This window comes from Vicugna pacos, unplaced genomic scaffold, assembly GCF_048564905.1.
Source record: "Vicugna pacos unplaced genomic scaffold, VicPac4 scaffold_107, whole genome shotgun sequence".
NCBI lineage: Eukaryota > Metazoa > Chordata > Mammalia > Artiodactyla > Camelidae > Vicugna > Vicugna pacos.
The window spans coordinates 1,049,007-1,109,954 of NW_027328787.1; the positions used below are offsets into that span (position 1 = coordinate 1,049,007).

The 60,948-nt window shown below is 41.6% G+C and overlaps 1 long non-coding RNA gene across 1 annotated transcript; it reads right to left on the reverse strand.

Moving 5' to 3' along the window:
* Positions 1–33,328: 33,328 nt before the first annotated feature.
* LOC140694880 (uncharacterized) lies at positions 33,329–36,702 on the reverse strand. Its single transcript, XR_012070538.1, has 4 exons — positions 36,577–36,702; positions 35,267–35,325; positions 34,351–34,545; positions 33,329–33,604 (listed from the first exon to the last, which is right to left on the reverse strand). It is a non-coding gene; the product is annotated as an uncharacterized lncRNA (long non-coding RNA).
* Between the last annotated feature and the right edge of the window lie 24,246 nt (positions 36,703–60,948).

Genomic DNA, 60,948 nt, shown 5'->3' on the forward strand with positions numbered 1-60,948 from the left:
TATTTTTCAAAATCCTCACAATCACCCTGTGGGGAAGGTAATATTATATCTCTTTTACAGATGTGGAAATAGAGCCACATGGAGATGTTGCAATTTGCCCCAAATGAAGCAACTATTAAGTGAAAGTACTGAAATACTCAAAGAGCCCAAAGACACACTAACTGTATAGCACTGTCTCCTTCATGGTCTGTAAAATCAATTCTAATTCATTTCAGAACTTTTACAAACTTGACACATTTCCATTTTTCTTCCAAGCACTTAATGGGTTCACTATTTCTTAAGAAACAGGAAAGCTTTCCGTTCTCCTTCCTCAAGTTTCTTCTTATTTATCATCTTTTCTGATCATAAATTTAACATTTGCTCATTAAAGAAAATTTGAAAGTACTCAGTAGTGGACAGAACTGCTGTCCTGGATCTGTCCCCAGTCTTAGAAGAGGACCCAGAACTTGCTTTAGGATAAATAACCTCCCTTTTGTTTTTAGTCCTGTGATTTAACCTCGATTGACCCACTCTTTCTGAAGCACCAGAAGTAGATCTCAGTAGGTTTAAGACAAATAATACCCCTCATTGTATTGGCCTTGCACATGATTGGAGAATTGGCAAATAACCCAGGAAGAGCCACTATTATGTGAGGAGATACATGCTGGTGCCCATGTGAAACATAAGCTTCTTCTATCAAGAGAGGAAGCTGCCAAAAGAGACCTGTCTTGGTTTGGATGGATGATCTGGGATGCTGCGTGCCTAGAAGCATCATGCTGAGACATCTTTGGACACAGAATGAAGACAGGACAAAAGCAGCCCTTGACATCATCTGGGCTAGAGTATCTCTCCTTGACTGAAGCCAGACCTCAGACCTGAGGTTTTCATTTACAGGAACCAATAAATCCCATGGATCCCCATTTCTTGGTTGTTGTTTAAACACATTGGAGATTGATTTTGTCACCTACAATCAAAAGACTCCAACTCTGAAAATGAATAAAAAATAAAATAAGAATAATGCTTCAACCTATAGACATAATTCCTTCAGAATGGTGCATTGTTTGTATATTACAAATCATTTTATATATTAATTTAATTCTCCAATCTATCATAAGCGCAACACTTTGACATGTCATAAAATATTTTCATGGACACACTTTTTCATGACTGCATACTATTCTACTTTGTGAAGAGTTGGAAGAATATTTTGGCTGAGATTTTATATATATATATACACATATAAAAGTATGTCTGTGACTTGCATCCATACTGACTTTTCCCTGCCATTTTGAAATAATTCCTGATTAAAAGTTTTTCAAAGCTGAATTAGTGGATTAAAACATATGAATATTTTTGACTCTTGATATCAACTGCCAGACTGCTTTCTAAGAAGGCTTGAGGAGTACACCAGAAATTAACACAGCATTGTAAATCAACCATACTTCACAAAAATTATCCAGTAACCTAGGCATGGGATTGGTGATCACTGGCAATTCATCCTCATAAACAGAGTTGTGTCACTTGAGAAGTGGAAAACTATTTCATTTTGATGTGCACTGAGTGAATTACCATTGAAGTGTGACATCTATTTTTTCTTTTGCGAATGTGTGTTCATCTTCTCTGCCTTCTACGCTTCTGAGATATTTTGATGTTACCTTTGAAGTGATCTGAACTCTCTATGTATTGAAGGAATTAGCCCCTTGTCGGATTTGTAAGCAAATAACATTCTCTGGTGTTTTGTTTAAAATTAGGATGCTCTGATGCATGGAAATCTTTGTATAATTTCCTCTGATACTTACTGTCCATCTAGAGGTTGTATACTCATCCATATTTATTTGTAGTTTTTTTTCTAATTGTGTTACTTTTTAAATGTTTCTGGAATTTATCACAATATATGGTTCACTGTATGATTTCAATCTTTTCTTTTCCCCCAAGTAGCTAACAAGTGTTTCATTCACTGAATAACCTTTATTTATCTCCCTGATTTGTAATGCCTTCCATCTCTTATATTAAATTATTATTGATATCAGAGCCCATATCTGGACTTCCTGCCTTATTTTATAATCTGGCTATTCTTGAACTAGTAAAACTCTCATTATCTTATTAATTTTTATATTACTAATATGATTTTATTCACAATAAACCCAAATCAATTTTATAACTTCTGATATTTTGGAGATATGATCTTTTAATCTAGAATCATGTGATTAAAGCACCTTTTATATCTTTCAGTAGTTTTTACTTTTATTTTTTGATAGTTCCTACTATCCTTTTGTTAGGCTATTCTTAGACATTTTACCTAGGTTGTTACACTTGGAAAATTTTAGAAATTTAATGCCTCCATCTGGTCTCTTAATCAGACCCTGGAGAATCCTAAACCACTGATCTGATTTGAACAAATGAGGTGAAAAGAATTGGGGGAAGCACTGTGAGCAGAAGAGACTGTGGAACCTCCAGAGCGGCGCCCTGCATTGGCTCAGATGTTCTCTGGAAAAAGTTTCCTCTATGAGACTACATAGTTCCCAGCTTGACTTTCAGTTTTCTCAGCATTTCACATTAGATTTTAAAAGTCTGTGGCAGGTTCTTACCCAGAAAAAGAGCACTTGCGCAAAGGGTTATATGTATACACTTTCCCCAGGTGGTAAAGGGAACACGCTCTTCTTCCTAATTAAAAAAACAAGTTTAGTCAATCAAGGGATTACACCAATGAAATGATATTTCTCCTAACTGGTCAGTAAATCCTAAACATAATATAAAAAAAAAATTTCAGACATAGCCTCCTTGTTTGTAAATGCATGGGTTTTTTCCTGTTTTTTTTCCTTTTCTTTTCTGTTAACGATGTCAAACACACAACAAAATATGTACAGTGTTCGTTTTAATACTATTTTTTGAAAATGCACATGTGAACAGTAAACTGTTTCCCTGCCATGCTCTGAGCACCTGATGAGGCCAAGATTTAAAGCTCTATTCCTTAGCTTGCCTTTGATTTCAGAAGTGAAGGTAGTGACAGCTTAGGGTCTGTGCAGGACAGAAAGAATCACAGTTGTCTGCAGCTAACTGGTGTCCACTGTGTGTTTCTTGGTTGAGATTTATGTGTTAATTAGCTACAACTATGAAGTTTAAGAGTTTCCATTTTAGAGTTTATATTTAGAATTTTTTAAGAGATGAAATCAGCAAGAATCAAGATTTAACTGGATTATAAAACCAGATATAGTATAATAATAGCTGTAACTAAGTACATGGCCCTTCCTCTGTGCCAGGAAGCCTTCCAAGTAGATTCTATACATTACTTCGACCCGTCCTTACCACTGTCATGAAGAAGCAACTCTCTTATTCTTATTTTATAGGAAACTATGGCACAGAGAAGTTAAGTTGTCCAAGATCACACAGGAAGCAAGCTGCTGTGTTCAAATATGAATTTAGGCAACTTCATTCGCAAGATCTCACTACCACAACGCTGGCCTCTCTAAACAATGGAGCATGCTTTCTCAAGTAAAGTAAAATACTTCAAATAAAAAACTAAAAAAAAATAAGGCAATTTTTTAAATAAGGAAGAATGATAAAGTTAAATGAGTCTTCATCTTCAATTTTTCAACAAGCATGTCCCAATGAAAATTTAAACTTATTAGCTTGCAAAATTAAATTTAAACTTGGCAGTTTAAATGACCAAAAAACTTCTCTTCAGTATTTTTTGTATGCTGCCAATATGATAAGTTTTTGTTTTTCAGGACTCAAAAGCATTATGAACATCTAATTTTGTCTAAGATTCAGCTTTCATCTCTGAATGTACAGTCTTTCACCAACATATGCTTTTACCCCCATCTTCAGTTGTAAACAATGGGAACTATTCATAATGGGGATTATTAGAAGCTTATTACATTGTAAAAGACAAATGTCACTTTCTATTGGTAGCTGAACCTCATTTTTTTCCATTTATAAAAAGAGGAGTTTGACCTGCTCCCTCCATATCTTTTCAGTGCCAACATTCTGTAGATCTGTGATTCAATTTATTAAATCTATATTTGGAGACATTTTCAGATACTCCTAGTAAAAGCATTTTTTTCCCAAGAGTTATTCATTCTCACAACCTACTGTCCTGCTGCTGCTGACTGCAAGCACCATCAGCTCTAAATTATCTCAGCTGATGGAAAGAAGCAATAATACAAATGACTCAAAAATCATCTTTTCATAGCTCTGGAATGTTGATACAAAGATATACAGTTTTATTTTTTTAATTTTGCAGCAGGAGTGGCAGCAATAAATTTACATTTCCAGTTATGTAAAATGACTAGCTCAAACACTGCTCAAACACTGATGGCACCTCAACAAATGTTTCCCTGCTTCTTCTACCCTTTCTCTGACTTTAGGATGAGAGCCATGCTGCTTTGTGCACATCCCAGTAGGAAGGGGGAGCAGTGACCGGGACTTAGTTCAAGACAAAGGGGCACCTAGTCTATGATGAAAAGGAGGCCACAATAATGAAGGCGCATTTAAAAAAATGGGAGTCAACTATAAAAACCAATTTGTCTTTCCTTCTACATCTATGTCATTGCAGCTAATTTATATTTTGCATTTTTTATTGGTGTCATGAAAGGATACAAATCAATGCCTCTTTTCATATACACTTATACCAGTCTTTTTCTTTTCCCCCTTTTTACTGTTATTATGAAGGAAGGACCTCACTTCTCTTCTGTGTCCACCATTCCAGGCAGTGCTCCTTCAACTTGGCTGCACATTAGAATAACCAGAGGAGCTTTAAAAACTTCCCTATGCCAGAATGCGCCCCCAGGCCACTAAGTACAATCAGAGTTTGCAGTGATGGAACCCAGGCACCAACATTTTTTAAGGTCCCCTGGTGATTCCAACACGCAGCCAAGGCTGACAAGTCCAGAAGTAAACAGAATAAAGTGCATCTAAACAGCGCCCGCTTTTCCTGGCTAATCTCATCTATCTCCACGTGGGGACACCTCGCCTCCTATTCTGGCCAGACTTGTTCTTCCTGCTCAACCGTCTCCCATTTGTACTCAAGTTCTGCCTGGCACCGCTTCCAGAACTCCAAAAGTAAGGTGACTAACAGAGAGACAGAACAGCAGAATGTGGATCTTCAGTGATGCCTGATGCTTCAGAAATCTGTACTTAATATTTATTACACTTAACACTTTGGTAAATGGTTAATAAAATCACATTTTATTTATAGGCGATACTAAAGAAAAAAATGAGTTAATACCTTTTGTTTAAGAAAAAAGAAAATGTAGATAATTTATTGAACGTTTGGAAACAGACTAGCTCTCTAGCTCAAGGGAAAGGTATTAACGTGATGGTCAGAGGCAGGTGACTGTGTCTGATGCTAAAGTACCTGCTACCAGCACATTATGCCCACTAAAAACACAAATATCGGGGGGAAGGGTGGGTATAGCTCAGTGATAGAGCACGTGCTAAGCATGTACAAGGTCCTGGGTTCAAGCCCCATTACCTCCATTAAAAAAAAAGTAAAAAAAAAGCACAAGTAACTGTCACAATTTAAAAGCACTGCACGGTTCACCATCCAAGCCTTCTCCTCACATCCCTCTGTCTCTTCTGTCCAAAGGACCTGAGGGTGGGGAAGGGGATGAGAATGCTTTAGTAGCCCCTGCATTTCTATTTTCCACCACCCCAGTCACACAAACTTAAAATAATATTCTTAAATATGGAAAACTGCCATTTTTCTCAATCATCGGTAATGTAATTTTTAGAAATCGTCATTGTGTTTTAAGACTCGTAACTTTAAATAGTAGACAAAAACAACATGAAATGTTAATTGAAAATGTGGCTTCAGGGTGAATCCCCTAAGCCCTTCTTCCCACCAGACTGTTACCCCTAGGCCCCAACTCTAGAGAAATTGCAGAATAACCACTGTGTCCTCCACCATTGTACCTGAGTCTCTACAATGCTCTGAGAATAAAGAGGAAAAAGACACAGTCCCTGCTTCCGGGAGCTCCTAGGTGCACAGGACTCATTGTGAAATGATGGCTGAGGAGGCGTGTTAAGAGGGCTTGGATAACAGTCAGCAGAGGGTGCTCGGGGCAGGGAGCCGGAACTGTAGCCAAGGCTCTCCCAGAGGAGAGAACCACTGTGGTGAGCTCTGAGATGCCCTAGAATTGATCAGGTGAACTTATAATGTTAAGGCCATTTCTCCCTGGGGAGCTGCACATGCAAAGGAGGGAGGCCAAAGAGAGCCAGGTCCCTTCCAGGAACTGCAAATAGTCTAGAAGCGAGCACAGGGTGTGGGAGGCAGGTGAGGCAACCAGGTGGAGAGATCACAGGGGCACATCACAAAGGACTCTGTGTGCCTCCAAGGTAGAGGAGACATGCAAAGTGATCTAGAAAGAGACAAGATAGAGGCAGGGAGGACTATTGGCAGGTTCATGTGAAGGCCTGCTGAGGCCCTGCCAGGAGGAGAGAGAAGAAAACATTTCAGCAGGTGGACGGATTGGCCACAGGTGTGATGGAAGGGCAGGAAGAGGTCAAAGATGCCGGCCAGCTTTCTGGCTTTGGCAGTGTCTAAATTATAGTGCCATTCCCTGAAATAAGAAGGGCAAGAACCTCCTAGAGGAAAACATAGGCAAAACATTATCTGACATACATTTCAAAAATTTTCTCCTAGAAGAAATAAAAGCAAGAATAAACAAATGGGACCTAATGAAACTTACAAGCTTCTTCAGAGCAAAGGAAACCAGAAATAAAACAAGAAGAAAACCTAAGGAATGGGAGAAAATTTTTGCAAGTGAAACCGACAAAGGCTTGATCTCCAAAATATATAAGCAGCTCATACAACTCAATAAGAGAAAAATAAACAACCCAATCCAAAAATGGGCAGAAGACCTAAACAAGCAATTCTCCAAGGAAGACATTCAAATGATCAAAAAGCACATGAAAAAATGCTCAATATCACTAATCATCAGAGAAATGCAAATCAAAACTACAATGAGGTATCACCTCACACCAGTCAGAATGGCCGTCATTCAAAAATCCACAAATGACAAATGCTGGAGAGGCTGTGGAGAAAGGGGGACCCTCCTACACTGCTAGTGGGAATGCAGTTTGGTGCAGCCACTGTGGAAAACAGTGTGGAGATTCCTCAAAAGACTAGGAATAGACTTACCATATGACCCAGGAATTCCGCTCCTGGGCTTGAATCCAGAAGGAAATCTACTTCAGGATGACACCTGCACTCCAATGTTCATAGCAGCACTATTTACAATAGCCAAAACATGGAAACAGCCTAAATGTCCATCAACAGGTGACTGGATAAAGAAGATGTGGTATATTTATACAATGGAATACTACTCAGCCATAAAAACCGACAACATAATGTCATTTGCAGCAACATGGATGCTCCTGGAGAATGTCATTCTAAGTGAAGTAAGCCAGAAAGAGAAAGAAAAATACCATATGAGATCGCTATTATGTGGAATCTAAAAAACAAAAACAAACAAACAAACAAAAACAAAGCATAAATACAGGACAGAAATAGACTCATGGACAGAGAATACAGACTTGTGTTTACCAGGGGGTTAGACGGTGGAAAGGGATAGACTGGGATTTCAAAATTGTAGACTAGATAAACGACATTACACTGTATAGCACAGGGAAATATACACAAAATGTTATGATAAATCACAGAGAAAAATTGTGCCAATGAGTGTGTATATGTCCATGAATGACTGAAAAATTGTGCTGAACACTGGAATTTGACACAACATTGTAAAATGATTATAAATGAATAAAAAATGTTAAAAAAAAAAGAAGGGCAGGAAGAGGGGCAAGTCATGAGAGGAGACAACTGATTCAGTTCTGGCTGAGTTCCTGTGGGCTCCAGGAGAGATGTGCAGTAGGAAAATAAAACTCTAGAAATCGGGAGAAAGTTCTAGGCTGAGCCAAGTAGTTTTACTGTTTCAAGAGGCTAATGGGTGTGAGTGGACAAGCTCACAAGAAGTGTATAGGGATAGCTCTCACCCTCCTGCATATGGGATGCATTTGGGAGCCTTTAAAAAATAGTGCACCACAGCCTGGAGTGGGGCCTTTGTACTGTTTATTATTTTTTAAATACTTCTTTTCTTTTTGTGGGGAGTATTGAGCATTATTTATTTTAATGGAGGTACTGGGAATTGAACCCAGGACCTCTTGCATGCTAAGCACGTGCTCTACCACTGAGCCGTACCCTCCCCACATTTTTTTGTTTTTAGACACTAGCTCTACCGAGCAGTCAGGGTTGAGAATCAACCTGCAGAGAGCAGAGAGCCTTGGGGTTAGAGAACAAGGAGAAGCAGCCCAGAGCCCTGTAGACCCCACCAGGGGCAGCCGGAGACGCAGGGAGCCTCAGAAGTGCTGTGAGGAATGTGAACTCAACACTCCCCAATGGCAAAGATGACAAACATGTTTCAAGCACCCACTTCCCAGCAGTGTTTGTTCTGACTTTACTAGTTTTCCAGTAATACTGAGTGAGAATAGAAATTATCTGGACACAGGGATCAAATTCAAATGCTGATTATGACCATTATTAGCTGCGTGATTACTGATTAAAAGTTACTCGTCTGCCACGTGTAAAACGGGGGACCAAGCACCGTGCTTGTGGGCTGATGTGAGCGTAATGAAATGACATCTATAAAGGCGCTCCTGACTCTCAGAAGTAATTGCGACTATTGTCCCCAACTGGGACACCAAGAAACAGAGGCACAGAAAGCTTCAAACATTTGCCCAAGATGAGGGTTGAGGTCAGGAATCAAGCCAATGACTTCTTGGATCCAGAGCCCAGGATCTTCTTACGAACAACATGGCACTGCCCAGGCTCCCTGCTCCAAAACCAGCCTCCCTTTGGCTCAGTTCCATGGCATCTGCGCTGCACAGATGTCCTCACTGCCTGCCTGCCCTCCCGGTGTCTGACCCCGGCACTCCTCCCTCTGCCCCACATAGCGCTTCCTTGGGCACACCATCGCTCACGAGGCCATTGTTGTGGCTACTCGGATGTTTACACGGAAACGCAGGTGGCAGCCCAGCTTTTTGCTATACATGCTGCTGTCAGTGGAGGCAAAGAGCTCACAGTTGGTGGGGGAGGCCACTTGTGGTCTCCTCCTTGGCTGGAGAGCTGGATGAAATCCAGTTTCCCTTTGCAACTTAGGCATCCAGCATGAGAGATATGTAAGGCCATCTGGCCTCTCAACATAGAAATGATGCCCCTGCAGTCGTTCTTAACATTGTAATCTCCTGGCTCCACCAGGGAGCAGAGGCCATGGCCTGTTGTCCACCAAGTTTTGTTTCCTTGCACGACAGCTACAATGGGGTGAGTTAACACCGGACCAGAAATTCTACAAAGCCCTCGTGTACTATTTCCTGACACTTGCAGGTCACCAAAATACCCCAGATCCTCCAAGTAAACCACTAGTAAGAGGAACTGAGCTGGCTCGTCTCTCAGACCCCTGAGGGCAGGACTGATTTGGCCTCTCCTGCTCTCGGGATGATCCGTTCTCCTTCTGTGTGCCCTTCCCCGAGTGAAAGGGACTGTTCCTTGTTTATGGGCTAGGGAGTATTTGTGGCTGTCTGATCAGAATCTTCAAAAGTAGAGCTCTTGGTGAGAGTGGAAGCATGGCACCCACGTCTCATGAGCTCAGCTACTCAACAGCCTCATCTAGCTAAGACTGTAGCCAAAACCAGGGGTCCATGCTGTTGAGTGTTGGGTCTGGAGAGCAATGCCTTCGCCACTGAGAAGCTGCCCCACCACTTTTGACCTTGTCCCCATTGAGAGGGAGGTGACACATCCATGGGATGAAAGCCACGAGGGCACTAGGTGACTGTGGACCAAGCTGTGACTGGCCGGTCCTGCCCCCCCATGTGACCCATGTTAGCCTCAAGTGCAGAAAATCCCCAAAAAGACCCCTGCTTGAGTGAATGGGTCACATATAAGCCAACTGTTCTCGAGCCGCCTAAGAAGCAACACAGTATATACAGTGAGCCACCCACTCACTGAAGTCCCCAAGGCTCACAGCTCCCTAATGTGACACCAGGTAATCCCAGCAAACAGAAGACCCTTACTTTATAATTGACTTGAGAATTCTACTACCAACACTGCCTTCCACCTTCCACTTATAAAGTTCTTTCCACTCTGTCCCCTGCTCTGCAATTGTGCAATCAGTCCAGAGCTCCTTCATGAGACAGGAGGGAAGGGGGCAGGGCACAGCCATTAAAAGAATGGCACAGCCATTAGCACCGAGACGGTGGAAAAGTCAACTCCCAGTAGAACTTGAGCTTCAATACACACTCACTGAAATACAGCAGGATGCTAAATGGCACTCCTACAGGTGCCAGGACAGGTTCAAGGCTGACCATGAAAGGTCAAAGGGTGAGTGGTGGCCCAATTTCTGGTAATCGCAACACCTTCCCCAAAGCGGTTGGAATATTCCTCCCACTTATTAGCATATGAAGATACTGAGTGCATAAAAACTAACAACCACACCTCGTGGCTGCTCTCTCTGCTGAGGGAGACAGCCCACACTATGTCTGTGGAGTGTGTATCTACTTTTCCTTTAAACTGGAGCACCCAACCCTCACGCCTCATGGCCTTTCTGTTGCCTTCTGAAACAGCCCACTCTGTCTGTGGAGTATATATCTCTCTGAATAAATCTACATTTACTGAATTGTGGCTCTCTCTTGGATTCGTTCCTGTGCAAACCAAGGACCCACACATCACGAGGTGCATCTCAGGGACCCAAATAAGACCTGGGATACGGCCATCCTCTCCCCCACATTTTCCTGTATCATACATTCCTTCCCAAAGGATCTCACCTTGTGCACTCCAAAGTAGACAGCACTCATGTGTCCTGACCTGGATCTGCTTCTGCGTTTATCATTTCTTATGTCCACTAGAACGTCATCTTCATGAGGACAGGGATTTGGTTCTGTTCACAATGAAGCACCAGCACATGACAGGTGCTGGAGAAGTATTAGCTGAATGAATGAGCTGTGGGAAGTCCTGGGAATTCAACCTGGAACTCCTAGCCACTTGGGCCCCAGCTGACTCCAGTTGCTTCCTGCTACTCATGGCTGACCTCTTGCCACCACTCTCTGCTCTGCCATCACCTGAGCCTGGATGAGCTGAGATGAGTACACACCACGGAGAGCATGGTGAATGGTTCACGTTGTTGCAAAACACTCGCCCTCTGACTGCCAGGGGTTACTTAGGATGGACAAACTGAAGGGAGCACCACGTGCACCGCCCTACCCTACAACTCACTTGAAGCACCAGAACTGCACACATGGGAAGCGCTGGCCCTTTCCAACCTAAGGAGAGGGACTATGGATGAGAAGAGGGTCTCTGTCAACTAACAGTCTCTTTAAAAGCCCAGTCTTAGAAAAGCTCTTTAAAGACACTTTTGGTATCTTCCTTGTGTTTCGGTAATCCCTCTAGATTTTGTCATTTTAATCTATGCATCAGAAATACAGATGCTCTTGAAATCTCTATTGATTTTCAATGAAGAAAATCCTCAATTTCCTTCTCTGCCAGGAAAATTACTGCACTTTATATAAAAAAAAGCAGCTTCCCTTTTCAAACACCTAATTTCACAAGAATCAGTGAAGCAGGACATGAAAATCTCGCTGTGCTTTATCACCTACTGGTGGGCAGGAATGAAATGAATGAGTACTGATCTCATGAGACGGCAAGGCTGGGGCTGTCTTATTCCTGCTACAGATGGAAGGGTCCATATCTGTGAAGGGGAGGAAGGACCAAGGATGAGAAACCAACATTTACTAACCCATTTCTCTTTTTCAGAGTCTCAGACAAAACACTGTGATTTTATAAACAAAACAAGAACATCTGCACCCTTTTAAAAGCACGTTACAACTTTACTACTACACACGGCACTCTGTCATTGACCTAAAGGCGAATGACAGACAAGAAATTTGCAGGGATCTTATTCTGTGCTCATCCCTTTTGGTCTTTGGAAACTCAGGAAGTTTGCCTCCTCTCCCTGAGTGTCGTTTTTCTCATCTTTCAAATGGGAGTGTAACAGTCATTCATTTGCTCAGTGTCCATTCGACAACAGGAGACGGCTTATGAAAACAATAATAAAAAAAAGCAAAACAGCAATTCTGATCTATGCTTCTTCCTCCTCCTCCCTGAACATGAACTTACAGGCTAAAATGGCATCTTTCACTAAATCCCGAACGTAAGGAGCAGTTCTGATAAGGAAGTCACAGGATTGCAGGTGTAACCGAGAAATGACCCAGTGAAAAAGAATGAGTTGCCAGCAAATCCTCAAAACCCGTAAGGGTGCAAACCCTGGGAGTTACAGCCATGGGTGGGAGTTCCTTAGTTCCCCATTTCACAAAGCCGAGAACTTTGCAGGGCCCATGAAAGACACAGATAGCCCAGTAAAACCACACCATGTTTTGGAGTACACCGGGGCCACATCGCTGCTGACCTGCACTGCTGTGTGTCCCAGAGCAAGAGCCCTGGACGGGGGTGACTGTGTTTGAGGCTGGACAAGAACTTCCTGTTCTGTCTCTTTTACTCTCTCTCTTCCTGCAATAAAACAACTGGTAGGACTCTGGTGGGGAGCACTGCACCCACATTCTCTGGGAAAGCACACACCAGACAGCTCTAGCTGATCTGAGAGAGGACTATATATACTCCAAAGTCAGGCAGAAGGCTGCCTGTGGCCTTGGGAATCCAAACTAGCTTGTCCTGTTAATCAGGATATTACACATCTAAAGAAAGTGTGCACCAGATGAAGACGATGCCTTAGACAACATCGGTGGTTATGTCCAGCAGTGTCTAAGGACAAGTCATGCTCTGGTAGACGGGAGCATTTTGGTTGCTTTAAGAGTTTGCTACTGAAGGGCCGGGACATTTCATTGGGACTTGAAACTCCAGACCTCTTTACTCACAAAGGCAGACAAGTTAGGTGAGCCAGGTCAGCCTTTATTCCAACTTCCTAACCAAAAGTCTATGAGGTCGAAAATATATTTCTCAGACACTTCTGCAACAAGGGTTCCAGATGTGGCTTTAAAAATGCCCATCAGAGACTGAGATTTGCAAATATTAACTACTATATATAAAAATAGCTAAAAAACTAAATTTCTTCTGTATAGCACAGGGAACAATATTTAATATCTTGTAATAAACTTTAGTAAAAAATATGAAAAGGAATTCATACATATATATGTGAATATGAAGGACTGGAACATTGCGCTGTACATCAGAAATTGACACATTGTAACTGACTATACTTCAATTAAAAAATATATATATATATTGCCCATCAGCAGCATCTGAGTGTCACTGAAAGCAGAAACCCAGATGAATGGAGGCAGAGGTGGTTGGAGGAGCTACGTTATTTTGCTGGGGTGGATGCAGCCGGCATGGCAGAGATCTAGAAGGAATGCGCACAACAGCCACTCACTATCTGAAAGTGAGTTAGTTTAACAGCTTTCTGAAATCCTCACCGCCCCTCCTGATGAGCCAAGTGTCTGGCGTTTCTCTGGAAATCACTAGGCGCAGCCTGGAACTCAAAGGTAAAAATTAAAAAGTGCAGTCAAGTAGCAAAGAGACTGGCAGGACACGTTGGACAAAAGTAGGTCAGAGTCAACAAGGAATGGGGAGGGGATAGAACGTGTGTTGAGGACCCTGAATTCAGGGGTGGATTGTCTATGTTGAGTATTCTGAGTCAGTATGATTAGATGGATTGGTGTGGACTATGGACTAAAATGGTGGCCATCGTTCAGATAAGTGTGTGATTTGGAGTATATTTATTTGAGGAGGGGTTTTTTTTCCCCTTCAACATTGATCATTTCTAGGGAGCAGAAAAATATTCTGCCACACAACATATAAGTGGAAAAGAGATGCTATGGGATGATGGTGGTATGAAAAATTTCAGTACTGCAGTTTCAAGCTTTCCTTAATGAGATGCACAGCAGTAGGTACTTAAAATAAAATAAGGTACTTATAATAAAGACATCATCATATGTACATATCATTTAAGATACACATATGGTACTATAAGTGGGCCTGAAATGTGTTCTGCATTCTAAAATCCGATGAAATAAAATCAGTAGTTCAATATGCCTGTCGGCTCTAAAAACATGATGTAGCTCATGATCACAGAAAGCAAGATCAGCTAGGAAATTTGAGATTTGTCGTTTCCAGTGTCAAAGTTAATATTTTTTGCTTTACTTAAAAAGCATTTTTTTAATTAGGTCTGTCAGCATCCATTGGTATATGGGGTTCAGTAGATGTGTTCAGATGTTCCAGACAGTGAATCAGAGCAAAGACTGAGGTTTAGACAGTAGTTAAATGCCTCACCCGTGTGATCAGCATCCACAAACTGCTTTACTGAAAATCCTTAAAAGTGAGAACTTCATTAAAGCAACGATAAGTGAGGGGAAAGGCTACAGACTAGTGGAAGTTTTGTAACGTGTAACAATGACAAAAGGCTATTCATGAGCATATTTTTAAAAACCCCTACACTTTAATAAGAAAAACAACAATCTGACAACAGGTTGTACACTGCTGTAGGAGAATCCATGCAGGTGGACTCTTATGTGAATGGGGCTGGAGCTGTAGAATTAGTTAGTCTTGCAAGTAACTCAGTTAAACACAAATGCAAATGGGATACACTTCTAGACTATCTGAGTAAACATCTTGGAAAACTTACTCCTCTATGAAGCAATGACAATGGCTTTGTAAAATTTGTCAAAATTAACCTCTGTAGAACTCTGGAAATTAAACCAACACTTCCAGCAATTCGGGGAGTCTTTATTTGAGAAAAAAAACCCAGCTAAATCTCCATAAAGATAGTGAGTTTTGAGGCATTGTAACTTGATCTACCCCATCCCTGTATCCTCACCTAAATGGTGGCCTTTATAAGCAATAGTCTCACAATCAAGGTAGGGGCAGAAGTGATTTAAAGTTACCCAAAAAATCCGCCCCCAGAGAGCTGTCACTATGTGACCTGTCACAAACTCATGCTGTGCAAACAGCCTGTCCCCAGAGTGTGTGTGGGAAACAATCAGCAGTGAGTATCTAACATTACAACTGCCTGAGGCAGTGGGACCAGTAGAGGCTAACTACGTGCTGACTAGGAAACTTAGAAGGCAAAATTGATTAATGAGACGTTCTGGGGGTGAAGGTAGGGTTAAAAAGCTCCAAAAAATTCTGAGAATTGTAGAAGGCAATATACATGTGTGGCACATGGCAAGGAAAGATCTGAGAAAATCCTAAGCCTTCAACTCTGGCTGAACTTGAGGTTCTGCATAAGCAAGAACTAAAGGATACGGAAGAGCTGCTGACTGCATGCCGGTGCTGAGGGCATCCCTCAGCACGTGGACACACAGCCACCTGGCAACAGCTCAAACGATTGTCTCCAGGCATTGAAAGAAATCACTGTCCAATCATTACTACAGTGATGACAACTAGGCTTTCTTCACACACACTGATCTCATGGTCATGCATGATAAAGAAAACAGAATTTACAGAATTTGTTCAGGAAAGTAACTAAATAAATAGCAGCAGCAGCAATGACAATGAAAGCAACGATAAACCCTGGAGATGAGGAAAATCAGGCTTTCAGATCTGCCACATTGTAATATTTTAAATGTCCAGCTTTCAACAGAAAATTACAAGATGTACAAAGAAACAGAAAAGTTTGGTCATAACAGACGGGGAAAAAGTAGTCAACAGAAACTCCCTGAGGTAGCCCAGACACTGGACTTACTAGACAAAGACATAAATAAGCAATTACACATATGTTCAAAAAACTAACAGAAACCATGCCTAAAGGATTAAATTATGTGCTCATCTCATTGTACAGAGAATAACAATAAATAAAATTTATAATAAAAACCAACTAGAAATTCTAGAGATACAAATATAATGACTAAAATAAAAACTTCAATAAGTGGTTTCTCTGTAGATATGAACTTGTTGAAGAAAAAGTCAGTTAAATTAAAACTACTGAGATTTCCCTGTCTGTGGAACAGAAAGAAAAATGAATGAAAAGAAAATGAACACTGTGTCAGAGATAGGTGGGACACCATCAACAATACCAATACACACATAATGGGAGCGCCAGAAGGAGGGAGAGAAAAAAAGGGGCAGAAAGAATATATAAAGAAATAATGGCTGAAAACTTCCCAAATTTGATGAAAATATTAATTTGTACATCCCAGCAGCTCAACAAACTCCATGTGGTATAAACTTAGAGACATCTAAAATAGGCACATCAGATTCAGTGTGTCAAAAGACAAGAATAAAGTATCTTGACAGCCGAAAGAGAAAAGTGGCTCAACATATAGAAAGGCTCCTCAGTAAGACAGTTGATTTCTCATCAAAAACCATGGAGAACAGAAGGCAGTGGATGGTATCATCAAAGAGATAAAAGGAAAAGACTGTCACCAAGTATTTTATAGCCAGCAAAATGATTCTTTAAAAAAATTAAAGGAGAAATTAAGACACTCCTACAAAAACAAAATCTGAAAGAATCCATTGCTAGCAGGCCTGCCCTACAAGAAATACTAAGGATAGTCCAGCAGGTGTAAATGAAAGGACACTCGCCTGAAAAATAAAGAGCACTACTACATGAGTAAAAAAATAAAACAGTATAAATCGGGCATTACATGTAAATGTTTTGTTCTATTTGATGTAAAGGACAACTGCATAAAACAATACTTATGAAACTGTGTAGATGAGCTTATAAATGTATAAAGGTGCAATTTGTATGAAAATGACAGCATGAGGAGGGGGAGGGAAAAGACTGATACCAAAGCAAAGTTTTTGTGTACTGTTGAAATTAAGTTGGTATTCATGCGAACTAGATTGCTTTAAAACAAGATGTTAATTTTACTCTCCAGGGCAATGGAAGAGAAGGAGGAGGAGGAAGAGTAGGAGGAGGAGAAGAAAAAGATAACATAAACAAATTAAAATGGCACACTTGAAAATGCTTACTATGTACAAAAATGTGTAGTAATAGAGGAATGGGAAAAAAAGACATATAGAAAGTAGACAGCAGTTGTAACTTCAATCTGATAAGAAATTACATTAATATAAATGAATTAAACATTCTAATCAAAATACTAAAGGCAGAAATAAATGGAATAGACAATAGATGAACAACAGAGAATAATCAACAAAAGGAATAGTTGGTTCTTTGAAAAGATCAATAAAATTGACAAATTTTATCTAATACTGAAAAAAAAAGAGAGAAGATTCAAATTACTAAAATGAGAAATGAAAGGAAGGATGTCACTACTGCCCTTACAAAAATAACAAGGAATATAAGGGAATACCATGGATAATTATATAGCCAATAAATGAGATAATCTAGATGAAATGGATAAATTCCTAGAAGGACATAAATGACTGAAGCTAATTCAAGGAGAAATAGAAAACTCAAATAATCCTACAGTAAGTAGTGACTGAAATAGCAATCCAAAACATTCACACAAAGAAATGCTAGGCCCGTATGGCTTTACTGGTGAATTCCATCAAGTACTTAAAGAAAAAACTAAAACAAAAACAAACAAAAAATGCTTCACAAATTCGTCTGAAAATAAAGAGGTGGGCACACTTCCCAATTCATTCAATGAGACTAGTATCACACTGATACGGAAACCAGACAAAGGCATCACAAGAAAACTAAAGACTATCTCTTATGAATATAAATGCAAAAATCCTCAACAGAATACAAGCAAATCCAAAACAGTAACATATAAAATAGACCACTATTAAGTGGGATGTATCCAGGTATGCAAAGGCAGTACAACATACAAAAGTCAATTCATGTAATACACCATATTAATAGAATAATGGATAAAAACTAGGAATAGAAGAGAACTTCCTCAACTTGACAGAGAACATCTATGAAAAACCTGAAGCAAAGATCATACATAATGCAGAAGCACTGAATTATTCCCTCCCAAAATCAACATTGTACTAGAAGTTCTAGTCAAATCAATCAGACAAAGAAAATAAAGCCTCTAGATTAGAAAGAAAGAAATAAAACTGTTTTGATTCCAGATGGCATGATATTATATATTGAAATCACAAGGAATCCACAAAGTAAAAATAGAGAGAAAAGAAAAAAAAATCCTCTTAGAATTAATAACCCAGTCTGACCAAAATTGTAAGACACAAATGAATATATAAAAATTAATTACATTTCTATTCAACAGCAGTGAATAATCTAAAAATAAAATGAAGGAAACCTTTTCATTTACAATAGCATCAAAAAGAATAAAATAATTAGTAATATTAAGAAAAATATGTGGAATACTGAGAAAAATATCTGAAACATGTATATTGAAAACTAAAATACTAGTGATAGAATTTAAAAATGACCTAAAATAAATGGAAAGCTCTTCTGTGTTCATGGATCAGAAGCCTTATTATTGTTAGGATGGCCATTGTCCTCAAAATGACCTATACATTCAATGCAGCTCTGGCTTTTTGGCAGAAATGAACAAGCTGATCCTAAAACTAATATGGAAATGCAAGATACCCAAAATAGTCAAAACAATCTTGAAAAAGAACAAAGTTTTGAAGTTTCCAAATTCAAAACTCACTAACAAAACTGTGATCCATACAGTGTGATACTTGCAGAAAGGACAGAAAAATAGATTGAGAGAAAAGAACTAAGAGACCATAAACAAAGTCTTACACACAGCCATATAATTTTTGACAAAGGTGCCATGACAATCCAATGGGGAAAAAATAATCTTTACAAAAATGATGCTGGGACACCTGTACATACACCTGAAAAGAAAGAAAACTGAACTTTTATCTTAACACCATTTATGGAAATTAACTCAAAATAAATCACAGACCTGAAACTATAAAACATTTAGAAAATGAACAATGAGAAAATCTTCAGGACTTTGGATTACAAATACTTGTAATATATGACACCAAAAGCACAAACAACAAAAGGAAAAAATCAAGTAAACTGGACTTCAGTAAAATTAAAAACTTCTGTGCTTCAAAGGACTTCATGAAGAAAGTAAGAAGACAATACACAGGATGGATGAAAATATTTCCAAAATTTTCCCTGATAAGGGACTTTTATCCAGAATAGACAAAGAAGACTTAAAACATGACAATACAAAGACAAATATAATTAAAATGGGCAAAGAATTTGAATAGGTGTTTCTCCAAAGAAGACATACGAATGGGAACTAAGCACATAAAAAGATGTTCAACATCAGTAGGCATTAGGGAAACAGAAATCAAAATCACAATGACATACCACTTCATACCAACTAGGATGACAAATATATATGATATATGATATATAAATATGAATCTATAAACCCAGTTATAAAAAGTGTAGTTGAGGATGTGGAGAAACTGGACTCCTCATACATTATTTCTGGAAATATACAATGCTTCAGTCACTTTAAAACTATATTAGCAATTCCTCAAAAATTTAAAAGTAGAATACATCCCAGCAATTCCATTTTTTGATATATCCTGAAGAGAAGTGAAAATGTGTTCACACAAAAACTTGTCCATGAGCATTTACAGCAGAATTATTCATCATCAACTGATGGATGGATAAGCAATGTGGTGTATTTATAACTATGGCATATTATATGAATACAAAAAGGAATTTGGGTATTGATATATGCTACACGATGGATGAGCCTTGACAACGTCACACTAAATGAAAGACGATAATCAAAAAAGGCAGCATACTGTATGGTTCTACTTATATGAAATGCCTACAACTGGCAAACCCATAGAGGCAGAAAGTAGAGTGGTGGCTGTTGAGGGCTAAGGGAAAGGAAGGTTAGGGACTGACTTACTAAAGGGTACTGGTTCCTTTTGGGGGTGATGGCTACACAACCCTGAAATGTACATAAAACCCTAATGCACACTTTCAAAGGCTGCATTTTATGGTATGTGAATTATATCTCCATAAACCTGTTATTCTTGAAGCTGAGCCCACCTATGGAGCAACTGACACAGCACTGACTGTGGCATCCGGACGGGGAGTGACCCACCCGCCCACCGCGAAGGAGAGAAGCACCTGACCCAGTGTTGGAGGGGTGCAATCTTCTTGCCAATGGACACTGTGAGCAGCACAGACGAGGGGGCCAACAGAGCAAGCTGAGTTCATGAAACAGGGCGAAGACACAAAGACCTCTCAATAAAACCATTAAGAGCGTTCAGTCTCTAGGAGAACACATCTTTGTTTTTAAAATCTTTTTATACCTGTTTTATTTTCTATTAGCTTTTTAATCTTTACTTTTTAAACAGTTCTATATGTTTACAATTTTCATTTCATTTTTAATTCTCTTGGATTTGATCTGTTATTGATTATTCACAGGTTTTAAATATTGTGTTTTGATTTTTTTCTTCTTTTTATTAAGGTTTTAAAAAGACATCTCAACTCGATTCCTATTCTTCTTCAACTTGCTCTTCTATTATTGATTATGCACTGTTTTCAAACCTTCTTTTCCTCCATTCTTTTAAAATTCTATTTCTCTCTCTTGTTTTTAAGTTTTATTCCAGCATAGGCCTTAGATAGATAAAGAAATAAACCCCTTTAAGGGCCACAATAGATAACTGATACTCCTTAAGCCACAGTGCCAGAGAGATATGAGCAGTTGAAGAAGCAGAGGAAGTATTCCCAATTAAAAGAGAAAGAGAAATCCCCTGAAAGAACGATCAATGAAATAGATATTAATGGCCTATTAGATCAAGATTTCTAAAAAGAAGTGATCGAATTACTGAAGGAATTAAAAGAGATAGTGTTTAGAGACATAAAATATGTCAAAAACAAAATAGTAGCTATAAAGAAGAGCCAAGTAGAATTGGTAAATTCATTGGCTGAAATGAGATCTGACCTAAAGGCAGTACAACGCAGGCTAGATAATGCAGAGGAACGAATAAGTGACCTAGAAGACAGGACAACAGAAAGCACACAATCAGAACAGTTGAGAGAAAAAAATAAAACACAATGAAAACAATATAAGGAACCTATGGGATAATATAAAGCATGCCAATCTATGCATCATAAGAGTTCCAGAAGGGGAAGAAAGAACAAAGGGGATGGAGAAGGTATTTAAAGAAATCATAACTGAAAAATTCCCAAACATAAAGAAAGAATCAGACACCCAAGTACAGGAGGCTCAGAGGTTCCCAAACAGGAAGAGCCTAAAGAGACTCACACCAAGACAACAAAATCAAGATGGCCAGACTGAAGGATAAAGAAATGATCCTAAAGGCAGCAAGAGAAAAACAAAGAGTGAGTTACAAGAGATGGCTCTCAGCTGATTTCTCTACAGAAACACTACAGGCCAGAAGGGAGTGGAAATATGTATTCAAAGTCCTGAATGAAAAAACAGATGCAGCCTAGGATACTTTCTGCAGCAAGGCTATCCTTTAGAACAGAGGGAGAGGTAATGAATTTCACAGAGAAGAAAAACTAAAAGACTTTAGCAACACTAAACCCATGCTAAAAGAAATATTGTAAGGTACACTCTAAATAAAAAAGAAGCAGGATGATACAGAAATGAGAGCTTATAACTGGAAAGATGATACTACCATGAATTACAAATAGAATAAACATGAAATTGTAAAAGAAGACATCTAAATCATTGAGTGGGAGAGGGAAGCAAGAAAATATAGAGTATCTTTTTTTTCTTCTTTTTTCTTAAATTTTTTGTTCTCGGTAGGATGGGTTTGAGATTACATTACTATCTGTTTAGTACACACAGTCACAGTAATTGGTTAACAGACTTACAAAAAAGTGTAACCACAAGCCAAAAACTTACAAGTGAGTAACAAAAACTAAATACAATCCAAGATAACACAAAGGAAAATTACCATACCACAAAAGGAAGAAGAAAGGAACAAAGAAGAAATATGAAATCAACTGCAAATATAAGTTCAAATAGCAATAAACACTCATTTATCATTAATTACTCTAAATGATAATGGACTAAATGCTCCAGTCAAAAGACAGAGTGGCAGACTGGATAATAAAGCAAGAAACTTCAATAAACTGCATACAAGAGACACACTTTAGGGAGAAGGACACATATAGATTGAGAGTGAATGGACGGAAAAGGATATTCCATGCAAATGGAAACTCCAAAAAAGCAGGTGTAGCAGTTCTGATTTCAGACAAAATAGACTTTAAAACAAGGGCCATAAAGAAAGATAAATAAAGGCATTTTATAATGATTAAAGGAGCAAAACAAGATGAGGATATTATAATCATTAATATATATGCATCCAACATGAGCACCTAAGTACATAAAACAACTACTAACAGAGATAAATGGGGAAATTGATGGGAATACAATCATTGTCAGAAGTTTTAACACCACTTTAACATCACTAGACAGATCTTCCACACAAAAAATAAATAAGGCAACAGAGAAATGAAATGATACATTAGAAAAATTAGATTTAGTGGATATTTTCAGAGCATTACAACCCCCCAAATTAGGATATACATTCTTTTCAAGTGTGCGTGGAACATTTTCTAGGATTCATCATGTACTTGGTCACAAAAGAAGCCTCAAAAATTTTAAGAAGATAGAAATTATCTCAAGCATCTTTACTGACCACAATGCCATTGAAACTAGAAAACAACTTCAGAGAAACAAAGCATAAAAAAAAGGAAAGCATAGAGATTAAACAACATGGTATTAAAAAAAATGGGTCAATGATGAAATCAAAGTTGAAATTAAGGAATACCTTGAGACAAATGAAAATGAAAACAACCACAAAAAACTTATGGGACAAAGCAAAAGCAGTGCTAAGAGGAAAGTTTAGAGTGATACAGGCCTTCCTCAAAAAAGAAGAACAATATCATAAAAAAAATCTAACCCACCAGTTAAAAGAACTAGAAACTGAAGAGTAAAAACACCCAAAAGTCAGCAGAAGGAAGGAAATAATTAAGATCTGGGAGGAAATAAATAAAATAGAGATTAAAAGTAATAGAGAAAATAATCAATCAAACCAAAAGCAATTTTTTGAAAGAGTAAATAAAATCGAGAACCTCTGGCCAAACTCACAAAGAAGAAAAAAGAGAGAGCACAAATTTGCAAAATAAGAAAGGAAAATGGAGAAATTACAACAAATAACATAGAAATATAGAATATCATATGAGAATATCATGAAAAACTACATAAAAAAAGGGATAACCTAGAGGAGATGGACAAGTTTCTGGAAACATACAGCCCACTAAAACTGAATCAAGAAGAAACTGACCACTTGAACAAACCGATCACTAGGAATGAAATCGAATTAACAATAAAAAAAGAATCCCTACAAATAAAATCCAGAACTGGACAGCTTCACCAGGGAATTCTGCCACACATACAAAGAAGTACTCCTACCAGTCCTTCTCAAACTCTTCCAGAAGACTGAAAAGAAGGAATATTCCCAAACTCATTCTATGAAGCCACAATCACCCTGATACCAAAACCAGGCAAAGACACCACCAATAAAGGGAATTACAGACCAATATCACTGATGAACACAGATGCAAAAAAGTCCTTACCAAAATACTAGCAAATAGAATTCCACAGCACATAAAAAAGATTATACAACATGCTCAAATGGGGTTCATCTCAGGGACACAAAGGTGGTTTAACATATACAAATCAATCAATGTAATACTTCACATCAACAAGAGAAAGGACTAAAACCACATGATCATCTCAATAGATGCATAAAAGCTTTTGATAAAATTCAACACCCATTTATGATAAAAATTCTCACCAAAGTGGGTATTGAGGGAACATAACTCAACATCATGAAAGCTATATATGACAAACCTACAGCCAGCATAGCACTAAATGGTGAAAACCTCAAAAGCTTCTCACTAAATTCTGGGACAAGACAAGGATGCCACTATCACCACTCCTATTCAACATAGGCTTGGAAGTCCTGACCATAGCAATCAGGCAAGTAAGAGAAGTAAAAGGGGTCTAAATTGGAAAAGAAGAGGTAAAAGTGTCACTACATGCAGATGACACGACACTATATATAGAAAACCCTAAAAGGTCCACACCAAAACTACTAGAGCTGATCGAAGAATTTAGCAAGGTAGCAGGTTACAAGATTAATGTTCAAAAATCAGTTGCATTTCTTTACACTAATGATGAATCAACAGAAAAAGGAAGTAAAGAAATAAAACACTTTAAAATAGCACCCAAAGTAATAAAATTTCTAGGAATAAATCTAACCACAGAGGTGAGAGAATTATACACAGAAAACTATAAACCATTGGTGAAGGTAATTGAAGAAGACTTTAAAAAATGGAAAGGTATCCCATGCTCTTGGATTGCAAGAATCAATATTGTTAAAATGGTCACACTGCCCAGGGCAATATACAGATTTAATGCAATCCCTGTAAAATTACTCAAGACATATTTCATAGAACTAGAACAAATCACAATAAAATTTATATGGAACCATCAAAGACATAGAAATTCCAGGGTATTACTGAAGAAAAAAAAGAAAGAGCCTGGAGGAATAACTCTCCCAGACTTCAGACAATACTATAGAGTTACAGTCATCAAGACAGCATGGTATTGGTACAAAAACATACATATAGACCAATGGAACAGAATAGAGAGCCCAGAAATGAACCCACAAACTTTTGGTCAACTAATCTTCGACAAAGGAGGGAAGAATATACAATGGAATAAAGACAGTCTCTTCAGCAAGATAAACATAAGACAAGATACAATAAACCTCCTAGAAGAAAATACAGGCAAAATATCTGACATACATCTCAGAAATGTTCCCTTAGGGCAGTCTACCCAAGCAATAGAAATAAAAGCAAGAATAAACAAATGGGACCTAAAGAAACTTACAAGCTTCTGCACAGCAAAGGACACCATATGTAAAAAAAAAGACAACCTACAGAATGGGAGAAAATTTTTGCAAATGAAACTGACAAAGGCTTGATCTCCAGAATATATAAGCAGCTCAAATGACTTAATAAGAAACAACCAAATAACCTAAACCAAAAATGGGCAGAAGACCTAAACAAGCAATTCACCAAGGAAGACATACAAATGATCAATGGGCACATGAAAAAATGCTCAATGTCACTAATTATCAGAGAAATGCAAATCAAAACAACAATGAGGTATCACCTCAAACCAGTCATAATGGCCATCATTCAAAAATCCACAAATGACAAATGCTAGAGAGGCTGTGGAGAAAGGTGAACCTCCTACACTTCTGGTGGGAATGCAGTTTGGTGCAGCCACTGTGGAAAAGAGTATTGAGTTCCCTCAAATGTCTAGGAATAGACTTGCCATATGACCTATGAATCCTGCTCCTGGGCATGTATCCTGAAGGAACCCTACTTCAGGATGACACCTGCATCCCAATGTTCATAGCAGCACTATTTACAGTAGCCAAGACATGGATATAGCCTAAATGTCCATCAGCGGATGACTGGCTAAAGAAGTGGTATATTTATACAATGGAATACTACTCAGCCATATAAACTGACAATATAGGGCCATTTGCAGCAACATGGATGCTCCTGGAGAATGTCATTCTAAGTTAAGTAAGCACGGTAAGAAGGAATAAAGACAAGTTACCCACAGGTACAGTTATTTTGATTAAAATATCCACACAGAAAGCAAGTCACCCTCACGACTGCTGCCAGGAGGAGCATCTGAGTGTAATAGCCCAGCCAAGCAAAGTAGATTCCGAACTTCTCTCCTTAGAATTTCCTGCAGAAAGACAGACGGAAGTTTCAGAAGACACAAATAATCACTCTGTATCTTCATCCTCATGTTAATTTATTTTTTCTTTTTTGGGGGGCATAATTAGGTTTATTTATTTGTTTTTAAATGGAGGCATTGGGGATTGAACCCAGGACCTCATGCATGCTAGACATGCACTCTACCACTGAGCTATACCCTCCCTCCATCATATTAATTTCTGATTCTAAATCAAGGGGGCTTTAAGTTTAAACCTCCGACTCAATTCACTCTTAAAACATATCCGTTTTCATAGCAGCCCCCAAATTCTACCATGAAATAAGAAGTGTTTTATGTATCATAGAAGTACAGATCACTGGCTCACCTGCTGAAGAGAGATAAATGAGAACAGAGCAAAGGAGGGGATGAGGCCAACTCGAGAGCAGATGCAGGGGATCATCACCACTCACTGGACAGTCTGGCACATTCAACAAATCCCCCCAAAAATCATTCTTAACAGGCTTGACACAAGTGGACATCAACAAGTGGCTCAGTCATCTGCTCCTGCCTTATCTCGGGAAAGTCCCTGGAGCAAATGCATCATAAACCACAGATAATAAGGAAATGGCTGATAATGATAACAACTGCGAGTGCAATGTCTGTCTGACAAAATATTTATAAAACTCATTGACATTGAGGGAATGGGAGAGGGCAGGAGGGATGTGGCTGAGGAAGACATTGCCCTGTATTCTTTGTATCTAGCACGTCTGTTGTTCCTAGGTTTTAAAACCTTTTCTCAGTTAATCTGGAGTAGATGGAACAGGCCAGGGAGGCAAGATTAGAAGAAAGGAGGCAGGGCATGAAGTGGTGCCAGGCTGATCCTAAAAGGGAGACCGACACAGACAGGCAGACACAGAGGGTTTAGGGATGAGGTGGAACAATGAGACGGCAGCTCAGGTGTGTCTTGCTGTTGCTGATCCTTCCCTCAACTGGCTCACTGATGATTCGGCAGTGCTGGGTAAAACCTGTGGATTTCCTCAGCTCTGAGTTCTCTCTGAGGCTTCCGGCTCAGTCTGGAGCTAAGATGAGTTCCGTGGGCTTAGCCTAAGGGGGACTCAGCTCTGAGCATAGCCTGGAATCCTGGAAAACTTCACGCAGGAATCCCTTGGGCTGGACCAGTGCTCATAGAGCTGCTGTGAGACCAGCTCCATCGTCAGAGACATGGGCGTGGACCATTCCATGGGGAAAAGGGCTGAGACTGATGCCAAATCAGATAGGAGCGACAAAGTGTGTTCATTCTTATGTGACTGGGCTTTGTGGCCTGCCTCACTGGTGGCAGGCTTAGGATGGTGTCTGGCAGAGAAAACCCTGGCAATGGGTTTGAGATGTCTTGGACTTTCTTGTTAAGCTTTTTGTAATACATTCTTATCAACTATCCATCCTGAAAATGCCAAATTCAAAACTGAAAGAATGTTAGAAGTTGCCTGCTCTAACTGCCCAATGGTAAACACACCCTGCTACAGTTAGAGAGCTGGTCAGGCAGCCTCTGCCTGGATATTTACAGTGACGGGGAGTTCATTACTTCCAAAGGATACAAGTCGGCAGGAAGGTCAGACAGAATTTTTGAACCTTAAACAGATGTCTGCCTCCTAGTCCTTGCTGAAATGCAAGGAATAATGAGGATCCCTTCAAATGTAGTTTTGCTGATTGTTATCTCTCTCTGCAAAAGCACCCCAATTCTTAACATAAATTTTTCAAAATTCAGCTTTGATTTCTTTTTATCAAACTAATGCCATACATTCAATAAAGAGTCAAACAGTTCTCGAACACCGATTGTAAAAAGGAGCAGTTCCCAACAACTGCCCCATTTCCTGGCCAGAAACAACCACGTTCAGCTCCTACTGCTGACTCTTGGAATACTTACTCCCTTTCTCTGACTAATATCCTTGTAACACAGCCTAATAACTTTTTCAGCTTTATGTATCACCTATTTAACTTTCTATTTTGGAAAATGAGGGTTCAGATCTCTTTCAAACCCCATCTCATCTACATACCCAAACCTTCTTTCTTCCAACCTTTTAATACAGTTACATTATAATTTTCATCAGCTCAGTATCCTTGCTTTACATTATTATTACTCTGTACAGACTATTCAAAGCTGTAGCAATTTGTGCTAGTCTTACCTTTTCTTCCCTACTTTGTTTTCCTGGAGTTAATAATTGTCTTGGTAGTTCATAGCTTAGATTTCTGTGCACTTAACAATTCAACCTCAGACCTTCTCTTAACGAACAACTTTCACAATACTTTCCAATACATTGTCTACAAATTTCATCTCCTTGAATAAATCTCTTCAGATCTCCTTCCACATGGATTAACGACATGCTAGTCTTGTCACAGAGCTCAAGGGGCCACTAGTGGGAAGTAACAAGGGAATACATGGACCAGGAGCAGGGAAAAGATCAACATAATTGCCTTAGCAATACATACTTAAAATAGTGGGAAAATTGTTTTCTTTACAAACACAAACACACACACAAACCCCAAAAGCCCATAAAGAATGATTAAAAAGCGGTCAAACCCATTGCCCTGCCTTCAAATTCTGTATAACACAAAACAAAAATAACAGAAGGAAGATATCAAATAAATATGAATCTCAACTGGGATTGGGTACACTCAGTGGCAGAGTGTGTGCTCAGCATGCATAAGGTCCTAGATTCAATCTTCAGTACCTCCATTAGAAAAAAAAATTAAAAAGAAAAAAAAATTATCAATTTTAAATATTTACATATTAACAAATATCCTCCTTTAAAACTGTGTTCTAAAGGATAACCCGGGTTAAGGAGAAAGTGCCTCTTCGTGACTGATCCTGCTGATAATTGAGGGAGGAAATTAGAGTATGACCACATGAAATAAAATTCCTTATGAAATAATGATCCCGGGTGACAATCATTTTTGGCTGCTGTCATCACAAAAAAGAGAGTCAACTGTAATATTATGTACCTTATGACAGGAGTACAAAACTTCACATAAAAAATATTTTTGCACAAAGTTGAACCTCAATCAGACCAAGCTTTTAGGGGAGGATTAAATCACTTAGCTAAAGCCAATACATAGGATGGAGAAACAAGTCTAACACCATAGGGGAGAATGAAATCAGCCAAACAGGAAATAGAGAAACCCCTCAGCAATTTCAAGGAAAATGAGAAACAGGAAAATTATAGATTAGAACACACTTGAGAGATATGCTAGCTGCAATGTCTGAATCTTGTCTGGATCTTGATTTCAACCCCAAAACTACTTAAAAGTGTATTTTTGTGACAAGCAGGGAATTATTTTGTAACCCTAAAAAAAAGAATATTCCAATTTTATTTGAAAGAGACCTTGTCATTTCACTAATGAAAGGTTAAGCTATGTAGGATTGTCTTCAAAATGACCCCATAGTGGGGGAGGGGAGGAGATGGAGATGAAAGATGCAACAACAGTGACTCTGAGTTTATAATTCTGGAGCTGGGTGACTGATACAGGCAGGCTGGCTGTACTGTTCTCTCTATTTCTGTACATGTTTGAATCTTTCCATAAAATGTGAAACAACAAATAGACTTCAGTGTTTTAAAACCCTCACTTTGAAGGTTAAGAGGTTTGCCCAAGTAGATGGGCAACTGCATGGGGCACTGAGAAAAGAAAGAACAGACACCTGGCTCCAGACCGACCTGGGGCTACCTTGACCCTCCTCTTCTCCTAACCATCCACAGCCAGCCCATAACTGCATCCTGTCAGCCCCACTCCCCAAACGCATTCCTCATTGGCTCCCACCATCTCTCATCTGGCCCAATCCAAGAGCTTCCTACCTGGCCTCCCTGCTTCCTGAGTCCCTGCTATACATTCTCCACATTATCTTTGCAAAATGTGAGTGAGAGAAAATTACTTTAGTGCTTAAGCTATCATGACTGCTTCTCACTGCGCTTAGAGTCTACACTCCTTTCCGTGCTCCTGATGCCCTTCTAAACCTCGCGTCTCATCTCTCTCACCAGCGCTGGCTCCAGTATCTCCTCAAACCTGCTGAGCACATTTGTGCCTCAGGGCCAATAGACAAGCTGCCTCTATTCCATGGGTGACTTTTCCCAGATCTTCAAATTCCAGCCTCCTTTTCACCATCTCAGCTCACATGTAACCTACTCAAAGATAACTTTCTTAACTCACTTCCCCCCAAGACTCCCATCTCAACACTGTGTTATTTCTTCATTTCAATCTGACATTGTTTCCTTATTTGCCCGATTATTTTTGTTTTCTCGGTTGTCCTTGGCCTGTATCCCCCCAGCAGCCTTGCCCAAACAGCATAAGCTCCCGGGGAGCAGCCAGCGCTGGTGCTCTGAGAAGACACATGCTGAGCACGACATTACAATCACGTGGTGTAGTGAAACGGTGTCGAACAGCAGATACAGAAAAGCAGTGAGAATTTCTCTCTTATTTTATAATTTAAATGAAATATAACATTTACTCCTATTTAATGAAGAATTTGGTAGGTCTTTTTTCCCAGTTCCTAGGCAGCAACCGCTAAAGCTTCCAAATTTCCCAAGATAGGAGTGTCTATGCTATTCATGGTGGAACCTTGGATGGCTTGTGTTCATGAGATGACTCAGGATGGGGACTGGCCAGCCAGAGACACCAACCATGTGGTTAGAGGAGTGGGGCTTTAAGCTTTGTGACAAGTGAGTGGCCACCAGGAGAGGAAGGGGCTCAAAGTTTAGGGCTAAGGAAAGGTTTGACTTACAGTTAGGGTTTGGGTTAGCCATGTCGGTAGTGACCCAATAAATCATGGCTTTGTAATAAAGCCTGCAGTAAAAACTTGGGGCAACGAAGTTCAGAGCTCCTGTGAGCTTCCTGGTTGTTAACACTCTTGGAGGACTGTCACACTCAGATGCCATGAGGACAACCCTGAGCCCTTCCCACTGGAGTGCTCTCCACAACAGCTCACCTGATGAGACCTAAGGGCTGCTGCTTGTCTGTGCTTCGAGGAGGAGCCCATTCCCTGTACAGAAGGCCCTGATCGCTGGGGCAGCTGAAGTCCTCTGATGGAGGTTGAAGTGGCACTGGGAATCAGAAGCAAACAGGTGAGTGTCACTGTCACAAAATGTTCACATGTTCTGTTGATAAAATCTGGTGCTAATACTTCATGGTCATTTGTAAATAAGGGGCCCTCACTTGCCAGGAGGGATGGAGGTACCATATAATTTTTCATAATTCTCACCCAGGATTAATATTAACCCCTTGAGGGTCATTTGCAAACGTGGGTGGAAAGGAACGCTTAGATGTCACAGTCCTGGGACCACCTTGCAGATGCTTAATGTCCTACAACCGGGCCAGTCTTCCACAGCAAAAATCTAGGCCACCCAAGTGCCCAAACTGCTGCAGTGGAGGGACACCTGATGGTCCAGCCCCCTCTTTGGGCACCCAGAGGAACCTGGACTCTGGCAGGTTAGGGGCAGGGTCAATTCTAAAACCCAGGCATTTTTGTCCCCACAATTCAGTAGTTATTTGGTGACAGCAAATGGAATATAAACAACAAAGTAACTTGACATGATGTCATATATTTAGCTTACTCAAGAAACAAAGTTTAAATCCAGTCATTCTCCTTCCCACCTGACCTACTTTCCTTTCTCTTGTACTAGCACCAGATTATTACCCACCCAGCCTTAACATGGGTCCTGACTCCACTTACCTCCCTCCCAAACACCACATGAGATGATTCCTCAACCTGGATGTGGGACCAGCAATTACAAGAAGCTTTAGTGGAAAAGAACTGGTTATGCACAGATGCCAACTAAACACTGTAGAATCCTGGTGTCCCACATTAGTAATCATGACAGCTGTTTGCAAGTGTCCCCAAAGTTCATTTAAGACTCTCACTGCTAATTTTGCTGGGACATAAATATGAAACATGTGGACTGCTGGGCTGGACTGCTAAGCTGGGTCTCTAATCCAGGAAGCTCAGTGTCTGCTCCCTGCACCCAGCTCCCTGTTCTGTTCATGCATGTGCATCAAGAAGCTGTTTAATGTCCATTTTAATATCTTAAACAGTGCATTTCAATATTGTCTTCATCCACAAATACGTGTACCACACAGTAGTAATGATCAATCTTAGTATTTGCTTTCTTTGGTCTTAGAGAGTCAGATAAACAGATAGCAAAGATAACAAAGTCATAGAGGGCTATAATATAGTATTTCCTTTATTTCAATGACAAGATTTATTTAAAGAGCTTAGATATAACATCCTTGCATTTATGGCATCATTAAGCATCTGAAGCTGTTACATTATAAAAACTTCATTTCTAGCGAGATGTTATCAGTTAGAGAAGCGCTCGTAAATTTGAGGGGTTGCTGTCATCTCAGACGGAGTCCCTAAAAAATGTCAGCAATCTGCAGTATTGCCATCATGACAAGAACCCAGACAGATGAAATTTGGAAAGCCCTGTGGCTTTCTAGTGCACAGACATAAAATGTTATTTCAGAGGGAAAAGCCTGAATTACAGAAAGTGATAAATGAAATGGTCTAACATGCATTTCTCTTTCAAAGAACTAATACGTCTTTTGTCGATAATAACATCTGTCAGTAATTATGAAAAGAGCTGACAGATGCATAGTACTTAATATAAGCCAGGGCTGTTGTATCACTGACACAGATTCATTAATCCCCATAGCATCTCTACGAGGTTGGTACTACAATTATCCCCATTTTATTGGTGAGGAACTTGATAGACACAGAGGGTAAATGACATTTACAAGGTCGACAGCGAGAAACCAACACAGGTGTTCCAGCTTGAGTCTACGCTCTTGGCCACTTCTCTTTTTTTTTGTTTTTGGTGGTGGGGAGATAATAAGGTAATTCTGGTGGGGGAGGGGAGGTAATTAGGGTTATATGTCTATTTTAGAGGACGTGATGGGGGCTGAACCCAGGACCTTATGCTTGCTAAGCATGCGCCCCATCACTTGAGCTGTGCCCTCCCCTCTAGAGTCTATGCTCTTAGCTTCTAATCCTCACTGTCCCATATGGTAACTGTGGGGGAAATACAGTTCGTTCATTCATTCGCTCGTTAAACTCAGCCTTCCCAGTGCCTGAGATTCAGCAGTGAACAAGACAACATGCTTCCTGCCTTAAATGAGCTTGTCGCCTCCTGATATATTATCTTCATTTTACCCAGGAAGAAACAAGGTCAAGAAGATTAGCCTTTTCCTGTTAACACCGGAGGATACATGAGGTGCTTTATTTCAATTCTGCCATTTGACTTACACCATGGGGAGGGAAAGCTGCCTTGCAAATCCTGGAGCTCACAAACCTGTTAATCCTGAATTTTTTTTAACACTGTCCCTTACTTGATACTTGATCTGAGAAAGGATGAAGTAAACCTAAAAATGTTCTAAGAGAGCTTGTGGTTTATACAAGGTAACTAACCAGCCACTGTTTACTATCCTAACAGGAATCTGTAGGCATATTTCTTTTCTTTCTCTTTTTTCCTTTTTATGGGCAGCTTTTAAAAACCAAATCAAACCAACCAAACCAAATCACTGATAATTCAACAGCAGGTTCTAAATCACCCCCAAGACAGCAGCTAAACTCGGTTTAGACTTACAATGCGGTTTCTGGTGGTTGGATTGGAGAATGTATCTCTATGCTGAATATAAAAGTCATTCACGGAGCTCTTCTCAAATAGGGCAAAGAAAAGCTCTTGTTCCGGTTGTTGATACTTTCATCCACTTGGAGGACTTTCATAAAACATCTCAAGTTATCAAAGGCTGAGGACCGGGTTTTCAGATCATTGGGCTTCAGAGGCAATATTATGTGCAGTATCTCAGCGTATGTACAGAACACCTCCCACAGGGGGTGTACTTTTGCAAATACAAGCTTGTCATCCAAAACCTACATTGGGAGAATGAAAACACAAACCGGGAAAGTATTTTCACATTTTTAGTACACAGATTTTTCTTACGTTGCTGGTAGTTAAAGCACTTGTGTAAACACACACATATGTCACACTGGTAAAAGTGAAGATATAATAAAAATAGATTTGCAATCCATCATACATTTTTGCCTTAAAGATAATTTCTTTGTTGAAATTACTGAAAAGTTATTTAAAATCCTTACAGTTCCTTCGTAAAATAACCAATGTTTTAGATGAAGAAAAGCAAACTTGTTAATTTTTAGTCCAAATTAGTAACTAAAAATAGAAACACCAAAATATTCTTTGCAGTGGTATTGTAATGACAATTTTTTAAATTTCTGAAACCTAGGACTATTTACATATCTGTTCAATATAGTGTTAAACAGCCATTAAAAGGGATTTAAAAGATTTATATTTATTGATATGGAATATATAATAAAAGGAGAAAGTAAAAAAATGTGAAATGATAATTTTCCTTTTTGGAAGGGAAAAATATCTTCATTTGAACAAAAAAAGTTTAGAAGGATTTTATGATTCTTTATGTATAATTAAGGTACAGATGATTTTTAATTCCATTGTTCTTTCATTTTCAATTTTGGGGGGAAACTTTTTATAATAAAAACATCTTTAAAAATGTTCTTGCATAAATACATTAATAGATATATTTATGACTATATTCTCTGGCTATTAAAAAAGATCTCCTAACTGTGGATCTGAAACATACATTCCATAATGCAGATTCTGAGTGACTCGCCTCCCAGCCCACAGCGAAGGCACGGCTAGTGTGACATGTTTCAAATACCATTCCAAGGAACATGCAGGCTCCCAGCCAATGGCTGCAAGGGGACTGACACTGATCTGGTTGCTCCCAGCTGCAGACCATCACAGATGAGGTTAGATCCACAGGCTCATGTTTTCTCTGTCAAAAGAAATCAGAAAATGTTAGGCTTTTACTTTCACCAGGGAACAAGAAGTTGTTTCTTTATGCAAAAAAATAACAACAAACCAATTTGAACCTGATGAAAAGACATTTACTCAAAACAGCACAGTAGCAATGAAAGTGTTCTGGCAGACAGGGACTTGTTGGATTCCTGTGAGTGCTGGACTCCTCACATGGAATTTCCTTGGCACTCCAGAAGGCCTGTGGTTGTCCTCATGGGTTTGTGGCCATAAGTGGTGCACAAAAGTCTCTGGCTTTGCCACAATTTCAAAGCCTTTTTGGCTTATGAAAGGTTTTGTCCTCAAATGGAGTTTTCTTGAGTCCAGTCACTGATGTCATTTACCAGAGTTACAGTCCAGATCTGATATTCTAGACTCTTAATATCTTGCAGACATTCAAATGGTTCAGGTTTGGATGTGTATTCACCTCTGCAGGCCTGGACCAAGTCCGATAAAGACACCCGGACAAGTTCAGCAAAATAAAAAGAAATTTTCCTCTCTGCAAGACTGAAATGTCTGTGAAGCTATAAAAACATCTGCACCTACAAAAATAGGGAACCAACTCATCAATAACATATCTATCCATAATGCATGGACATTCAAAATAAATACTGTATTTACTCCTATTAAATTCTATCTGGTTTTTGCCAAACTGTGTCCTAAACTGAAAGGAAGGTAGGTAAATGTAGAGAATTTTTTACCTTTTAAGGAAAAAGGAACCCTCCTACTCGATTGGTGGGAATGTAAATTGGTGCAGCCTCTATGGAGGACAGAAGAGAGGTTCCATAAAAAAATGAAAATAGACTTCCGTGTGATCCAGCAATCCCATTCATGGGTATATGTTTGGAGAAAAATTTAATTCAAAAAGACACATGCACCCCAATGTTCAGAGCAGCACAATTTAAAATAGCCAAGACACTGAAACAACCCAAATGTTCACTGACAGATGACTGGATAAAGAAGTTGTGGTATATTATATATATATATATGTATATATACATGTATACATATATATACACACACATATATACATACCATGAACACACACACAAATGGAATACTGTTCAGCCATTAAAAAATAAAATAATGCCATTTTCAATAACATGGATGGACCTACAGGGTATTATGCTAAGTGAAATAAGTCAGAGAAAGATAAACAAATATTCTATGTATTAACTTATATGTATATCTAAAAAATAAAACAAATTAATGACTATAATAAAACAGAAATAGACTCACAGGTACACAGAACAGACTTGTGGTTACCAATGGGGAGAAGGAGAAGAGGGGAGGCAGGGAGGGGTTAGGGGATTGAGAGGTAAAAAGTACTATGTATAAAATGGATAGGTTACAGGGCTGTATCATACAGCACAGGGAAATATAGCCATTATTTTATGGTGACTTTAAATGGAATATAATCTATGAAAATGTTGAGCCTCTATTTTGTACACCTGAAACTAATATGATGTAAATCAACGACTCAATTACAAAATTTTTAATCAAAGTTTTCTTTTCATATTATTTGCAATAAGTTAGAAGCCAGCACTCTCAATAGAAACATAGTGCAAGTCACAATTTTCCAGTAATTCCATTTAGAAAATAAAAAGCAATAAGTGAAATTAATTCCAGTAATAATTACATTTATCCCAAAATATCCAATACACTATCATTTCAAAAGTGTGATTGACACTTTTAAAACTTATTAATAATATTTTACATTATTTTTGTTGTACGAAGTCTTGAAAATCTATTATGTATTTTCCACTTATAGAACATCTCAATTCACAATAGCCACATGTGGCTCGTGGCTACCATACTAGACAGACCAGATTACACCATTCACACTTCTGATAAATTAGCTGCTCTTTCTTATTTAAAAAACTTGCAGAAAAGGGTTTAGATATGGCCTCTATCAAACAAAGCAACCGTGACAGTTGGGGATTATCTTCATTATAAAGTGAAAAATAAAGGTAAGAGAGCCATGCTTACACTTATGTTAATGTAACAATACCTTCTTAATTCATTCAGGACTTTACAATCTTTCTTCATATGCCAAGGATTCACTGTCACTGCGCAATGTTTTTCACTATTATCATCTTCGTGATTGAGAGGCTTCTGATGACCCTGCTTTGCGCATCTGTACATAAATTAACAAAACAGAGAAAAAGACCTTATTTAAGATAATTTAGGGGGGAGGGTATAGCTCAAGTGGACGATCATGTTCTTAGCATGCCCAAGGGCCTGGGTTCAATTCCCAGTACTTCTTCTAAAAATAAAATAAATAAATAAAAACCTAATTACCACCCCCCAGCAAAAAATTAATTTATTACTTTAATTAAAAGTTAAAAAAAGATAATTTAGTGCAGGCTTATCAGGCTACAAGAGCTACAATGAATGCCCCCACCCATTAATTTAGAAGAAGTCTCACAGTATTTCTCAACATAAAGGCTAAAATATAATTGAGAACACTTCCTGATGGTCAGAATCATTTTAACAAAAATGTAGATAATTACGTCCGTGGTGTCAAATTTCTGTAAGAGTTGGGCATGGAACATTTAGTAAAAGTGATTTTGCAGCTATCTTTGAAAGAAATGCTGAGAAATGATCTTTTCTGTTGGAAATTAGCCTGCTTTTAAATTCTTCAGTAGGCATACGTGTTTACAAACCAGGCAGGAACTGGATTATATTTTACATATACTTTAGAAACTGATTTGAATTTTGCCCTTTACCTGCAAGGCTATTTCTTAGGTAATAACATAAGCCCATTTCTTAGGTAATAACATAAGCAGGCCACTATACTAAATTTTTTTTCCCTGTTTGCTTAATCCTCACAACAACTCTGTAACAGATATAGAGCTTGAGGCAGAAAATAATTTGGGTAACTTGGTAAATGGTGGAGCTGGGTAAGACTGCAGCCAGTCTGACACTCAAGTCCATTCTTTTCACCAATGTCGGATACTGCTACCTACATTCAGCAATGACCGCTAATTTCATATTTAAGTGTGTCATTTCAAAAAGTGCAAAGCTATATTAGTACTGCTGTGTAAATTATCCGTTTGAGATGTGATTGCCAAAAAAAAAAAAAGAAATAAAATCAGGGTGCCACTGAGGGGAGGGCAAACTGCATATGGACGGACACAAGGGGACTTTATGAGGACAAAGTTGCACAAATCTAGAAATAGATAAAATGGCTGACTTGTACAATTATAATGTGTGAATTTTATGGCCTGTAAATTGCACCTTAATACAGCTATTAAATTAAGAAACTGGGATACCAAATTAAGACTAAAACACATATATATATCACACAAAGAACAACAGGCAAATATCAATATTTACTGCACCATTTTCCTTCATGCAGCTTCCGATCCTCACCCGTTCCTGAAAGGATGATTCATTTTTAAAATAGTCTTTAAATTTATTCAGCAAATAATTTTTGACTGCCTACTATGTACCCAGGACTAGTCTAGGCACTTGGAATAGATCAATAAACAAAACAAAATTCCTGTCCTCACGGAGCTTGGTTGGAGTCTAGCTGGGATGGGGGTGGAGATGACAATTCACACAACAGAGCAGCAGAGGAGGTGGCATGTTAGGAAAGAGGAACCATGGAAAAATCAAAAAAGGGCAAGGTAAAGAGAGTTGAGGGTATGGGATGAGGGTGATGTTGTATTAAATACCAGAGCAGGCCACACTGAGGACTGAGGTTAGAACTAAGACTTGGAGGTAAGAAGTCCCAGGTGGACGGAATAACCATCACCAAGGGCAGCGCACACCTCACATGTTCCAGAATGGGGACACGGCTGGAGCTGCGGAGAAGGGTCAGTGCAGGTCCTTCATGGCCTTGGAGGACGTTGTAAGGACTGTGGCTTTTACCCAGAGTGCAATGGGGAGGCACTGCAGAAGGACGACACTATCTAACTTAGGTTTTCGAGGCTCACTTGACTGCCGGGTGAGAATAGTCAAAACGGGTCAGAGATGAAAGGTGGGAAGCCTCTGAAAAGGGCTGTGCAGGAGGAGAGGACAGTGGCTCAGGGCAGGGAAGCAGCAGTCGAGGCAGGAGCCATGGTGAGAAGTGGCTGGGTTCTGGATATGGTTTAAAGGCAGTGTTAAACCAGATCTATTGACAGAATTCATGTGGTATGTCAGTGAAAGTCAGAGTAACTCTAAGCTTTTTAACCCAAGCAGCTGGATGGATTAAGTTTCCACTAACTGAATGGGGGAGGTTGCAGGAAGAACCAGTTTGGGGGGTAGGAGAACAAAGGGCTCAGTTTTTACACATGTTGCTTTTAAGATATCAGAGTTTCAATTGAAGGTGTCAAATCAGTAGAAGATTGTAAGAGTCCAGAGTTGGAGAGAAAAATTCTAGCAGGAGACAGAAATGTGGGAATCATGGGTCACACAGGTGGCACAGGAAGACATGAAACCCAGGTAGTCAAACATTAAGATAACCTGGCATTAACCATAGAAGTTGTCCTTGAGGGCCTGCCTAGTAGGTGTGGATATCAGTCCTAATTCCTGACCACTCGAGTTTTAAAAAGCAACTTACAAATGAATTCGTGCAAGACACTGCCTCCAGTGGGTGGGTCCAGAGCTGGAGTGGGAGAATTGGATGGTGCACGCTACTCCCTACGGTAGAATGTGTGTGTGTGTACACATGTGTGTGTGCGCAGGGGGATGAGATACACCTGGCTTAAGAAAAAGAGCAAGTAAGTCTAGAAGCTGAAAGATGAAAGAACATCCAGATATGGTAGAGGGAACAGGGGAAACACTGTGTACTGTAAGACATATGCCCATAATGCCATTTCCCACCATCCTTTCATCAGGAACACAGTTGGAAAGGGGGGAATTATGTAGATACGTGTGATGTACACAAACTTTCTGACTATGTAACACTGAATATCTACATATGTAGCAAGTTAATGATATTTATATCTGCTTCAAATTTAAAAACAAGTTCACAACAGAGGGAAAATAAAATACTGAGGACTGGTAGAAGTATCATAGAAGGCCTTTCAATGCTCAGAATGGAAGCAAAAGCAGCTTCACCCCACAAAGAATGTCAATAAGAGTCAAGAATGTTTATATTTGCTTAAGAAATTGAGAGTTACAACTTCCTGCTTTAAAGAATTAACATAAGACAGATACCACACTATAAGCAACGTCTATACTGGAGATTTCTTAAAGCTATTTTAGTTCCTGCTTGTTCTGATGTACTCCAGAAACTCTGCAAAGAAAACCTTCTATTCAAAGGCTTAAAGGAATAAAAAAAGAAATAACACTGCATTCTTTTCAGTGTTCTCTGTACTGAAAGTCAATTGCAAATGCAGCACCCTGCCACAGGTCTACATTTTTAACAATAAAGACCTTTGCGCAATTTTTCAATTGCTATGTGACTTTGGGTCAGTCTCTCACTAAGAAGCAGAATGGAGTACCAGAAAATGACACATCAGGTCTAAAACTACAGATGTGGGAGATGAACCTACACCAGGAAACAGCTAAGTGGGAGGGTAAGGTTTACCTTTTAAGTTACCGTAAGTGCAGTTACACCTGCTCCCTGCTTCCCCTGTGAAGTGAAGAGCTAGTCTTTTCCAGAAAAGCTCTCATTCTGAGAACTGTCTTCTTTAAAATATTCGGAGATTCTCTTTTAAGGTTCTTTCACTTTTAAGCCTTTCCCCAACTCTACATCCTATAACAAGTGTAAAAATTATCCTATAGCCTATTGTTACAGAACATACTCTACAAAAGCTGAGGTTTCCCGGGGTTTGGATCCCAGAACTCTGCTACCAGATAATCCTAAAGCTTTCCTTCCATAACAGACTCTTCTGCCAATTCCCAGCTGCGGGCAAATTCGGCTTCTCAGACCAGGTAACTTTCTAACTCTGCCTACGAACACTCTGCTGCCAGTAAAGGAACTCTCAGACAGAAAGCACACAATGCCCCTAGTGAGGGTTGCCTCCTTCAATCAATCAAGATGCCATCACCAAGCAAATATTTAAACCAACTGCAAAACCTCTGAAGACAACTTACAAACAATATACTTTCTATGGAGGCATACTATTTGCTCTGGAATAGTGATTTCCATTGGAAGGAACAAAGGACCACATGACCCAAGCAATTTTTTAAAACTGCACATAACCATCCCTCTTCACGTGAGGATTCAGGCAAGACGGTCTTACAGGCCTAGGTGTAACAGAATGACAGCACCTCTAGGAGTAGGGTGAAAAGTAGCGAGGTAGACTTCTAGTGAAAGGGGGTGATGTAATAGGCCCCATCGCCCACTTACCTACCACCACAGGACAATCATCTCAGATCGAGAACAAACACTTTGGGAAACAGGTTGTTTATATTTTTATGGTATTCTGGTGGAAATAACGCCCTGAGTCATGTGAAGTTGTGGCTGCAAAATTGAACAGGGGACTGGACATTTTCACATTCAGGACAAAAGTAGCCCCTGGATAGCCACCATATCTGCTCTCCCCTTGGCCTGTTCACCCCAAAAGCTGCAGGACTCTCCTGCTTGCAATGACACCCACCACTTCTCACAAATTCTTGCAAAGTTCACATCAGCAGCTGGTGGTGTCAAAGTCGCCATTTGTACTGCTATGAAGTCCCTCCATTACTTTATATCCCTTCTATTTTCTCTGTTGTCTTCCTAGCTACACTTGCATCCACAAGATGGTTACCGCACTAACATTGCCTCTGTAATCAGTCCAGGATATAGGAAGTAGAGATTCAACTGTAACCAGTCCCAGAATACTTGTCATCCCACTCTAGTGTCCCAAAAAATACTCTGGCATCCCTCATCTCACTCAAAGAACCACTGCATTACTTAGAGGTTGTAAAATTAGAGGGCTTTCTCTACTGGGAAACACTGTGGCTTGTGGTAGAGTTGTGATTTCAGTTTTTGCAACTACTTACAGGCAAAAAGACATGGCCCGCAAATTTTCTTCAAGCGTTTGATAATTAAACTTTCATTAGATACAGAGCCGGTGGACTAACCGCAATCTATGAACATATGGTCATATTATCAAATAATGTTCATGTCTACCTTACAGACATGTAAGGACTTGGATTACACCTGCAGCCTCTAGGCCTTTAGAATTGGATGTGAAGCATCCTGTGAGATAAAAAACCTCCTATCCAGTCACAGAACACAATTACAGACAACATGACACTAATGTCACTGAATACTTTAGTATAGTCCATGTATGGTTAAGTTACATCTCCAATTTCTCAGAGCTGGAAAGGAGATGTCTAGAAAAGCTGGAAAAGCCCAATTACCAAAACAGCTCAAAAGTTAAAGCAGACTCCTGCACCTCCCAGAACAGAGGGCGGAGGGGGCATTGCCCACCACTCTGTCCTCCCCCAGGACGTGGCATGTGGGGAAGCAGGCAGGAATGGGTGGCTGGGACTCGGAGGTGGAGAGGTGATGAAAGCAAGAGTGGAACTGCTCTGGTCCTAGAACAACAGAGCTGTAAAAAGCTCGGCTTCAGTTCAACCAACTCCCTCTCCCACTTTCCCTCCCACCTACGTGACAAACAGAGCACAGCCAGGCACTTTCTGCCCATGACGGTGACTACTAGCAGGAAAGGGACCAGGATAAAAGCATGTCCTATAAAAGATCAGTCTGATTTTAAGGCTATGTTATAAACAATGAACAGCACTCTCAGAGTGGGACACTTGTGAGGCGCTCAAGTAGGGAGGAGGAGGTTGAGGATCCATTTCCAGCACTTCCATGTCTTTTATCACTCCTATTTCTGACCTTTCCTTTGCCACTTTTTGTAGCACTGCCATCACTGGCAGGTAAAGGGGCAGCAATGTGACTTGGCCGTTTGGCTGATGGGGCTACATTTCCCAGCAGTGGAATGAAAAGGCACTGGAAGAGGATCAGCTGGAAGATGTGCACTGCGGTCCTGGCCTGTGCCAAACACTAACCAGGTGATCCTGGGTTAGGCTCTTAGTCTCTCTGGGCTTCCGGCTGTTTACTTATAAAATAAGGTTTTGTCATTACACAAATATATCCAATATGAAATGTAACGTGAAAGTCAAACATAATGACATCTCACCTGCTTGCCTCAGGGAACTGTACAAGCACTGAACACTATGTGAATGTAAACACAGTCTTAAGAAAACTATTGAGATAAAACGCTAAACTGAACATGGAGATAAAGTTTTTTGGATTTTCTTGGCTTTCTTTTTTAACTGCAACACTGAATTAATAGTTATTAGCTATAATCCACACCACCACCACTGCGAATAAATAAAGAAGGCAAGCACTGCCTGGATGCCTGTTATTGCCCGATGCTAAGCAGGGTGAGGGGTATAAAGGAGGCTGAACAAGTGAGTCTTCTCCAGTTACCAGCTAAGTGAGGAGACACATTGGAAATCACCCAGGAATGGTACCAAGTCAGTACTCAAATCCAAGATTACAGGCTACTGATCATAAACAGTACAGGAATACAAAGAAGAGCTAGAAGTATTTGGAATAAATAGGGAAGACTCTATGAAGGGGATGGGGCTCCAACTAGTTCTCAGGGCAATTCTAATCTGTTTTAACTGAGGACTGGATAGGAAAAGGCTGGTGACTCCTGGTTTTTAATAAGGCACAGGTTACCCTAGGAGGCTAAGTTACATAATGATTGGAAAAAATAATGTAAGTCCAAAATGATGAAGGGTCGAGACTCCCTGGCTGAGATCTGGTTGTGTTAAGTCTTTGACTTGACTGTAGATGTTGGAGCACCAAAACTCTAGGTTGACTGAAAGGGGGGGAGAGAATATCCAAGAATTCAGCAGAAGGAAAAATTCATGTATCAGGGATGAAAGCTCTTCATCAGAGTATCAGCAATCAGAATAGACACTTGAAACCAACAACATACAGTTCAAGAAGCTGACAAAATGTGGAGGGTGGTGAGAGAAAGACAAATCAAAGACCACTCCAAGCCTTTGTGTATTCAAGACCGGAAGAATGATTATCCCACTGAATAAGTGGAGACGCTGCAAGAAAAAAGATTATGAAATCAGCTTTAGACATGTTGAATCTGACGTATGAGCTAAGAGTAGGTTTTCTCTAAGAAGCTCAAAATTCAAAACTGAAGCACAGATGTTGAGTACAGACTTAAGATGCAGATGGACAAGACATGATAAATCTCCTAAAAGAAAACATAGGCAAAACATTATCTGACATAAATCTTAGCAACATTCTCCTAGGGTAATCTACCCAGGCAATGGAAATAAGAGAAAAAAATAAACAAAAGGGACGTAATTAAACTCATAAATTTCTTCACAGCAAAGACAACCATAAGTAAAACAAAAGGAAACAACAAACTACGAATGGGAGAAAATATTTGCAAATGATACGACTAACAGAGGCTTAATTTTCAGAATATATAAGCAGCTCATAGAACTTAATAACAAAAAAACAAACAACTCAATCTTAAAATAGGCAGAAGACCTAAAGAAGCATTTCTCCAATGAAGACACAAATGGCCAATAGGCACATGAAAGAATGCTCGATATCACTAATAAACTGAGAAATTCAAATCAAAACTATAATGAAGTATCAGCTCCCATCAGTCAGAATGGCCATCGCTCAGAAGTTCATGAATGATAAATGCTAGAGAGGCTGTAGAGTGAAGGGTACCCTCTTACACTGCTGGTGGGAATCTAGTTTGGTGTAGTCATTATGGAAAGCATGGAAATCCCTGAAAAAACTAAAAGTAGACTTACCCTATGACCCAGCAATCCCACATCTGGGTATATAACTGGAAAGAACTCCAATGTGAAAAGATACCTGCACACCAGTATTCACAGCACCACTGTATACAATAGCCGAGACATGGAGGAAAGCTAAATGTAGCAACAGATGACTGGATAAAGAAGTTGTGGCATATTTATACACTGGAATACTACTCTACCATGAATAGGACAAAATAAAACCATTTGCAGCAACATGGATGGAGCTAGAGATCATCATTCTAAGTGAAAGCAGCCAGAAACAGAAAAATACCAAATGATACCACTCATATGTGCAATGTAAAAAAAGAGAGAAAAAGACACTGTGAACTCATCTACAGAACAGAAACAGACTTGCAGACTTAGTAAACAGTCAAGGTTACCAGGGAAAGGGGATAGGAAGGGATAAATTTGGGAGTTCGAGATTTACAAATGTCAGCCACTATATATAAAAAGAGATTTTAAGTTAAGTTTCTTCTATATAGCACAGAAACCTATGTTCATTATCTAGCAATAACCTGTAATGAAAAAGCCGATACAGCCACCAACTGAGGAAGCAAGAGAAGAAAGGAGAGTTAGTTATGCTGGGCTAGAGCCCACTTCTAAAATCCTTGTCAGCCACTGAGGCTGCCCCGAGTACACTGAGCTTTCCTTCCAGGGACAGGCGGACATGACATGCGTCCTGCAAACCTGGGGCAGCAGAGGCCGTCCCCAGGTCTGGCCCTAGGGGAGATGGGAGCAAGTCCACCTGCTCCCCTTGGGGCAGCACCCCTCCCTGCAGCCCCCGCCACCTGACTGCACCACGCCTGCCTCTCAGGAAACCACTGACTTGAAAACAAGTGGTCCACGAACATGGGGCAGCGGCAGGGAGATGGGCAGCGACCTGGCAAGCTGGTAGATTTGCCCCCATCTCCCCCACGGCCTGTCAAGGGCTCGGCCTCTGCTGCTCCAGGCACGGTCCGCAGGTCAGCCTGCTCTCGGGAGGAGGGCACGGTGTGGTCAAAGGCAGTGGCGGGTTATGGGGTCTGCCCATGGGAGCCCTTGGATTTGCTTCAAACTCCCCAGCGCATGGCCTGAGCTTGGCCTCTGCTGCCTCAGGTTCGTGGAACTCAGTTACAGGTCAGCCTGCTCCTGGAAGGCGGGTGCTGTGCTGTCAGGGAAAGGTGGCGGCTGCTATGGCGGGATTGGGGCTGCCCTGTGAGAGCGGGGGTTGCAACAATTTCCCGCTGCTGCTGCAGCCATCCCAGCACACTGATCGCACCGAGCCCATCTCCCAGGAGCAGACTGACCTGTAACCTGAGTCCCACTAACCTGGGTCTTTAGAGGCCGCCCCCAAGGTCAGGCCGCGGGTAAGATGGGAGCAAATCCAGGGGCTCTCATGGGGCAGTCCCCATTCCATCCGAGGCCCCGCGACCGCACCGCACCCGCCTGCCAGGAGCAGGCCATCGTCTGAGGGCCAGTCGGAGATGCTCTGGAACCGTCCACGCGCCCTCCCAACTCCCGGGGCTGTACCTGCTCTCCTAAACCCGGGTCGAAGCGGCGGCAAAAACGCGGTGTTCAGGAACTACTAATACCGGGGTTACCACGAACCACAGCGGCGGCTGGGACCCGCCTCTGGGTCCTAACGGGACGCGCGGCCGGGACCTCACCTCCGCACCCCTCCCTGGGCGCATCCTCAGCTGCACAGCACAGGCGTCACCCGCCGGGTCCCCGAGAAGCGCGCCCCTACCAGCGCCCTCTTAACTGTCCGGCAGCGGCAGCCGAGCCGCGGGCAAGCGGCGGCCCAGGCCCCAGGCCGTGTTCCTCTTCCAGGAGCTGGTCCAGGAGCAACCGGCTGCCGCCAGCTTCCACGCGTTCTGGGTGGGTTCCGGCGTCCGCGCGTCTGTCCGTCTGCGCGTGCGCGCCCCTCCTCCTCCCGCCCGCAGCGCAAACTGCTCGGGTGGGTCTCCTGCTTTACCGGCCCTGGCCGCTGGGGCCGGGAGGAGCCAGGTGGGGCCCCTCCTGCTTGTCCCGCTGGGTCTCCATCCCCAGAGCCTTCACCCAGCCACCGACTGGGTCCTGGCACAGAACTAGAACCACGACTGCCCTAGGCTAGGCCTCACCCACCCAGCCCCACTTCCCCTGATCAACTTCCCCTCCCTGTTACTACCCTCCCACCACTGGCCAGGCCCAGTCTCCCACCAGACCTTGAAGACAGGGCTCCTTCTCCTCACACCATTGTCCCTGCCCTGACACTCCATCCTGCTAGGTCCTAACCTATGGCCCCTACACCCACAAGCTTACCCCTCATGCCTCAACACAGGACACCCAACAACCTGAAATTATCCCCCTCACCTCTCAGCCAGGTCATTTCCACTCTGATCGGGCCCCACACCTCTCAACCTGTACCCCCACACCATGGGATCCCCTTCAATCTGAGTGCACCCCTACTCTGAGCTCACTCACTCACCCCTCACCCTGTGGTTGGGGTGGGGAAATCCGTGCTCCAGTAATGATGACTACTGCCACCAGTGGGGGATCGAGCCTAGTGTGCACCTTCATAGTTAATGTCTGAGACTACAGGGTGAGGCAGGCTGGGCTGAAGGTGGTTCCAATTCCCGCCTTGGCACCCTGATCCCCGCAGCCTGTGCCTCAACTGACCCGATGGGTCAGGTTGATCCCAGGCTGCCAGCCACTGGCCTTGGGCTTTGGGTGGTTGATGGTACTGATGGTGATCTGGACCCCTAGGGCGGAGGCACTGGGCACGCGGACCTTTGGTGTGGGGGAGTTCAGAGTTTGCACTTGATCCCAGGGTTACACAGCAGATGGTGGGCTGTGTACATGGGGCTGTGTGCATGGCATGGACTCAGCACAGGTGGGTGCAGGGACCTTGTTCATTCACACCAGGCCAGAGGGAAGAGGAAAGGGAGTTTTTAAAGTGTCAAAGTGAGGAATCCAAAGCTTTAGAGCAAAGTAGGAAGGTGCACTGGCCAGGCCACCATGGATCTCACCGCGACGCTTGTCCCTTGCATCAGGGGAGACTGGCAGTTGACTGGCCAATGAGACATCCCCTGCTGTGGTATAGTTTACAGGCAATTGAAGGGATTTTGAAAGGTAATTTTAATCCAATAATTGTCAGTTTCTCTGCGGTAGATTAGGTCCAAAATCATGGTGAACCTGGCAAGGATCCTGCCTGAAATCCAGCCTGGGACAGTGGAGGACCCACCCAGGAATCATCCACTTAGCTCTCACCAAAAGTCACTGTAATAGAGAAGAACAAATCTGACTCCATATTGGATCTGTTCCTTTTCTTTAACCCTCTGCAGTGTTTTCTAGGCTTAGACTTGCTAGCTCTGCACTTTTTGTAAAACAGGGTTGCCTTTAGCCTGAAATAAACAGGAGAGCCTATTCTCAAAAGTCTGAGCTTTAAGGATATTAACACTTTGCACTCCTATAAAGATAACAAGTTGCAGAATAGAAAAAGTTAGTTTTGTTGCAGGTTTTGCAGAAACACCATGATCTGACCCACGTGGACAGCTGCAAAGGATTCCAAGAACAAGGAATTTCTACACCGACAAGTTTGTAACAACCAACCACAGCCCCTCCACTTTTTAGCAGAATAAGAGCCTGAAGTTGACATGTGGAAGATAGTTCTCCAAGATATTAGTCCGCCATTATCTTGGTTTACAACTGTTTATGTAGACCAGGCCTCTGTAAGTCCTCTAACAAAACAAAAGTAGTTTTCTATTCTACAACCTGTTGTCTTTATATAAGTGCAAAAGTGTTAATATCCTTAAAAATCAGAGCCTTGAAAGTAGGCTCTCCTGTATATTTAAGGCTAAAGGCAACATTGTTTTACAAAGGTGCAGAGCTAGTAAAACTAAGCCTAGAAAAGAGGGCAAAGGGTTAAAGCCAAAAGGACAGATCTTCTATGGAGTCAGATTTTTTCTTTTCTATTATACTATATTCTATTTTTGTTTTAAGTATATAAGAATAAAGTTTAGCCTTTTCCCATTTTAAATTGTGCAATTTTAAGGAGCATTAATTGCATTCACAGTGCTGTGAGACCAGCACCACTTGTTTCAGACTATTTCCTTCCTCAAAGTAAAAGCTTGTATACAAAGAGCACCCCACGTCCTACCTCCCCCAGCCCATGACAAGCCCTAATCCCCTTTCTCTCTCTATGTCTTTACCTATCCTGGAGGTTCCCTATCAATGAAATCGTATAAAAGGTGGCTTTTTTTTGGTTTGTCTGCCCACATATCTTAAGTAGGGACGGGTGAATTATTTTTTTTTCACGTGAATTAGCATTTTTGTATTTTGAGAGGAAAGTCCAGATGGATTAAAGATGAGACGTACCATATGAAGCCCTTTTAGTAACTCTGTGTATAATCTCGGGGTAGGCACTGCTGTTCTAAGTGTGAAATCAGAGCCAGAAGGGAGATGCTTAGCTCTTCTTGTGGCAAAATCAAACCAAACAAAAGCAGAAAACAAAGGCCAAGAAAGACAGCTGGAAAGACAAACCACAGCCTGGAAAAACCTTTCCTCATGACCCAAGGTCAGAAAAAAGCTTCACATCCCTGTGGTCCAAAAAGCTCTTGAAGCCCAGTGTTCTGAAAAGAAACAAAACACAGAGTCAGTTCCAACGAGAGGCAGTGCAGGTGGCCGGTTTGTGCTGGAGATGCTCGACCTCTCAGGTGAGGACACAGGCAGACAGACAGACTGCAGAGACAGCATTGGCCACCATCACCCTGGCAGGTCTTTAGCCCGGTGACAACCAGCCCTGGTGACAATGTGAGCAGGCAGAGGCCCCAGGAGGTACCCTGGAAGGAAGAGCAAATGGACGCTCCTCTCCAGCAGAACAAGGTGTAGGATACATCAAAGTGCCACAGGTGCATCCCTTCCCTAGCAGTGCTGAGCCTTAGAGAAGATCCCACCAAAGTGCTTGCACAATTTTCAAAGATAATGTTTCTTCAGTAACATGAATTCAAAATAATCAATATGTCATCAAGGGATTTTCAGAAGTGACCTGCCCTGGACCCGTACAATACACACACATAAATACACACATATACACATAAATATATACACACATACATACAGGAAAACAGACAGACAGACTGAAACACAGAGAAGCACGGGGAGACAGAGAAACAGAGAGAGAGACAACTCAGAGAGGCACTGAGAGACAGAGACCGAGAGAAAGAACACTGGAGCTGGTAATGAGTGGAACTCACATACATTTTCACAAGTCAGTCTATGTGTCAGAACCTGGTCCCAAAGTCGATCCACCCTCCAGGGGAGGGTGTGGGGATCCCACAAGGGTGTGGGAACAGAAGGCAAAAAATAGGAATCCATTGTGGGGCAGCCCACCACAGAGGCCGAGATGGGACACTGGGCCTGTATTTCAACATGACAGAATGACCTAGGAGGTTGTATGCCAGAGCGGACGATGTCAGAGTTGTATTTAATTTCAGTCTCACGACTGGGAGCGGGGAAGCAAGCAGCAAGGAAAGGGACTTTCTCCAGACCCCAGGGCAGACCCCGGCCTGTGTGGGGTGTGCTTTGAACTCTGCCAGCCCTCTGTGGGGTCCTTCCTTTGCTGAGTCTGTGCACGATCTCCCTGTGATGCCAGCCCGTGGGGGTGACAGAAGCAATAGGTGTTTCTAGGTCTAGAGACAGGATGGGTTCTCTAGGAAGCAGGGGCCAGAATGATCCCCACTGTGCTGATGGGGGATTGGGGAGGCCCTGAGAGGCACATGGCTTGTCCAGGATGATAACACTGCTGAGTAGGGGGAGCCAGGTCTGAACCCAGCTGTGTCTTCAGAGCTGCGGCACTGGTTGCATCCAGGCCTCCCCAGGGCTATGGGGGGGGGCCTGAGTTGGTGTCACTGTGTGTGGACATGGCATGGAGTGAGAAATGAGAGATTGGAAGCCCAGAAAGGCCCTTGAGGAGCTTTGTGTCAGGAGGAAGCTTGGAGAAGTGGACCCCAGGAAGTGACCTCACTTCCCTGGCAATAGAGCCCAACAGAACTTGGAACCGAAGTCACCAGGCACCCACTCTGTAGAGAAGTCCCTACTCAGCTCACCTGGTTGGAGACAGAGGCATGTTCTGCTGCATTCCATTATCCTGAGGCCGCAGGCCCCAGAAAGCCCGCAGCGAGGGTCTCTACCAACGCTGCCGGCACTGGGTCAGGTCTCACCCAAGGCACCTCTGGCCTTTTGGACAGAGAGACCCAAAGGTAACACAGGGAGGCCCAGGGCAGGCCCCTCCAGGCTGGGCCACCACTCAGATCCCATCCAGGTAGCCACACGGCCCCATCCTGCCTGGTGGAGGTGGAGCAGTCAAGTTGGGGATGGGTATCTGCCTCAAGAAAGAGAAGGACAGAGGCCTGGGGGGCCCAGTCACATAGACAGCCCAGGACAAAGCTGGCTGGCTGAGATGTGGAGAGGCTGGGAAGGGTCCTGCTGCCCGAGGTGGAGCCCATGCTCTCTGGGTATGTATTTTCCCTCCCGGATGTCTGAGCTGAAAAAGGTTCTGGTCTGATCTAGCAGCAGAGGGTAGAGTCTAAGGAATCAGGAGTGTTCCTGGCCGGGAAGGACTCTGAGACTTCCATGCTGGGTCAGCTGCTGGTCACTATCATTGCAGAGCCAGATACCACATATTGAAAAGAAGCTGATGAATAAGAACACCAATGCCCCCTCCCCAAGTGAAGGGCTGGTGTGTCACTCTTCTGAGGGCCAGCGCAGACTCCTGGTGGGTCTGGATATGGAGGGGTCCCCACCACCATGGCCCACAAATCAGTGGGGCAGGCCTCCGACCCAGACATCACCCAGGGCTCTCCCAGGGACCTACCCGGGGCTGACGGGTAGCTCAGCACACCCTGGTCTGACCTGGAGCACCGTGCCCACCTCGCTGCAAGTCAGGTGGAGGACCAGGAGCCCCCGAAGCAGAGACCAAAGGTCAAAAAGGCAGGGCTGGTGTATGTGTGTAGGTGAGGGTGGGGCAAAGGCTGGGCCACACAGGGAGGTGTCCCTAGAGGCTACTGTTGGGACCAGAAAAAAGAATGGCCTCAGACCACCTGTCTGGAAAAATTCAGTCACAGAACACATCCTGTGGGCACTTTCTGGGTGGGAGCTGTCTGGAAAGCTCTGGGAAGATTTCTGTCCTTGTAGAGGCACATGGAAAGGGAGGCAGGTGCGTAAAATTTTCCTCTCTCACAGCATGAGGTCTTCCACAAGACTTAAAACTCTCTCCACTTCCAATAGTTACAGAGGAGGCAGGGGCAGGGGAAGATGTCAGAGACCAAAAATGGGACGAACTGGATCCTGCAGGAGACCTCGAGCTACCTCCTGCCGCTCCTGCAGCTCTTCCTGAACCTGCATCTGCAGCTGGACTGCTGGGCAATGGAGAACCAGTTCAGGCATCACCACCACCTGGGGTAGAGCCCCCTCTGCACCCACCCACACCTTCTTCTCCAAAATGTTTTCCAAAATCCCACCGTCAGTCCCCCCACAAACTTGACGTCCCTTCCGCTGGAGATGTTTTTGTTTCATTTTCTTTAGTTTCCTTTGCTTGTTTCACATCATTTATGACATCCTTTATTTTTCTTTTTAGAGTTTCATGTAATAAAATATAGACTTTTCCCCTTTTAAATTATGCAATTCAGGAGCATTAGGGGTATTCACAATGTTGTGCGACCATCACTACCATCTAGTTTCACACTATTTCTTTCCTCAAAGTGAAACCTTGGATCCAGAGCATGCACTCCCCTCCCTCCTCACCCAGCCCCTGACAACCCCAAGTCCTCTTTCTCTTTGCGTGTCTTTACCTCTACTGGTTGTTCCCTGCCAATGAAATTTTAAAAAAGGATTTTTTCCTTCCTGCCCACATGTTTTCACCTGGGGCTGAGGATTTTTGTTTGTTTTCACTTGAAACAGCATTTTTATTATTTTCAGGGGATATCCAGGGGGATTAAAGATGTGATGCACAAAATGAAGCCCTTTTGGTAACTCTGTGCATAATCTCAGGGTAGACACTGCTGTTCCCCCTGTGACACCACAGCCAGAAGACACAAGGGAGATGCTTAGCTCTTCCTGTGGCAAAAACAAAACAAAACGAATCAAAAAAATTAGTAAAAGCCCAGAAAAATTGCTTGAAAGGCAAACCACAACCTGGAAAATTCATTCCTCATAACCAAAGGTTGGAGAAATTTTTCCCATCCCTGTAGTCCAAAATCCTTTTGAAACTCAGTGTTCTAAACAGAAACAGAACAGGCATGGGCAGTTCCAATGAGAGGCAATGCAGGTGGCCAGTGTGTGTTAGAGATGTTTGACCTCTCAGGTGAGAACAGAGGGAGAGAGAAACACTGCAGAGACAGCATCGGTCACCATCACACTGGCAGTTCTTTAGTCAGGTGACAACCAGCCCTGGTGACAATGTAAGCAGGCAGAGGCTCCAGCAGATCCCCTGGAGGGAAGAGTGAAGGGACACTCCTCTTCAGGAGAACAGGGTGCAGGACGCATCAAAGGGCCACAGATGCATCTCTTCCCCAGAAGATCTGATACTTACAGTTCATCCCAATAAAATCCTTACACACCTATTCAAAGATGCCTTTTCAAGGGTGTCCATCACAGCACTGGTTGAAACAGTCGGAATTAAGGCAACACTAATATTGATGGAGAGGGGATGGGGTCCATTCGTTCTGGTTCATGTGGATGAATGAATGCTGTTCAGTTGGAAAAGTGGGTGCCTGGTCTCAACCCAATGTCAAGGGAGGCCTCAGGGTGGAAGTATGCAGACCCACTCTCTGCATCCAGGGTCCCATCTGCACGACCACATGTGTGTGAAATCAATATAGATGGAAATTGACCTGATTGTGAGTGTGTGAGAGACAGAGATGGAGAGAGACATACTGAGAGACACAGAGACTGAGACATAAGCACCAAATCATTCATGACAGACACCGCTGTGGGTGGGAATTACAAATCACTTCTTTTTTAGGCAATATTTCAATTTTTTGTACTGTGTCTGTATTACTCTACTAATTCTAAAAGGATTAAAATCCTATGCTAATGTGACCCATTCATTACTCATCTATGGAGTAATTAAAGTACATTAATCCTATTTTTAAAAGAATTTAAAGCCTTCTCAGGACTCAGTTCCATGTCAGCTCAGTGGAAGCAGAGGTTCTCCAGGAGGTCGTGTCTCTTCTGAATCAGCATCCAATACAGGTGAGCAAGAAGTACCCGACTTGGACACTGAAGACTACAATAGATGAGAGAGTGTGTTGAGAGAAATTAAGACCTATATTCAAAGAGAATAATCCCATATTCATGGAGCAGAAGGCTTCATTCTACTAAGATGACAAAGGTCCACGAATAGATCTAAGGATTCAAAGAATGCCTACCCAAATCCCAGGTGGTATTTTGCAGGAATTGACAATCAATCTAAAATTCACGTGGAAAATCCAGGAGGTCAGAATACATGAGTGAATCTTGAAAAAGAAGAACAAAGTTTGAGGAATGGAAAGTCAGATGGAACCCACGGTTAATACAAAACCTCTTTAAGCTGAAGATAACTGAGATTCAAAAGATGCAGAAGAAAAGCTGTCATGGAAGCCAATTCTCTCCTTTCCCTTTTCCCTATTAAGTTAGGTTGATAAAAAAAGCCTTTAACTTTCACCATTTAACATGGTAGTTACTTTTCTGGTTGGCTCCTGCGTGTGCATAAATAAAACGTTTCTCTCGTTCATCTCCTCTTTACTTCTGTGGGCTCTTTGGGAGGGACTCTGGATTATGGGGACCTGCTCTTTTCTCACCTTCTTTAGTGACATCTTTTGTCCATGGTGAAGTTCTTAAAAAAAAGAAAAGTCTCATTGGTTTTGGGTCTGATTTGGAACATGTATACCTTTGGAGACCCCCTGGAGGAACAAGGGGGTTCAATACTGCCTGGAGAATTCACTTGTCAAAATGCCTAACAAGACGCTATTTGCAAGGGATTTTTTTTAAAGATTCTTACCCTAAAACAAATCCCCTATCTAAACCTCTTGGATGATCAAATATAAAGAAAAAAGGAGAATCATGTCTGGCCTAAGAACACTTGCTTAACAAAACGGAAGGACAGAATCAGTTTCAGAGCAAAAATTAAAATGCATTTATACCATCAACCCTCCCACCCTTTTGTACACTGTCCTCATGTAATCTGCCAGATGGCCCCCTGGAGAAGGCCCTTTGCCCGGAACTCGTGCTCATTTTCAGAGCTCGGCCAAGCGGGAGGTTGGTCCCCAGGGCCTGAGAGGGGCTATGTGTGAAATCTTCTCTGCTGAGACCCAGCGGACTGAAGGTAACTGTGTTCTCTGAGGGAGAGAGAGCACACCGAGCCTCTGTGGAGGCATCTCTGAGACCCTCCCAAAGGCACAAATCTCTAACTCTGGACACGGGAATTTTTGATTGGCATCTTAGTTGGAAATCTCCTCCTGGATAGAAAGAAGCAGATTCAAGATGTTGCAATTGGATGGGCAGGTCGGCCTCTCGAATTAGTCGATGAGGAGGACACGCAATTCTCTGCAGAAGTAGGAACACCCATCCCTGCTCTGCTGACGTCATGTACAGAGAAACAGACGCGACTCTAGGGGGAATTCAAAACCCACCAACCTTTCTTACCGACGTCAACGTCCCCACTTTATTCTCCTGTCAGGTCTCTGCACAAAAACTGTGGCTCATCCCCAAATATCACACACCCATCACCCTGTACCACTCTGTGTCTGTGTCCAACTCGAGCATTAAGGCCTGTGACCGTTACTGTTAAATCGTGTCCCCCTTTCTGCCCGTCTCCCGCCATCATCCCAGTCCAACCTCGGTGTCTCTCTCCAGGTCAGCAGCACTCTTCCCACTGGCTTCCCATCAGCTTACCTTGCCCTGTTTCCATTGCTTATTCCCCATACGTTACCCACAACGGTCTTATTAAAGTATGAATCAGATCAAGTAGTTCCACATTGCAAAATACTTTCGTGATTTTCCATTGTATTCAGAAGGATATCCAGAGTCCCTACCAAGGCCCTATGTGATCCGGGCCCTCACCGATCTCTGCAGCCTCAGCTCTCACCGTTCTGCTCCAGCCCATCTTCACCGCCCCGATGGTCCCCACCAGGACAGCTGCGTTTCTAACTCCAAGTCTAGTACTTACACTTCTTCCGGCCTGGGAGGCTTTTCTTGTCTGTTACCTACGTGGCTTATTCTTTTGCTTTATTCAGGACTTTGTTCAAATTATTTACCCTCAGAGAGGACTTATCTGACCAGATTATTTAAAATAGCACACACATATTTCCTATTCAAACATTTTCTCTCCTAATATGCTTTATGTTTCTTTGTGGCAATTATTAGTACCTGGCAGTACATCATATATTTATTTGCTTACTGGTTTACTGTCTGTCTTTCTTACTAGACCTATATTCATGGAACCACAAATAACTGTTTTAACCAGTAACTTTCAAACCACCTTTAAATGAATTCTTTTATAAGATGAGAATTTCAGAGGCTTCCACGGGTTGCTTAGGGGAAAAAAGAAAAAGGATTCAGGTTGAACTAATTTATTAAGGACCTGAGAGTTGGTTATTTATTTTATACATAGTAGTGTGTACCTGTTAATCCCAAACTCCTAGTCTAGCAAAAGGCCTAGCTGACTACTATTTTTAAAGGAATTTTTTCTTTTTAAACTGGGGTTGTTTGAGATCTCTTTTCTTCTTCGTTATTTTTCTTTTTTTAAAGATTTTTTTTATTATTTTTTTACATTGAGGTACCGCAAATTGAATCCAGCATGTACTCTACCCCTTGAACTATACCATCCCCTCCAAAGACAATTATTTTTATACTTTGACAATACCATATTGAATTAAGATTTTTGTTCCATTTTCCCTTCATAGAGTTTATAACTGAGGGAGAGAGTCAGAGGAAGCTCTGGGCCAACCCTTCCTTCTCAGCGGGTCACTACACAGCAGAGGAGCTTGGCTGTCTCCAGGCCCAGCTCACCTTTCTGCTCTGAGGGCCGACTCAGGCCACTTCTCTTACAGGCGGCATGTTAGAAGCAGCAGAAAGCCAACTAGCGAGCAACAATGACAAAACTGACCCACCTGCAGTTGGACATCATCTGGTCTGAAACGTACCTCTTAAATCTCTTCTTCTTATTAGTGGATGGTTTTCAAAAATATTCCCAAGGAGATGAATCTCACTCCATTTATTCTGGATTTCTTGGGCCTTCTATGACTTTAACTGCAGGCTTCATTTTCTGCACAACATCTGCAGGGAAGCCAGGCAGAAAACGTGAACAGACCCTGCAGGCCGCGGCTGAGGCCTCCCGTCAAACATCCTTGTTGTGCAGAGCCTACGTTCATGGGACCAGTTTCATTACTGCTGTAATTAGTTCTTGTCCAAGTGTCCCACCGGAAATGTTTCTAGATAGAACGTGGCCTGACGCAGATGAGCAGTGGGGATGTGGGGTGCAGATGACACACAGACTGGAAGGAGAAAAGGGAAATGTTTCTTCAGGCTTCAGTTTGGAAGATTTCTGATTTTTATATGGACATTAAACTTGGTCAGGCTGAAGCACCATTTGCTCTAAGACGGGGTGATGTACACGTATCCCTACAACTTCAAAAAATATGTTGAAGCTGGGCGTAACAGCCTAGGGGACAGACAGCTTTGAGTGACACCTCCGTTCCAGGATGCCTATGATCTCGGGCTCACAAAGAGGAAAAGAATACACATATTTTGCCTCTGTAGTTCTATGTGAAATTATTTTGACCCTTGCCAGATGGTGTAAGATGAGAGAGCATGTAGTCTTTCGTACATCGCAAAGACGACAAGTCTTCTTGATGAGTCAGCACACTGTTTCCGATGGCCCGGGGTCTATGCCAGACATTAGCTGTCTAGACAAATACCACACAGCCCCCCATCCCTCAAGGAGATCACAGTGTGTCGTGGAAGATACAAATTTAAATAGATTTTCAAAACAATGTGGTAAGAGTCACTTTGCATCATATATACTATATGTTCAGAGGGGCTCTTGCACTGCCTGGGGCTGTGTTCTAGAAGATAGGGAAGGTGTCAGAGAGGAAATGCTTTCTGCACTGACATCTGACGGATTCCAGCAAATCTGTAGACCAGGAGAGTGCATGGTGGGGACGGGATTCTCAGCAGCTTGCGTGTCTCGTGCAGACCCCTGGTCATGTCTAAGAGCACTTTGCACTTAGGGAAGGAACGTCAGTGAGGCTAGAGGCTGTGAGGAACTAACGGAAGCTGAGGCTGAAAAAAAGCAGCAATGAGGTGATGAGAAGGTGTGACGTTAAATCAGAGAGCGTGGACTTCCTCACACACGCAGCGTGGAATTCTTTGCGGTTTTAAGGAGGAGAGTGACACAGATTAGTCATTAAAAGTGAGCAAAGTGGATTGTTCACTCTAAAGTACAGCACTGGGGAGACTAGAAAGGGGTGGGAATTAATGCAGTGGGGAGCGAGGAGCAGGGACTTAGTTGGGGGACATTAAGGAATAGAATTGTAGTACTGATGGGGGTGAGGGAGTGGAAAAGTAAAGGAAAACTCCCAGATGTTTGGCACAGAAAAGAGATGGGACAGTGATGCCATTGTTTGAAAAAGTAAAACTAGTTCTGGGCGAGTGTAAATCCAGACAAACAGAGCTTGAGATTTTTATGTGCTAACCAAATGTGAATGTCTACTTGTCAATTAGAAATATATTTCTGGGACTGAACTGAGATGTCCATGCTGGAAAAGATTTGACAGTTAATCATTGGACAGAGGGCAGTTGAAGCCATGGGAATAAATGCCACCCACTGACAGTTTACCAAAGAAAAGGGAAGGAGGGCACTTCTGGTTCAGAAAATATGGCAGACCAGAATCTTGAAGACCCACTCACTTAAGACACATAAAAACGTAGGACAAAATGCTGCCAGTGTTTTCCTGTTTTTTTTTTTAAGGGCACGTTTATTGTGTTATGATACCTGTACAATAAAATACACATATTTCACATGTACTACTTGGTGAATTTGATAAATGTCTACACCCAGAAAACCATAACCACGATCAAGATAGCTAACATTTCCATCACTCCCCAAGAGGGGCACTTTTCGAATCCCCATATTTATCCCTTCCCATCTCCTTCTCTCCCTGTGAACCGTAAGTTTGTTTCTCTATGTCTGTGGGTCTGTTTATCTTCTGTATTTAAGTTCATATGTTTCTTTTTTTGATTCCACATATAAGTGATATCATATGGCATTTTTCTCTTTTTCTGGTTTACTTCACTTAGAATGACTATCTCTACGTCCATCCATGTTGCTGCAAATGACATTATTTGTTTTTTCATGGCTGAGTAGTATTCCATTGTATAAATATACTACTACTTCTTTATCCAGTCACCTGTCAATGGACATTTGGGTTGTTGCCATGTCCTGGCTATTATAAATACTGCTGCTGTGAGCATTGAGGTGCATGTGACTTTTTGAATTAGAGTTTTCTTCTGACATATGCCCGGGAATGGGAAGGCTGGATCATGAGTTAAGTCCATTTTCAGTTTTTAAAGGAACCTCCACACTGACTTCTCTAGTGACAATGCAGCCCATCTTGTGAAAGCAGAGCCATGCTCAGAAAGTAATGGGTATTTCTAAGGGCCAGACATGAAGTGCAGTGAGTGTGGCCTGTTCAAGAATCAGAGGGCAGTCTGCCAGGGCTGGAGGAGAGTGACAAGGGAAGTGTGGTACAGGTAGGAGTCAGACCATGTGGGGACATGGCAGGCTGGGATAAGGAGCCTGGACTTCCAGTAATCCCTTGGTAACCATGGGGCACTGGTTCCAGGACTCACCCTGAAGTCAACATCCATGGATGCTGACGCCTCTTGTATAAAATGACATAGGACTTGCATGGGACTCATGTACATCCCCCCATCTACTTTTATATATATATACAAACTTTTTTTATTGAGTTATAGTCATTTTGCAAAGTTGTATCAAATTCCAGCATACAGCACAAGTTTTCAGTTATACATGAGTATACACATGTATTTGTTGTCACTTTCTCTTTCACTGTGTCCTCCTGTGTACTTTAAGTTATCTCTAGATTACTCATGGTATCTAATACAACATGAATGTTATGTAAGTAGTTGCCAGTGTATGGCAAATTCAAGTGTTGCTTTTTGAAACTCTGTTTTTTCAACAATATTTTCAATCCACCGTTAGTTGAATCTGCTGGATAGGGAGGCCCTAGATATGGAGAATCCCCAAGCTCCTCCTTCCCACATCCTATATTTTCACTGCAAGCACTGAAGGGGTCCAAACATAGAAGAGACCCATCTACCTGCTGGAAACCCTGAGGAATTCCGTCAGCGTATGTAGAGCAGGAGAGAAGGTTTAGGGCCAACTAGTGGGAAAGGAGGGCCTGCCTGGAGAGGATGGAGGAAGGACAGTAGTGGAAGCCATCACGTACTCTTACTGGAACTAGCTGACAGCAGTGAGGGACGCCAAGGAACTGGGTACACGTCACGTGTGGGGCGATCCTGGCCACCAGGTGCAGGGTTCACATAACTGGGACCCAGTTTGCAAGATCAAAATAACAAGGAGGCAAAGGGGCTGCCTCAGTCCCAGGATCCTGACAACGGCCACAGCGACGTGACCCCAGCTAATGCGGTTCCCCTAGTAAGCCAGAAAAACGAAACTCTGAGCCAAGATATTGCAGATTCCACTGCAGCCACATGGATAACTAGATCTCTAACCTGACAAAATGTAACCACCAGAAACAGGAATCTTTCCTTTTCTCTTCCTTTGGAACTTTGGACAGGGAGTCACAAATCTTTGACGGGAACCACCTATAAACCAATAGAGAGCTCACTTTTTCAGGAATAAGCATGGAGAAAAAGAGTGGGGTGATGGTTTAAAGCAGAAGTCAAAGTTGAAGCCCATCTGAGAAATGGTAAAAACATGTTTCTCAATGAATTCGAGTTATGGCAAAAAGAAGGAGGAAGGTTAAGGAAATCTCTATTAATATCCATTCACCATAAAAGACTAGCCAGCCATAAAAAGACAACACCTTAAATTAATAATTTTTTTTTTTGGTGATGAAAAACAATGCCTTAATTTAAAACAAGGCTTGGGCCATCAACAACACTCTGAGAATTGTTGACGAGGAGAACATAAATCTGCATATAGATATGTAAGTGTTCCAAGTCCACCACTCAAAAACAATTAGTCAATCATGTGTCCAGTTGATTGGGAAATCCCAATAAGTAAATAACTCAAAAGTGGGAAAGACATGGGATTAAATAGTGGTAGTGAGCAATGAAATCCAAGATGTATATACCTATATTTTCTTTGTTAATGTAACAAACTTAAAGCAACTGTCTAAAAAGTAGTAACTGGAGCACACAAACACACACACACACAATTTAGAACAACAGAGAGGTAAAATATGCTAAATTTATCATTATTGAGGAACAGGATCTAATAGATTATTTCATTTTTGAGACTCTTATAGGAATACTGGTCCAATTGCATAAAAATTTATGAACTTAGAGATGATTTATAAAGATTTAGAGAGAATTTTCTTTAAGAGGCAATATAGCTTCCAAATCACTGAAGAGAAAATTAACAATAAAAAAATTAATTAAT